The sequence below is a fragment of the Triticum urartu genome, chromosome 4A (assembly GCF_056163025.1).
Source record: "Triticum urartu cultivar PI428250 chromosome 4A, HENAU_Tu73, whole genome shotgun sequence".
NCBI classification, from domain to species: domain Eukaryota; kingdom Viridiplantae; phylum Streptophyta; class Magnoliopsida; order Poales; family Poaceae; genus Triticum; species Triticum urartu.
The window spans coordinates 610,694,357-610,766,445 of NC_141876.1; the positions used below are offsets into that span (position 1 = coordinate 610,694,357).

Consider the following 72,089-nt stretch of genomic DNA (forward strand, 5'->3'; position numbering starts at 1 on the left):
GATCTTGATGCTCAATATGTAAGCAGCTTCACCGAGGTATTTCTTTGAAAAACTCCTTTCAACCACTCCTTTATGCTTTCCAGAAAATTCTACATCATTTCCGATCGACAATATGTCATTCACATATACTTATCTGAAAGGCTGTAGTGCTCCCACTCACTTTCTTGTAAATATAGGCTTCACCGAAAGTCTGTATAAAACTAGATGCTTTGATCAACTTATCAAAGCGTGTATTCCAACTCCGAGATGCTTGCACCAGTCCATAGATGGATCACTAGAGCTTGCATATTTTGTTAGCACCTTTAGGATTGATAAAACCTTCTGGTTGCATCATATACAACTCTTCTTTAATAAATCCATTAAGGAATGCACTTTTTTCTTAACCATTTGCCAGATTTCATAAAATGCGTCAATTTCTAACATGATTCGGACAGACTTAAGCATAGATATGAGTGAGAAACTCTCGTCGTAGTCAACACCTTGAACTTGTCGAAAACCTTTTGCGACAATTCTAGCTTTGTAGATTGTAACACTACTATCAGAGTCCGTTTTCCTCTTGAAGATCCATTTAATCTCAATGGCTCGCCGATCATCGGGCAAGTCAATCAAAGTCCATACTTTGTTCTCATACATGGATCCCATCTCAGATTTCATGGCCTCAAGCCATTTTGCGGAATCTGGGCTCATCATCGCTTCCTTATAGTTCGTAGGTTCATCATGGTCAAGTAACATGACCTCCAGAAAAGGATTACCAAACCACTTTGGTGTAGACCTTACTCTGGCTGACCTACGAGGTTCGGTAGTAACTTGATCTGAAGTTTCATGATCATCATCATTAACTTCCTCACTAATTGGTGTAGGCATCACTAGAACTAATTTCTGTGATGAACTTCTTTCCGATTTGGGAGTAGGTACAATTACCTCATCAAGTTCTACTTTCCTCCCACTCACTTCTTTCGAGAGAAACTCCTTCTCTAGAAAGGATCCATTCTTAGCAATAAAGATCTTGCCTTCGGATCTGTGATAGAGGGTGTACCCAACATTTTGGGTATCCTATGAAGACACACTTCTCCGATTTGGGTTCAAGCTTATCATGTTGAAACTTTTTCACATAAGCATCGCAACCCCAAACTTTAAGAAACGACAGCTTAGGTTTCTTGCTAAACCACAGTTCATACGGTGTCGTCTCAACGGATTTAGATGGTGCCCTTTTTAACGTGAATGCAGCTGTCTCTAATGCATAACCCCACGATAGTGGTAAATCGGTAAGAAACATCATAGATTGCACTATATCTAATAAAGTACGGTTATGACGTTCAGACACACCATTATGATGTGGTGTTCCAGGTGGCACGAATTTGTGAAACTATTCCACATTGTTTTAATTGAAGGCCAAACTCGTGACTCAAATATTCGTCTCTGCGATCAGATCGTAGAAACTTTATTTTCTTGTCACGATGATTTTCCACTTCATTCTGAAATAATTTGAACTTTTCAAATGTTTCAGACTTATGTTGCATCAAGTATATATACCCATATCTGCTCAAATCATCTGTGAAGGTCAGAAAATAACGATACCCGCCGCGAGCCTCAACACTCATCGGACCGCATACATTGGTATGTATTATTTCCAAGAAGTCAGTGGCTTGCTCCATTGTTCCGGAGAATGGAGTCTTAGTAATCTTGCCCATGAGGCATGGTTCGCAAGCATCAAGTGATTCATAATCAAATGATTCCAAAAGCCCATCAGCATGGAGTTTCTTCATGCGCTTTACACCAATATGACCTAAACGGCAGTGCCACAATTAAGTTGCACTATCATTATTAACTTTGCATCTTTTGGCTTCAATATTATGAATATGTGTATCACTACGATCGAGATTCAATAAACCATTTATATTGAGTGTATGACCATAGAAGGTTTTATTCATATAAATAGAACAACAATTACTCGTTGACTTAAATGAATAACCATATTGCAATAAACATGATCCAATCATATTTATGCTCTACGCAAACACCAAATAACATTTATTTTAGGTTCAACACTAATCCCGAAGGTAAAGGGAGTGTGCGATGGTGATCTTATCAACCTTGGAATTACTTCCAACACACATCGTCACCTCGCCCTCAACTAGTCTCTATTCATTTCGCAACTCCTGTTTCAAGTTACTACTCTTAACAACAAAACTAGTATCAAATATTGAGGGGTTGCTATAAACACTAGTAAAGTACACATCAATAACATGTATATCAAATATACTTTTGTTCACTTTGCCATCCTTCTTATCCGCCAATTATTTGGGTAGTTCCGCTTCCAGTGATTAATCCCTTGCAGTAGAAGCAATCAGTTTCAGGCTTAAGTCTAGCTTTGGATTTCTTCACGTGAGTGACAACATGCTTGTCATTCTTCTTGAAGTTCCCTTTCTATCCCTTTGCCCTTTTCTTGAAACTAGTGGTCTTGTTAACCATCAACACTTGATGCTCTTTCTTGATTTCTACCTTCGCCGATTTCAGCATCGCGAAGAGCTCGGGAATTACTTTTGTCATCCCTTGCATATTATAGTTCATCACGAAGTTCTAGTAATTTGGTGATAGTGACTAGAGAACTTTGTCAATTACTATCTTATCTGGAAGATTAATTCCCACTTGATTCAAGCAATTGTCGTACCCAGACAATATGAGCACATGCTCACTGGTTGAGCTATTCTCCTCCATCTTGTAGGCAAAGTACTGTCAGAAGTCTCATACCTCTTGACACGGGAATGAGTATGAAATACCAATTTCAACTCTTGTAACATCTTATATGCTCTGTGGTGTTCAAAACATTTTTGAAGTCCCGGTTCTAAGCCTTAAATCATGGTGCACTAAACTATCAAGTAGTCATCATACTGAGATTTGTCAAACGTTCATAACGTCTGCATCTGCTCCTGCAATAGGTCTGTCACCTAGCGGTGCATCAAGGACATAATTCTTCTGTGCAGCAATGAGGATAATCCTAAGATCACAGACCAAGTCCGCATCATTGCTACTAGCATTTTTTAACTTAATTTTTTTCTAGGAAAATATCAAAAATAAACGGGAAACTACATCGCGAGCTATTGATCTACAACATAGATATGCAAATACTATCAGGACTAAGTTCATGATAAATTAAAGTTCAATTAATCATATTACTTAAGAACTCCCACTTAGATAGACATCCCTCTAGTCATCTAAATGATCACGTGATCCAAATCAACTAAACCATGTCCGATCATCACATGAGATGGGAGTAGTTCTCAATGGTGAACATCACTATGTTGATCATATCTACTATATGATTCACGCTCGACCTTTCGTTCTCCAGTGTTCTAAGGCCATATCTGCATATGCTAGGCTCATCAAGTTTAACCCGAGTATTCTGCGTGTGCAAAACTGGCTTGCACCCGTTGTATGTGAACGTAGACCTTATCACACCCGATCATCACGTGGTGTCTCAGCACGAAGAACTGTCGCAACGGTGCATACTCAGGGAGAACACTTCTACCATGAAATTTTAGTAAGGGATCATCTTATAAAGCTACCATCATACTAAGCAAAATAAGATGCATAAAAGATAAACATCACATGCAATCAAAATATGTGACATGATATGGCCATCATCATCTTGTGCCTTTGATCTCCATCTCCAAAGTACCGTCATGATCTCCATCGTTACCGGCATGACACCATGATCTCCATCATGTTGATCTTTATCAACGTGTCGTCACATGATCGTCTCGCCAACTACTGCTTTTGCAACTATTGCTATCGCATAGCGATAAAGTAAAGCAATTATATGACGCTTGTATCTTATACAATAAAGAGACAACCATAAGTCTCCTGCCAGTTGTCGATAACTTTAACAAAACATGATCATCTCATACAACAATTTATATATCATCACGTCTTGACCATATCACATCACAACATGCCGTGCAAAAACAAGTTAGACGTCCTCTACTTTGTTGTTGCAAGTTTAACGTGGCTGCTACGGGCTGAGCAAGAACCGTTCTTACCTACGCATCAAAACCACAACAATTTTTCATCAAGTGTGTTGTTTTAACCTTCAACAAGGACCGGACGTAGCCACACTCGATTCAACTAAAGTTGGAGAAACAGACACCCGCAAGCCACATGTGTGCGAAGCACGTCAGTAGAACCAGTCTCGCGTAAGCGTACGCGTAATGTCGGTATGAGCCGCTTCATCCAACAATACCGTTGAATCAAAGTATGACATACTGGTAAGCAGTATGACTATTATCATCCATAACTCTTTGTGTTCTACTCGTGCATATAACATCTACGCATAGACCTGGCTCGGATGCCACTATTGGGGAACGTAGTAATTTCAAAAAAAATCCTACGCACACACAGGATCATGGTGATGCATAGCAACGAGAGGGGAAGTGTGTCCACGTACCCTCGTAGACCGAAAGCGGAAGCATTAGCACAATGCGGTTGATATAGTCATACGTCTTCACGATTGACCGATCCAAGTACCGAACGTACGGCACCTCCGAGTTCAGCACACGTTCAGCTCGATGACGTCCCTCGAACTCCGATCCAGCCAAGCTTTGAGGGAGAGTTTCGTCAGCACGATGGCGTGGTAACGGTGATGATGATGCTACCAACGCAGGGCTTCGCGTAAGCACCGCTACAATATTATCGAGGTGGAATATGGTGGAGGGGGCACCGCACATGGCTAAGAGATCAAGAGATCAATTGTTTGTCTATGGGGTGCCCCCTGGCCACGTATATAAAGGATGGAGGGAGGAGGAGGCCGGCCCTCATAGGGCGCGCCCAAAGTGTGGAATCCTACTAGGACTCCCTAGTCCTAGTAGGATTCCGCCTCCCACATGGAATAGGAAAAAGGGAAGGGAGAAGGAGAAGGAAGGAAGGAAGGGGCGCCCCCTTTCCCTAGTCCAATTCGGACCAGTCCATGGGGAGGGGGCGCGGCCACCCTTGAGGCCTTTCTCTCCTTTCCCTTATGGCCCATTAAGGCCCAATACGAATTCCCGTAACTCTCCGGTACTCCGAAAAATACCCGAATCACTCGGAACCTTTCTGATGTCCGAATTGTTGGGTTTCGTAGTAATTTCAAAAAATTTCCTACGCACACGCAAGATCATGTGATGCATAGCAACGAGAGGAGAGAGTGTTGTCTACGTACCCAACGCAGACCGACCGAAAACCTTGAAGAATGGGCGTTCTTCGGCCTGTTGGATAATATCCGGACCGAAGAATGGGCGTTCCCCAGTTTCTGACCAGTTCAGAGGGGTTCGACACTTTCGTCCATAAAGCACTTCGAAGGGGGACATCTTCAGACTAGCTTGATAGCTATTATTATAAGAGAACTCGGCATATGGAAGAGATTCCTCCCATTTCTTGCCGAATGAGATTACACAAGCTCGAAGCATGTCTTCGAGAACTTGGTTGACACGTTCAACTTGCCCTTGCGACTGAGGATGGAACGCAGTACTGAACGACAGATGAGTCCCCACAGCTTCTTGGAAACTCGCCCAAAACCTTGAAGTGAATAAGCTGCCACGGTCTGAACTGATAACCAGTGGGATACCGTGAAGTGAAACAATTCTAGCCATGTAGAAAGTAGCAAGCTGACTAGCAGTGATTGTCTCTTTGACCGCCAGGAAATGGGCAACTTTGGAAAGCCGGTCAATGACAACAAGAATAGCATCATTACCTTTCTGCGATTTGGGAAATCCAGTGACGAAGTCCATCTCAACATGGTCCCATTTCCATTCAGGAATAGAGATAGGTTGCAGAGTTCCAGCAGGCCTTTGATGCTCTGCTTTGATTCGGCGACAAACGTCACACTCAGCAACATAACGAGCAATGTCCTGCTTCATATTAGACCACCAGAATCTTTGACGAATATCCTGGTACATCTTTGTACTACCAGGATGGATGGACAGAGGCGTATCATGGGCTTCTTGCATAACCCTTTTAGTCTTATCCAGGTTTTTCTTCGAACATGGTACCACTAAGCGGCCTTTGAAATACAAGGCGCCATCGTCGGCGATCGTGAAGAATGAGGGCTTTCCCCTTTTGAGGTCGCGCTTAATCTTGAGGACTTCATCGTCACATTTCTGTATCCATTTGATGGTGTCCACAAGATCTGGTTTCGCAACCAGGGTATTGAGAGAACCCTTGGAAACAACATGTAGGTTCCGTTTGGGGAAATCTTCGGGAGGGGGAGCGAGTGATCCCGGAGGAACAATATGGAGGTTCAGCCTTCTAAATTCTTCGGTAAGCGAGGGCTGAACTTTATGAACCTGGAGGTGGTTGCAGTAAGACTTGCGGCTCAAGGCATCAGCCATCACATTAGCCTTGCCGGGGGTATATGATATATCCACGTCAAAGTCTGCAACAGTCTCCATCCATCTCTGCTGGCGTAGGTTCAAATCTGGCTGAGTAAACAGATACTTCAGACTTTGATGGTCGGTGAAGATCTCGCAACGATTACCGAGAAGGTAATGTCGCCACTACTTCAGTGCATGAATGACAGCAGCAAGCTCGAGGTCGTGAACCGGGTAGTTTTCTTCGTGAGGGCGCAATTGATGAGAGGCATAAGCAATCACTCTGCGCTCCTGCATTAGGACACAGCCTAATCCTTGGCGGGAAGCGTCGCAGTAAATGACGAAGTCCTTCTTAGTATCAGGTGGTGCAAGCACGGGGGCAGAAGTCAACTTGTCTTTGAGTGCCTGGAAACTTTCCTGACACTTGTCTGTCCAGTCGAACTTGACACCCTTATGCAACAAATTAGTCAGAGGCCTGGCAATCTTGGAGAAGTTCTCGACGAATCGACGGCAATAGCTGGCGAGACCGAGAAAACTTCGGACTTGCTTCACATTCTTCGGAGGAGTCCAATCGAGTATAGCCTGAACTCGTTCAGGGTTGACGGCAATACCATCCTTGGAGATGACATGCCCAAGATAGGTTACTTCGGGGAGCCAGAATTCACACTTGGAATACTTAGCATACAGTTGATGTTCTCGAAGCTTCTCTAGCACAAGACGCAGATGTCCAGCATGTTCTTCCTCGTTCTTGGAAAATACAAGGATATCGTCCAGATAAACCACGACGAACTTGTCGAGGTAATCCATGAATATATAATTCATCAGACGAGAGAAGGTGGCTGGAGCATTCGTTAAACCGAATGACATGACGGTGTACTCGTATGATCCATACCGAGTCACGAAGGCAGTTTTTGGGATGTCCTCTTCACGAACACGGATCTGGTGGTAACCCAACCTCAAGTCGAGTTTGGAGAACACTGATGAACCAGCCAGTTGATCATAAAGATCATTGATCCGAGGAAGAGGGTATTTATTCTGAATGGTAGCTTGGTTTATAGGACGGTAGTCTTGGACCAATCGGTTTGTCCCATCCTTCTTCCTAACAAAGAGAGAAGGTGCTCCCCAAGGAGAGCAACTTGGGCGAATGAAACCTTTGACAAGAGATTTGTCGATTTCCTCCTTAAGCTCAAGGAGTTCATGCGGCGGCATCTTGTAGGGTCGTTTAGCTATAGGGGTAGTGCCGGGTTTCAAGTCGATGATGAATTCGACAGCTCTAGCAGGGGGAATCCCTGGAAGTTCTTCTGGGAATACATCTTGGAATTCACGAACGACGAGAACGTTTTCAATGCCCTCGAGTGGTGCAGCGTTCAACGCATTCAAGGCATAAAGTCGTGCCTCGGCGTTCTGAACTAGACGAGCTTGATAAGCTATTATTTCATCAGAAGGGTGTAGCAAATGGACGACCTTAGTGGCGCAAACTATAGAAGCAGTATGCGCTTTTAACCAATTCATTCCCAGAATGAGATCAATGCTACAGGACTTCAGTACGATGGGAGAGACAAGGAATTCCAGTCCTTCGATTTCTACAGGGACGTCGTTGCAAATCATGGAGGTTCGACATTGGCCCGCAGGGGTGTGTACTAATAGTGAAGCATCCATGTTCTCACATTTAATGTCGTGCAAGCATGCAAAACCTTCTGACATGAATGAATGCGATGCACCTGTATCAAATAAAACGGATGCTGGTACTGAATTTACGAGGAGGGTACCCATCACAGTAGCAGGCTGGTCTTGAGCTTCGCTCAGATCAACGTGGTTGGCATGAACACAACCATAAGACTTGGCATTGTTGCTGCGGAGCTGGTTGCTTCCACGGCCAGTTGCTGGAAGGGCCAGTTGATTCGGGTTCTGGTTGCATTCCCTAGCACGATGCCCTGGTTGCCCACACCTGAAGCACAATCCATTATTGGGAGTGGGAACAGGAGCTTGTGGTGGTGGAGCTGGGAGTCTTGGCCGCCTAGTCGGAGGAGTAGGCAGACGAGGTGCAGCGTAGGTCTGCCTTGGGGTAGGTGCATCCGGCTGGTACAAGCTATTGGGAATCCATATCTTGCGCTTCTGCGAGGACAGGCCCGAAGATGAGCCCGTGTCACGGTTGCGCCTGTGAGAGCTCTGGTATTCCTGCAGACCAGTTTCGACATTGATGGCTTTGTTCACCAGAGTGGCGAAATCAGCAAAATCATGCACGAGAAGTGCGAGTTTGATATCAGCTTGAAGGCCATCCCGGAACTTCTCCTGTCTGCGTGCATCAGTTGCAATGTCCTCTTCAGCATAGCGAGACAAGTCCAGAAACTCCCGCTGATAAGCTTCCACAGTCTTGTTGCCTTGGGTGAGGTTGCGGAACTCACGCTTCTTCCGGTCCATAACTCCCTGAGGAATGAAGCGAGCACGGAAGGCAGCTTGGAAGTCTGGCCAGGTGATGATTGTTCCAGCTGGCAGTGTACGCCTGTGGCTGTCCCACCATTGAGCTGCGGATCCCTTCAAGAAGAAGGAAGCAAAGGTGACATAGCTGGCAGGGGCTACATCAGCAGACTCCATCTCATAGGTGATGTCACGGAGCCAGTCATCAGCATCCAGAGGCTGAGTTGAGCTGCGGTACACAGTTGGGTTCAGGCGCATGAAATCCTGCAGAGTTACTGGGGTTGGCTGCTGGTTCATATTGGGGCGAGGAAACTGAGCCATCATATTCTCCATGAACTGGCGATTCATCTCAAGCTGTTGGATCATACCAGCCATGTACTCAGGCGGTGGTGGGGCGTTGCCACCACGACCACGACCACCTGGTCTAACCATCCTGCTAATATTTAACAGGGGTAGTTCAGCATTGAGGAATTGTAAAAACAAGAATCATTCATGATGAAACATGCACAACGAAAGCAGCACGATAGATACCACATAGTAGTTGGCATATCTTACAAAAGAGATCATGCATAGAGTTCGTTACACAGTGTTCAGTACATAGACTAAGACATCATAGGCGGCACGCAGGCTCGCGGCGAATGCATCTAACACTAATAAGCAAGTCTACGTCAGTCCCATGCGGTACTGCGGAGGTAGGTGTAGCCCGACAGCTGGCAGTGACACGAAGGGAAGACCTCCACGCGAGTAGCCTGGGGTCTGCGGATACTCTGGTGCGGAACCCGACGCGCAGGTGGCAGGAGAGGGCCCAATGCAGGAGAGTAGCCTCCCACATCTGGCCAGCCGACGCCCTGGGGCATCACGGTCCTGGCTGGGTAGATAGCAGAACGCGACAGCTCCCCAGATCCGACGAAGGGGTGCAACATCGTCAGAGCACGGTAGAGGTGCTGACGGGTGGTGTACAACTCGTGGCGAAGAGCTCGGTTAGCTCGATCCAGCCCATCAGCATGCAGAACCAGGTTCTGATGGTAGAATGGCTCTCGGGTGACAGTGGAGTAGGCAGCAGTGTAGTAACCCTCCGCACCAACATCGGATGCGATAGCAATGTGCCTGAAGGGGGAGGTGTCCAACTCCTGATACTCTCCACGAAGACGTGTCAGAGCAGCATAAGCAGCATCGTGGACCGCCATATCGATAGTCACTCCAACACCATGAGCAGTGTGCAGCATGGTAGTGGAGTCATACTCCCGAGAGTAGAGGTGGACGATGGCACGGTACTGCTCCTGGTTGAAGTCCTGATACTCCTCATAGACGGTGTACTCAGGGTGCCAGCGATAACCCAGATAGGTCATCATCTCAACCAACACAGCAGGTGACCCTGAGGCACCAATGGCCGTCGTGTGGCGCACGACCTGCCTCGTGGGTTCCATCTGAAAACACAGATGTTTTCACAGGAGTCAAATGACAATGTGGATAATGTTCAAATACAATTCTAAAGAATAACTAGGGCTTATCCAACTTTGGGGTGAATGTCGTAATGGGATCCTAGTGTCAGAGTTAGTAAATTCGTTTAACCCGAGTAGAAGGGAGTTCAGAGTCCCAGAGTAAAGGTCGAGGAGTAAAAGATACTAGTACCACCCGATGGCGACGTGGGCCCGTAAGGCACACAGCCAAGTTAGTAAAAGTTTATACAATGTCTAGACTCGACTTCGGCCAAGGAGTGTGGAAGGGGGATTCCTACAGGCAGTCGGCTCTGATACCAACTTGTGACGCCCCCGATTCAACCGTACACTAATCATGCACGCAAATGTGTACGATCAAGATCAAGGACTCACGGGAAGATATCACAACGCAACTCTACAAATAAAATAAGTCATACAAGCATCATATTACAAGCCAGGGGCCTCGAGGGCTCGAATACAAGAGCTCGATCATAGACGAGTCAGCGGAAGCAACAATATCTGAGTACAGACATAAGTTAAACAAGTTTGCCTTAAGAAGGCTAGCACAAACTGGGATACAGATCGAAAGAGGCGCAGGCCTCCTGCCTGGGATCCTCCTAACTACTCCTGGTCGTCGTCAGCGGGTATCACGTAGTAGTAGGCACCTCCGGTGTAGTAGGAGTCGTCGTCGACGGTGGCGTCTGGCTCCTGGGCTCCAACATCTGGTTGCGACAACCAGGAAGAAAGGAAAGGGGGAAAAGGGGGGAGAAAGCAACCGTGAGTACTCATCCAAAGTACTCGCAAGCAAGGAGCTACACTACATATGTATGCATTGGTATCAACTGGAATAAGGCTATTATATGTGGGCTGGACTACAGAAAGCCGGAATAAGAGGGGGATAGCTAGTCCTTTCGAAGACTACGCTTCTGGCAGCCTCCGTCTTGCAGCATGTAGAAGAGAGTAGACTGAAGTCCTCCAAGTATCATCACGTAGCATAATCCTAACCGATGATCCTCCCCTCGTCGCCCTGTGAGAGAGCGACCACCGGTTGTATCTGGCACTTGGAAGGGTGTGTTTTATTAAGTATCCGGTTCTAGTTGTCATAAGGTCAAGGTACAACTCCAAGTCGTCCTGTTACCGAAGATCACGGCTATTCGAATAGATTAACTTCCCTGCAGGGGTGCACCACATACCCCAACACGCTCGATCCCATTCGGCCGGACACACTTTCCTGGGTCATGCCCGGCCTCGGAAGATCAACACGTCGCAGCCCCACCTAGACCAACAGAGAGGTCAGCACGCCGGTCTAAACCTAAGCGCCCAGGGGTCTGGGCCCATCGCCCTTAGCACACCTGCACGTTGCGTGGGCGGCCGGAAGCAGACCTAGCCTAGTGGCGTTCCAGTCCAATCCAGCGCGCGCCGCTCCGTCGCTGACGTCAAGAAGGCTTCGGCTGATACCACGACGCCAGGATACCCATAACTACTCCCGCGTAGATGGTTAGTGCGTATAGACCAAATGGCCAGACTCAGATCAAATACCCAGATCTCGTTAAGCGTGTTAAGTATCCGCGAACGCCGACCAGGGCCAGGCCCACCTCTCTCCTAGGTGGTCGGAACCTGCCCTGTCGCTCCGCCTCAAAGATCCACACAGAGGGCCGTTGGGACAAAGGTCCTTTCAGCCCCCAATCCGTGAATCACTCGCGGGTGCTCCACAAGCCGACCCGTCTTTAGTCACCACATGTATCATGTATAAAGCATATAGTATATACCCGTGATCAACTCCCGAGTGATCACGGCCCGATAGTATAGCATGGCAGACGGACAAGGATGTAGGGCCACTGATGAAAATACTAGCATCCTATGCTAAGCATTAGGATTGCAGGTAAAGGTAACAACAGTAGTAGCAAGGACAGGCTATGCATCAGTATAGGTTTAACGGGAAGCAGTAACATGCTACACTACTCTAATGCAAGCAGTATAGAGAAGAGTAGGCGATATCTGGTGATCAAAGGGGGGGCTTGCCTGGTTGTTCTGGCAAGAGAGAGGGGTCGTCAACACCGTAGTCGATCGGGGCAGCAGCAGCGTCGGTCTCGGTGTCTATCGAGAGAACAGGGGGGGAGAAACAATAAATATTTAAGCAAGCAGATGCATAGTGATGCATGACATTACAAGTTACGGTGTTAGAGGTGCCCTAACGCGGTAGTAGGTGATACCGGTGAAGGGGGATAACATCCGGGAAAGTATCCCCGGTGTTTCGCGTTTTCGGGCAGAGGAGCCGGAGGGGGAAAGTTGCGAGTTCGATAGGTTAGAGGGGTGTGGCGGACGAACGGGTTGCGTATCCGGATTCGTCTCGTCGTTCTGAGCAACTTTCATGTTGAAAATATTTTAATCCGAGTTACAGATTAAAAGATATGATTTTCTAAAGATTTTAATAATTTCTGGAATTTAATTAATTATTTAAATCTAACATTATCCAAAACAGTGTTGATGACGTCAGCATGACGTCAGCAGTCAACAGGGGCGTTGACTGGTCAAACTGACGTGTGGGTCCAGCGGGGCCCACCTGTCATACCCTGTTTAGGCTAATCAGGTTTTAGCTAAACTAATCACAGTTTAATTAGACTAATTAGTTAATTTGATTAATCTAATTGTGATTAATTACTTAATTAATTCCTTAATTAATTAATTAATTAATTAATTTTATTATTATTATTAATTTTAATTCCTTTTTTTTAATCGTTCTGGGCGGGGCCCCCTTGTCATAGGGCCAAGGCCCTTAACGGGCATACGGGTAGTGGTTCTCAGCGTCGGGCGCCGGGTGCGGGCGCACCCGAGCGGGCGTTCGCCCGCAGGGCGGGACGAGGCCGCCGGGGCACCGACGGCGGGGCACGCCGGCGCGGCCAGCCGGGGCCACGGCGGGCGGAGGCGAGGGGTGGCGCTGGTGCGGCCAGTGGCGCGGTGGCGCGGCCGTGGGAGGAGGAGAGGGCGGAGACTAGGCGTGGCGAGGCACGGTGCCATGGGGCGCCAGCCGGAGCAGCAGGGGGGCAGGCGGTGAGGGGAGGCGGCGCAGAGGGGCGAGGCCACCGGCGACGGGGCGCTGCAGTGGTGGTGGCCGCACCGCCGCAGCACAGCAGCTGCTGCTGCACCTCGTGGCGGGGCATGGCCAAGAACGGCAAGGGGCGACGGTGTGGCCAACGCGGGGGTGCGCGTGCGCACGGTCGGCCTCGAGCAGAGGCAGGGAAGGAGGAGGACGAAGCCGTGGCCTCACCGGGATTCGTAGGGACGGGACAGCGGGGGTTGAGGAGGAGGACGGTGACGAGCGGCGTAGGGGATGCAGGCCGGCGGGGAGGAGGATGCAGTCCGGTGGGGGGGGGGGGTCCGGCGATGGTGATGAGGTGGCGGGGCTGCGCCGGAATGGCGTCAGGGGCACGGGGCCGGGCCCTTGAGCGAGGGCAGGCGGCGACGGCGGGGGTTGGCGTGGCGGCGACGGAAGGGGGGGCCCCTTCCGGTCCAGGAAAGGGGGAGGGGGTGAGGACGACGGCGAGCGACGGGCGGGGCGGCGCCGGTGATGCGTCGGGGAGGCGGCGATGGGTTCGGGCCCGATCCCGATTGGATCGGGGGGGGAGTGGGGGCGAGAGGAGAGGTGGGGAGTGGGGGGTGAGTGGGGCGACGGGGTGGGGTTAGGGTTTCGGGGGTGTGGGTTATGGGGGGGGTGGCCGGCTGGGCCTTTGCCCAGTTGGGCCGGTGGTGGCCTGGCCGGCTGGGCCGTCTGGCCCAGTGGGGGGGGGTCCTTTTATATTTTTTTTATCTTTTCTGTTTGATCCATTTTAAGTATTTAGGTCTTTTATAAAGGCATGGATCCCACACCATAAATTCCTAGGCATTTATTTGCACACCCCGAACATTTTTGTTTTAAATTTTGAAAAGTTTTATCCCCTGGTTGATTTTGAATTTGAATTTGAATCAGTTTCGAACTAACACGAGATTAGGAACAGTAACCGAGGTGACGTGGCATCATTAGCAGAGGTTCACTGTAGCTTAATTATCCGGGCGTTACAACGTCCTAGTTCATCTAGTCGACGAGATTATCATCCTGGGGCCCGTATTTCTACACAATATGTTCCCCTTTGAGAGGTCATGGGAGTCCTAAATAAATATGTCCGTAACCGCGCTAGGCCAGAAGGAAGCATCTCCATGGGCCATCAAACAGAGGATGTTATCGGGTTTTGTGTTGACTTCATTCCTGGCCTTAAGAAGATAGGTCAGCCTAAATCGCGGTATGAGGGGAGACTGGCTGGAAAAGGCACTCTTGGAAGTGACTCAATAATATGTAGGGACGGATATTCTTGGTCTCAAGCACACTACACAGTTCTACAGAACTCTACCTTGGTGACCCCGTATGTCGATGAACACAAGAACAGTCTGCGCTCCAAACACCCGGAGTAGTGTGACGACTGGATTACATGTGAACACATCAGGACTTTCAGCAGTTGGTTGGAAACACGTCTCAGAGGTGACAACACTGTTTGTGATGAGTTGTACTTGTTGTCCAGGGGACCATCTTTGACTGTATTGACTTACAAAGGATACGAGATAAATGGGAATACATTTTACACGATCGCCCAAGATCAAAAGAGCACCAACCAAAACAGCGGTGTCCGCTTTGATGCAGCAAGCAAGAGTGGAAAGGACACATATTATGGTTACATAGTGGACATATGGGAACTTGACTACGGACATGATTTTAAGGTCCCTTTGTTTAAGGTACACGTGCATTGCACGCATGAGATTCTGGTGGTTTGTGCATTATGCTTCTACATGTGGAGCTTTCTGGATTCTAACATGTGGCAAAATCTGGTGGAATGTAAGGTTAGGAAAGTTTGATTAACTTAGGCGAGTGTTTGATTCAAGCCACACCTTAGGCAAGCCACACTAAGGCCCCACATGACATACACACACAAAACGTGGCAAGATTCCCTTAGGCTTGCCAACTTGTTTCTCTCATTTTGAAGAACTAATAACTTTGCCTAAGCTTAGTTGTGGCAAAGTTAGAGTCTGTTTGATTCAAAGGATTTTCATAGGATCTTTGAAGGATTAGAATCCTTAGGAATTTTTCCTACGTTGGTCGTTTGATTCATAGGATTGAATCATGCAGAATATTTTCCTAAGGATTCATTTGTACTACATTTCACAAGAATTCTAACATGCACTCCAACCTCTTGAAAGAAATCCTTTGTTTATTATGTGACACAATCAAACAAACTCAAATCCTATAGGGATCCAATGAACATGCCATTCCAATCCTACTTTTTTCCTATTCCTATGTTTCTGCAATCCTATGAATCAAAGAGGCCCTTACTCATGAATTAAGTTCAACCATGGAGTCTTCTAGATTATACATGTGGCAGAATCTGGTGGATGATATCCAGCGGCCAGTAGTGCTCGGATTTGCCATCTTTGTACCATCGGATTGGCTTCATCCAACGACCAACTTTCAAAGTTTTCACACACTATATAGGGGGTATAGATATAGATGTGCTGGTCCGTTGCAATGGATCCAAAGTATATATATATCTATTTAGTGGAGTGCACTCTAAACACATTATCTATTTATTTTTCTGTAACGTTCCGTAGCCATGCAACCAAGCCACATAAGCTTCATGGGTGCCCTCCACATCATATTATTCATACTACGTTGATTGAAGAAAAGATAAATCACCCAAAACAAGATCTTCCCTTTTTTTCCTACGATGTTGTGCCATGCACGTACCTACTAGTTGTATAGTGGTAGTACTAGTAATATAGTATTAGGAGTACCAACTTGGTACTAGTAGGAGTAGTACTAGTACGGAATGCTCCTACTCTATCAACGAGCCCCGTCTGACACCAAATTTCTTGGCTTCCGTGCTACAGCTAGATCTTCCCCTCGTTTCTTTTTTCCAACCCGACGGTGGGCGGGGTGTTGGTTTGCTCAACGGCGGTCCCACATGAAAGTGAAAATGCTAGGAAACACGCCTTCCCTAAGCCATGTGTCGTGCCGGACGGGCTATGTTGTACTCCCGATTCCCAGGCGTGTGGGGGTGAGACGCAAACGCGGCAGGCCTTTTCCTTTTACCAGCAATGTGCTCGTGCGTTGCGACGAATCCAAAGTAGTAGAATAGTAGTATTTGTTCATAGACTTGAAAGAAATCACTATTGTTTTGATATACTCCTAATATATTACTCCCTCCGTACCTAAATATTTGTCTTTTTGAGATTTCAAATGGACTATCACATACAGATTATATAGACATATTCTAGTGTTTCTAGCAAGATGCCCGCTTGTTGCACGAAGTTGATGGAAAAGGTAAGCACAAATTATAAATTGACGGATGGAGTACTAGTTACAGTGATGCATATAATTAAGCAAAGGGGTCGCACATGTCGGTATTGACTGGAACGAGAATGCAACAGCACAATAAGAATTAAGGCCACGATGATGTGATCGCAGTGGTGGTTACAGAAGGCAAGAAGAAAGATGGATCCACGAACGTACGACCTCCTCCTCCTCAACTTAGTGCGCCGGGCCACCGACCGGCAGCTAAGGAGCGGCGGCTTTTGTGGTGAGGTCGAGGTGCTTCTCAGCAAAGGCATCCAAGGCTTCCAGCCGGTTGAGGAAAGTCAACATCGTAGCGTCCTCACTGGCCTTGTAGATACCTATGTACATGATTTTTCCTTGTACATGTGGATGTGTAGGTCGATGAATTCTTGCAGGGCGAGACGCCTCGCGGCGAGCGCGACCTCCAGGTGGACATTCTTTGTGGCATTGGCGGGCAGTCGCGGGGCCACCAGTGCTTGAAAGAGGTTCCGGCCATGGAGGCCGATTAGGGTGGCAGGCAATGAGGAGCCCGGGCGCGCGGGCTAGAGGAGCACGGCGATGTCGTCCGTGAGCTTCTTGAGGACGGTGAACTTGTTGCTGGTGGCAACGATCATCTGGTCCAACTAAGAGTCGTAGTTGGCGTCGAAGGCGGCCATCCACCAGCCGGTCTCCAACACCGTCTGGAGACGATCCTCGGCGCCATGCCGCAGGCCGGCATCGTGGACCATCTGGCGCAGCCGCTGGCCGCGCACGAGCATCGCCGCCATGGGTCTGGAGTGAGCTCTTTTGCTCTTAGTGTAGGTGCTTAGGCAAATGCTTAGGTGCGTATGATGTGGTAGATGCATTGGAATGGAGGGGCGCCTTTATATGAGGGCAATGAGGCAAACTGCGTTGCATTCACATCGTGCAGCCTCTTTTCCCGGACCTCCTCCCATTACTTCCCTCATGCATTAATTTTTTTCGAGGGTACCCCTCACGCATTAATTGAAGAAGGACGCATTGGCCGTTCAACATATCGGGAACCGCTACTCGCTCCCTCGTCTGCATTAAAGCCGTATTGGGAACTGCGCCGCCCGCTGTCAAATCGAATACCCCCTCTGTCTAGGTGAGTATTAAGTCATCTTACGAAAACCAAATAGTAAACACATAGGCGTGGTGCATTAACTCTCACGTTGTTTCTTATTTTTTGACATAAATAGAGGAATCAACCAAGAAGAGATGTGGGGCTTGTATGCTTTTAATGACTTGAGACTATCAAACATGACATGCAGTGGTCAGTTCGTTGCACAAGAACAAATACAACCCACGTCAGCACACACGCATCTTATATAGCATCACATCCGATGGCTATAAAAGATGAATGAGACCAAATTATATCTCATCTAGATGAGTTCTAGCAAAACTGTATTAATAATACTTAGTACTCATGCGCCATGTATCATATATTAGTATCATGTGGTACTTTATTTATTTATGAGGTATCCAGATGGCACTGCACCGCCAAGAAAAGAGGGTAACATCAAAATTATGGACTACTCCCTCCTTTCCGGTTTATAGGGCTTATCTCAAAATTTTAGTTTTTCCATTTTATAAGGCTCAATTTGGTTGTTCCCCATCACATGTTCAGACTTCAAGGTGCATTAAATCATTGCATGCAAGTATTAAGAGAAACCTGACCAATGCATGCATGCATTGCAATTAATTCATTCATAAACATAATTTTTTGAGGAAAACAAGAGCATTAATTGGGTGATTTTGCAAACTACAAAAAATATTCCACCACTCATCATCTACCTTGGTTAGTGAGATTTTTGAATTGAGCCTTATAAACCGGAAAGGAGGGAGTACTTTTTTGAGTATGTTGGTAAGGTCCGGTCATAGTCACTTGTTGAAATACTCCCTCCGTCCGGAAATACTTGTCATCAAAATGGATAAAAGGAAATGTATCTAGACGTATTTTAGTTTTAGATACATCTCTTTTTATCCATTTTGATGACAAGTATTTTCGGACGGAGGGAGTAGAAAATAGAATTGGTGATGATGGTGTGCGTGCCATCCTGCAATATAGGCCGTCGGATTTATATCTAACGGATAGGAAAGAAACTATGGCAATTTTGCAAAAATATACCCACACGTCTCTCCATGTTCGCAAATAAGGCCTTCCCTCGTTCAACCTTTTCTCTCACAAGATAAACTACTCATACAAATGCATCTTGATGTTCCGTGCAACGCACAGGAAGCTAGCTTATGTCTTTTAAAATAGTTGTTGCGATAATTGGCTTGAAGTGATATATTTTATGTCTCCCCGGAATGATTTCAGATTCACTAGTAGTAACAAAGAAAAGGTTGCCTTGTTAATTAACAGAAAACAGGGTGAAAACTATCACATGAGGCCGGTAAAAAAAAGCACACTGGGTTCAGCATCATCGTCACTACAGCTGTGCGTGCGCGAGAAGTCTACATATCGAGGGGGCTACCGAGCGAGGCACCGAAACACAATGTTTGAGAGAGAAACCAATTGACAGATTATGATCAGATCGAGTTGTCACCCTTCTGCTGTGGGAGGGGGAGAAAGACGTATCGAGAGTGTGCGCGGTAGGCACAGAGGCACAACTAGCGAGTGTGTGTGTGTGTGTGTTTGAAAGAGGAGTAGATAGATTATTATCAAGATCGATGTGCCACCCTACTCCTTCGGTGCCGGGTAGTATGTGTGTGTGTATGTTTGAGAGAGAAGCCATTCGATAGATTAGTATCAAGATCGAGGTGTCACCCTACTCCTTTGGTGTTGGGAAGTGTGGGTGTGTAGGGGGGGCAGTGACACTCACATATCTCTACTCTTATAAAAAACAGAGTTGGTGATGATGGTGTTCCTGCCATCCTGCAATATAGGCCATCCAATTTATATCCGACGGACACGAAGGAAACTATGGCAATTTTGTAAAAAGATACCCACACCCCTCTCCGCATTTGCAAATAAGGCATTCCCTCGTTCATCCTTTTCTCCCACAAGATAAACTTCTCATACAAATGCATCTTGATGTTTCGTGCAACGCATGGGCATCTTGCTAGTAGGGAGAAGAAGTTTGTGTGACACATATCTAGCTATATTAAGGGATAGGTAGATAGCATATGTGTGAGAGACATTAGTGGCTGTGGGTGGGCGGAATTAAAGGGGTGGGCGTGTTAGACATAGAGAGCGTGTGTGTTTCTGTGTGAGAGACTTGTAGGATGGGGTAGAAAGACGAATTTAACCCTGACGGAGGGAGAGAAATACATGAAGTGCGCGTGTGTGATTCCGAAGCCCACAGGGAAATGAGATATGCATGCGTGTGAGAGAGATTGCACAATTCATTCACGTATCACGATCGCTACATCGCTTTTAAATAAGTCAATATCTACTTCGTATCGTGGCCAAAGGTACAATATCGATTCAACGCTATAAAGATTGGACACTCACATGTCACATTTTTTTCTATTTAAATAAGCCTTTTTAGTTGTGCATGCCAAAGTTACAGTGATGTTTCTTCAAACAACCAATGTAGCTATCATGAACATGCACCATTGTTACTCTTGCATTCAAATTCATTAGTCTTGGATGATTTAAGTTTCTATTTTGAAGTAATATATGTAATATTCATATATGAATTCAACGGGTACGCAATTTATGAAATGGAGGCTATGTAATCATATGAGGTAACACTTTTAAGTAGCTGACTACAATATCCATTTCTTTTTGTGCGCCTCTACACTAACACATCAATGCATTATGTTTAAAGTAAATAACCAATGGCACTAAATTATCTATTTACACAAGAAATACATAGGCTGAGCGTTTGATCCCTTTTTTGTGAATGCGCCATTACACCCGTACGATTGGCCGCGCCCGTGTGAACGTCCAAGTTATCGGCGCATCATCCCGAGTCATTGTCTTTTTCTGGGGTGGACTTCACACCAGTTATTAACTGCTGACGCGTGCCCCGTGTACACAGTCTAGCATGACCTTCCCGCAAGCACGGTCCAAAATTAGTTGAAACTAGATACGAACGATCCCGCGGGCGGCAAAATCTCCCGCCTCCTTCTAAAATTTCCGCCACCTTAGTCTTTAGCATGCGAAATCCCCCTTTTGTCCTTGGTGCACGGAGACCAACAGTTACAATACCGCCCTCATCTACATGATAGGTCAGGGCTGCTTTGGTAACTTCCGGTTCCCCCACTACACGGCACCCCCATTTCCTCTCCCCCTCCCGCAAAAACGACTAACTCCACAGCACCAGAGCATCTTACATTATGTCGTCCGTACTTCATCGCCCTTTAAACCCTCCCCTCTCGAAACCCTAGACTGCTCATCCACCGGCATACCATAGCCCATTCACTGCCAGCGGCGTCCACCTCGCCGGATCTGCTTCTGCGGCCACATCTACCCCTCCCACCTCCCCTAGAAACAAGTAGACTGCTCATCCGCCACTGTACCACAGCCCATTCAGTGCCGGCCTTGTCCACGGCGCCGGATCTGCTTCGCTGGTACTCTTGTCAACCGTCGCGCATCTGCAGCGGCTCATTCGTACTCCCCACCGGAGACGCTTCGTCCACACCCCTAGAGCCACCCCACCGACGCCCCCGTCGATGGTCTATGATCCTATTCGCCGACACCTTCCTCAACCCTACTAGAGCCGCTTCGCCGACACCTTCCTCAACCCTACCGGAGTAGCTTCGCCTATACCATTCTCAACCCTACCGGGGCCGCTTTGCCAACTCACAAGTCCACGGCCTCAGATCCCCTTCCTCGCACCCTCATCCAACCTACCGGAGCAGCTTATGACGCCCCATCCACGGCCGCAGATCCGCATCGTCGACACCACCCTTAACCCAACCACCGGAGCAGCTTCTGACGCCCCGTCCATGGCCGTAGATTTGCATCGTCGACACCATCCTTAACCCAACCACCGGAGCAGCTTCACCTACGCCCTCGTCCACGGCTATAGATCCTCTTCGCCCACACCGTAGTCCACCCTACCGGAGCCGCTCCACAAACACCCTACTTGACAGTTCTAGATCTCCTTACCGGACCCCGACAGCCAGCGCAGCGTCATCACCCTCGACGTTTCTAACCTGATTCCCACAGTCTGGAGAGATGCCAAGCACCCGCCACGGCCTAGGTACTTGTCACCTTTAAACCCGTCCCGCATCACCTGCCCGATGTACTTCAAATATACTAACCAGTCGCTGTTACCTGTTATGCAGCTGGCAAAAACTACAAGGACGATGTTTCTTCTGGATCTAATAGCTTGGCCAACCAAGATCCTGGACTGAGGCATTGCTATGATCTTGTAAGCGCGTCTCTCTCTCTTGTATTGTTCTGTGCCTGCTAGCGTGCTTTGCTAGGATTTTCGACCAGTAATCCCTTTGTGCAGACAATGATTTCTACTACTGGCTGCTAAATTAGATATGTAGATGTCATACATGATACTACCTCGTACCTTCGTTCCTAAATATAAGTCTTTCTAGAGATTCCACTATAGGCTACATACGGAGCAAAATGAGTGAATCTACACTCGAAAATGCATCTATATACATCTATATGTGGTCCATACTAGAATTTCTACAAAGACATATATTTAGGAACAGGGGCGGTACATTACACAAAATCGTAGGTGGCATGTAGGAATTCCAGTGCACTACATTAGGCTCCCTTAGAGTGCCTCCTAGTCCAACATACAGAGTCATGGCTAGTTTATGGTACGCACACAATCGTTAATTGGTGGTTTAAATATGTGCAAGGGATACGCAATGTAGTATCATGTAGAGATGTCTGAAATTAGCTGTGTCAACTTGCAGATAGGGTTACACAATGAAAAAGAACAAGATGTATGTGGCAATTTCATGGAACATCGCAAAAAAGGAGAGGCAGCGGTGAGCCTATATAGTGTGCCATGGTATGTCACTCCTCCATTGCAATTATCGTGACATGTTATTTGTATGCCAGTTCTATTAGCCAAGTTTCTTAGGGATAGTTATTACGAGTTATCCTAAGAAAATAAGCACCTGTGAATATAAGCTCCATGTAATAAGCCAACCAGTTCTTTTCATTGCGTTTTCAGCTTATCTTTGGTATGATCAGTGGAAAGTCTAGATTGCATTATATTTTTTTCATTTTGCTGCCCATATGGAAATTAATTTGACTTGCGAACATCACAAATTGAACCCAGTGCGGTAATTAATATGATAGGAAAACAGACCATCACTATTTGCTCAAAATGCAAATACAAAGATACCATCTACTTGGCACAATCTACTTTGGTCAATGTTTTCCATAGAGATCCCATTGCCTAATTTAAAGGAAGAACGCATGACCCACATTTAAATGAAGAACAATTATTTATTGAAATTCGATGGTCCAAGTGGCTGGTTATTATCGTATAGCAGCACCACCTGAAAGCATCATATAGCAGCAGCAGCTCATAGCAACTCATCATACAGCAGCAGCAGTCTGCAATTCATCATATGCCAGCAGCAGCTCATAGCAATTCATCATATAGCAGCAGCAGGAGCAGCTCATAGCAATTCATCATATAGCAGCAGCAGGAGCAGCTCATAGCAATTCATCATATAGCAGCAGCAGGAGCAGCTTGTAGCAACTCATCATATAGCAGCAGCAGGAGCAGCTTGTAGCAACTCATCATATAGCAGCAGCAGCAGCAGCTCATAGGAATTCATCATATAGCAGCAGCAGCTCATAGCAACTCATCATACAGCAGTAGCAGCTCATAGCAATTGATCATATAGCAGCAGCAGGAGCAGCTCATAGCAATGCATCATATAGCAGCAGAAGAAGCAGCTCATAGCAATTCATCGTATAGTGGATCAGAATGAAAATTTGGCAAAAAATCAGAGGAGATCCTCACCTTGTTGGATGAGCTCATCCTTCAACGGCACCTCAAGGCCATGGCCTGGGAGGAGGGGTGGGGGAATAAGGTGCCTTCTGCCGCAGTGTGGCATCAGCCGTAGTTGTGCAGCGCCCGCCGGAGTAGTGCGTTGGACGAACCACAGTGGAGCAGCTGCTGGAGACCATGAGAATGAGGGGCAGCGCCAGAGGGAGGATAAGCCAGGGAGATTTGCCCCTACCCGCTGGCCATGTAGCCTAGCTGGACATAGCATCGTCGAGGACAAGGCCAGATGGGACCAGTGGCGATGGCTCGCTGGAGGAACCCTAGTGCTGCAGGCAGGGGATCAAGGTAGAGGGAAAGGGGAGAGGAGATGCAAGCGGGCAGGGCAATGAATGCTTGCGTGTTTGTTTTTACTTGAGGGTCAGGTGTGACACAGGCGTCAGCAGTTGCATTTTGAGTGTAATATAGGCAGACAACAGGGTCATTTCACTATTCCCCTTCCCTTCAATTTTTAGTGAGGTTCTACCCGAAACACCCCCCCCCTCCAAAGCGAAATTAGTTAAGCCCAAGCCCATAACTCAAAAATGAATTCTTTACATCTTTTATGGCTTATTTTGACAATATGCCCTAAAAAGGCGGAATCGAACTGGTCCTTAACCTGCAATTCAATTGTGCATGCAATGATGAATCACTCATGCCTGCTATATGTACATTTAGGCATCATCATACATGGCATAACCTAATACATGTGCATTCCATTATAGAATCTGGAATATGCAATGTTTATGTTAGTTCATACGTTGCACATGATGTTTAAATGCCCCTTAAATCTGGTCAGTCAAGTGATGGTCTTTAAGCCTCCTTCTTTGCTTCTTTTCTTGATATGTAAGATTTGCTCACATATCTGTTCAATTGCTTGTTTGCATCAGCCAGTCATACTAGGACTGTTTGCTTTGATTACTTGATCTTCTTGACATAACACTCTAACAGAGCTTGTCAACGATTTAAACACTAAGGGCTACTGTAGTTGGGCCTCGTCTAACTCATAGGTGACATAAAGGTTTGGTTGTACACTACAGTAGGCTCTCCAAGAGTACCTGGAGATCCAGTTCGAAGGTATGTCTAGTTTTTTACATAGTGCAGACATAGTAAATGCTCATTTCATTGTGTGCAAGTGCAAGAGATGCGTCATGTTTCATTATGTGGTGTTGTTTTGTTATAATCTCATTCTTTTGTGTTCACAGACTGGAAAGTATGCATATTTATCTTCCAAACGAGTAACTAGTTTGTGTCACCTTGCAAAGGGGGTGCAATGAAGATAAGATTGAGGATTTCCAAGTACAAGATGTTAGGAAGGAGCCTTGCAAGAGAAGTAGGAGCTGCACTGAGCCTCTTCAACCTACTAAGGTAAGTCACTGTATGCAACTCAACAGTTCAATTCCTTGTTTGTTTCAGGCATAGTTAATTTTCTCTTTTCAATTGCTTTATTTTTCCTCAGTTAATGAGATGCCCAAATAATCATGCCTGATGTTTGGTACTTGTATCACTATTAGTTGACATAATTAAAGGCCTTACCATTTAATTACTCCGTCGAAGTGTGCTTGAAGCTTTGAAGTCTATTAACCAACTATTATTGCATGAGGCTCACAATCTAGTTTATATCACACTAATGATTGCATAGTTTTGCCTGCTGTAGTATGTTTGTATGAAACCCTCTGTTCTTCATTATGCTCCCTAAGACTTTAATTGAGGCACAGAATGGCCAACTGCTTGCTTACTTATACGCAACGTGCTGTCTAAATTTGTAACTTGTCTATGTTTTCGATTGGGCCCCAACATCATGCTCCTCTGGTGAGCTAAGAGGGATTTCTGTATGCAGGCTGCACAGACTATCTTTTTTATAATTTTTAAAATATCACCTGCTAATGCTTCATGACGTGTAACATTTTTTTTGAAAGTGACATGTAACATTATTGTTAGTCCTATTTTGCCATGTAGTACAAAATAGTGTCTTGTTCGCTTCACTGTTGTAACTATATTTTTGCCCTAGTCATGTGTACTTACAGAAACATTTCAGGATGAAGTGACATCAACACAAAGATCTGCGAGCAGTGCGGCATGGCCGTTACCGAATGATTATGGATTGGAATTGGAATGTGCTGATGTTCTCGAGCATCAACTAGAGGTGGCAAGACAACGTGTACATGATTGTCAACGTATAATCAACAAGTTGAGACTGGACATGCAGGTATTAGATGCAGGAGTCAAAAAAATGAAACAAGACACTGAGGTAACCATGAAGGAATTGGAGATTTTGCAGACTGAAATTTGTGCTATCTGAATCCGGCCAATCCTATTTTCTGAAGAGATTATAGTTCAAATGGAGTTAAGTTGATGCGCGTCCATGATGTATGAGCTGTATTTGGCCGGTGGGTATAATCGGCTATAATTTCTTTATTGTATAGTGTAGGATTATTATACCTTTCTATGCCTTGATCTCTTTGTTGTAATAGTGTAGGCTTTTTAGAGGTGATAGGATTGAGTAGGATAATTCTTTGAATATGCTATATCGTTCAAACAAGGGCCAATTCACCCGACCATGGCCCTTCACGGGCCGTCAGATCCATGGGCCTTCTACATCTCGTAGGATCCATGGGCCTTCTACGTCTCGTAGGATCCATGGGCCTTCTACGTCTCGTAGGATCCATGGGCCTTCTACGTCTCGTAGGATCCATGGGCCGCCGACTCATTTCTGGGTCTTGTACGGGCCTTTAATGGGCCGTAGGCAGGCCTTTAATGGAAATCATGCATTTTATGGGCTGACCATAACGGGCCGTTAATAGGCCATATTTGGTGATGCTATGAAAATGGCCCGACAGACTAACAGTCCACAAACGGGCCGACTGTAACGACGGGCTGAATTTGGCCCACAAACAAAAAATGACAATAACGGGTCGTAAGTAACCGAATGCTGCAAATGAGCCCAAGAATAAATGGGCCCTCAGAAGGCCGAAAGTTAACTTGGGCTGGAAACGGCCCAATGGAATAACGGGCCGTTAATATAAAGTGATACACTGTTCATTACGGGCCAGTTTCACAACGGGCCGTTAATGGGTGTAAAGTAATACACTATTCATTATGGGCCAGTTTCAGCACGGGCCGCTAATGGGCCAGGAGTTACAGAGGGCCTCATATGGGCCGAAAGACGTCATGGCCTATACATGGGCCAGAAGTGAAAACGGGCTGGAATCATATTGGACGGCCCAGATGACGCTACTGGGCCTAATTCGGATAGGGCGTAACGGGCCTTGGGTTAGCGGGCTGTAAATGGGCTATATGCGAACAGGCCGTTAACAGGCTTTCCATGGGCCGGCCCGCCAGCTTTTGACCAAGTCAAATGGGCCGGCCTTTTCACAGGAATGGGCCACTGTTGGGTCATGCCACGTGTCGACGTATCATAGGTGTCTTCTGTCCAGTGAGTGGATGACATCTGTCCCAACGATGAGCCGACATGTATTTCCTCTAGCCAATGATGATTTTACACGTGGAAAATCCCCATTGGTTGGGGCTATTAATGGGTTATCGGATCCAAAACCCGACCCGATAGCTTAACGGTGTTCCGTTACGGTGGATGCCATGTGTCGGTCACCCTTGACGAAAGCACTTCTGTGACGCGCGATTTATTGTCATGGAAGTGGACACTTCCGTGATGATAATTTTGGTAATGTCATGGAACACTTCTACGACAGCACAGGTATGACTATCTTGATTCTGTCATAAATTTGTCATGGATGTACATGCATGACAAAAAAGTGACCTACTGTGACAAACACGTATCATCACGGAAGTGTATTTTTTTGTAGTGGTGTATGTCTTCTATCTCTGCAAGTGATATGTCTTTCATAATTTCTTGATATAAAGTGTAAGGAATAGCACTCACACTAGCACCCATGTCACATAAACCTTGATAACAGTGATCTCCTATTTTAACTGAGATGACGGGCATGCCAACAACAGGTCTATGTTTATTCTTTTCATCAGGTTTGGCCATTCTAGCAGCTTCTTCATAGAAGTAAATAACATGCCCATCCATATCTTCTTCCAAGAGATCTTTAACCATAGCAATACTAGGTTCTACTTTAATTTGTTCATCAGGTTTAGGTGTTCTAATATAGCTTTTGTTAACCACATTTGAAACTTTAGCATGTTCCTTTATCCTAACACGGAAAGGTGGTTTCTCAATAAAAGCAGAAGGAACAACTGGATCAACATTGTAAAGTATAGTTTCTTCTTTAATTGGTACCAGTTCTTTAATTTCTTCTTTAATAGGTGGGTGATATTTAAACCACTTCTCTTTAGGGAGTTCAACATGAGTAGCAAATGATTCACAAAAGGAGGCTACTATTTCAGAGTCAAGTCCATATTTAGTGCTAAACTTTTGAAAAGCATCGGTATCCATAAAAGATTTAACACAATCATACTTAAGTTTAATACCTGACTCTTTACCTTCATCGAGTTCCCAATCTTCAGAGTTGTGTTTAATTCTTTCCAAAAGATCCCACCCGAATTCAATAGTCTTCTTCATAAAAGAACCAGCACAAGAAGTATCAAGCATGGTTTGATCATTACGAGAAAGCCGAGCATAAAATTTCGGATAATAATTTCTCTTGAGATCTCATGATTGGGACATGAATATAACATTGACTTAAGCCTCCCCCAATCTAGAGCAGTATTTTCTCCTTCACGAGGCCAAAAATTATATATAATTCCGATCACGATGAACTAGATGCATAGGATAAAAATTTTGGTGGAACTCCAATTTCAACCGATTCAAATCCAAGATCCAATATCATCGCATAGCCTATACCATGCCAATGCTTCTCCCTTCAAATATAAAGGGAAAACCTTCTTCATAACTTCATCTCTGGGTAAACTTGCAAGCCTGAACAATCCACAAGTTTGTTCTACATAAATCAAGTGCATATCGGGATGTTCGGTTCCATCTCCTGCATAAGGATTAGCTAGCAGTTGTTCTATCATACCTGAAGGAATTTCATATTCAATATTTTTAGTAGGTGCAGTAGGTTGAGGGGTAGCTAATTGTAGTTCTGGACGAGGTGAAGATACCCCAAAGGCGCTTCACTCCCCGGCAATGGCGCCAGAAAATGGCCTTGATGACCCACAAGTATAGGGGATCAATTGTAGCTCTTTTCGATAAGTAAGAGTGTCGAACCCAACGAGGAGCAGAAGGAAATGACAAGTGGTTTTCAGCAAGGTAATGTCTGCAAGTGCTGAAATTGTAAGTAGCGGAGTAGTTTGATAGCTAGATAATTCGTAACGAGCAAGTAAAGATAGTAGTAAAAAAAGTGCAGCAAGGTAGCCCAATCCTTTTGAGGCAAAGGACAGGCCAAAACGGTCTCTTATGATAAGCAAAGCGTTCTTGAGGGTACACAGGAATTTCATCTAATCACTTTCATCATGTTGGTTCGATTTGTGTTCGCTACTTTGATAATTTGATATGTAGGTGGACCGGTGCTTAGGTGTTGTTCTTACTTGAACAAACCTCCTAGTTATGATTAACCCTCCCGCAAGCATCCGCAACTACGAGGAAAGTATTAAAAATAAATTCTAACCATAGCATTAAACTTTTGGATCCAATCGGTCCCTTACGGAATAGTGCATAAACTGGGGTTTAAGCTTTTGTCACTCTCGCAACCCATCATCTATTTGCTGCTCCACAATGCATCCCCTTAGGCCAAAATATGGTAAAGTGTCATGTAGTCGACGTTCACACACCACTAAGGGAATCACAACATACATACTATCAAAATATCGAACACATATCAAGTTCACATGATTACTTGCAACATGATTTCTCCCGTGACCTCGGGAACAAAAGTAACTACTCACAAATGATAAACATGCTCATGATCAGAGGAGTATTAAATAGCATATTGGATCTGAACATATAATCTTCCACTAAATAAACCATATAGTAGTCAACTACAAGATGTAATCAACACTACCAGTCACCCACAAGCACCAATCTATATTTCCGGTAAAAAGATTGAACACAAGAGATGAACTAGGGTTTGAGATGAGATGGTTCTGTTGAAGATGTTGATGGAGATTTCCCTCCCCAAGATGGGAGAGTTGTTGGTGATGATGATGACGATGATTTCCCCCTCCGGGAGGGAAGTTTCCCCGGCAGAACGCTTCGCCGGAGGGCAAAAGTGCTCCTGCTCAAGTTCCGCCTCGAGGCGGCGGCGCTCCGTCCCAAAAGTCCTCACCTTATGTTTTCTAGTGCAAAATGGCCTATATACCATAAGATGGGCACCGGAGGTGGGCCTGGGTGAGCACAACCCACCAGGGCGCGCCTAGGCTCCCTGGCATGCCCAGGTGGGTTGTGCCCACCTGGTGGGCCCCCTCTAGTAGTTATTTGCTCCAATATTCCTCAAATATTCCATCAAAAATCTCCGTGCAGTTTCAGCTTATTTGGAGTTGCGCAGAATAGGTAGCCTGACGTAGCTTTTTCAAGTCCAGATTTCCAGCTGCGGAAATTCTCCCTCTTTGTGTATACCTTGCATATTATGAGAGAAAAGGCATTAGAATTACTCCAAAACGCATTATTATGGATAAAAACATTATAAATAACAGTAAGAAAACATTATGCAAAATGGACGTATCAACGTACTTATCTCCAACATAGCCTAAATCCTTAAGGCCACAATCAGCAAGAGCCATTCAGCAAGAGCCATTCGGAATCCCTCCATTTCAGCATCGTGAAGAGCTCAGGAATCGTTTTCGTCATCCCTTGCGTAATATAGTTCATCATGAAGTTCTAGTAGCTTGGTGATAGTGACTAGAGGACTCTGTCAATCATTATCTTATCTAAAAGATTAACTCCCACTTGATTCAAGTGATTGTAGTACTCAGACATTCTGAGCACATGCTCACTGGCTGAGGTATTATCCTCCATTTTGTAGGAAAAGTACTTGTCAGAGGTCTCATACCTCTCGACACGGTCATGAATCTAAAACACCAATTTTCAGCTCTTGGAATGTCTCATATGCTCCATGGTGTTCAAAACATTTTTGAAGTCCCGGTTCTAAGCCGTAAAGCATGGCGCACTAAACTATCAAGTAGTCATCATATCAAGCTTGCCAAATGTTCATAACGTCTCCATCTGCTCCTGCAACAGGTCTATCACCTAGCGGTGCATCAAGGACATAATTCTTCTGTGCAGCAATGAGGATAATCCTCTGATCATGGACTCAGTCTGCATCATTGCTACTATCATCTTTCAACTTAGTTTTCTCTAGGAACATATCAAAAATAGGGAGCTATATCACGAGATATTGATCTACAACATAGATATGAAAAAACTATTAAGACTAAGTTCATAATAAATTTAAGTTCAATTAATCAAATTACTAATGAACTCCCACTTAAATAAACATCTCTCAACTTATTTAAGTGATACATGATCCAAAACAACTAACCCATGTCCGATCATCACATGAGATGGGGTAGTCATCAATGGTGAACATATCTATGTTGATCATATCTACTATATGACTCATGTTCAACCTTTCGGTCTCTAGTGTTCTGAGACCATGTCTGTACAAGCTAGGCTCGTTAAGTTTAACCCAAGTATTCTGCATGTGCAAAACTGTCTTACACCCATTGTATGTGAACGTAGAGTCTATCACACCCGATCATCACGTGGTGCTTTGAAACGACGAACTTTGCCAATGGTGCATACTTGGGGAGAACACTTTTATCTTGAATTTAGTGAAGGGGTCATCTTATAATGCTACCGTCGTACTAAGCAAAATAAGATGCATAAAGGATAAACATCACATGCAATCAAAAAGTATGTGACATGATATGGCCATCATAATCTTGAGCTTTTGATATCCATCTCCAAAGCATCATCATGATCTCCATCGTCACCGGCTTGACACCTTGATCTCAATCATAGCGTCGTTGCTTCGAGGTCGTCACGCCAACTATTGCTTCTACTACTATCGCTAACGCATGGTGATAAAGTAAAGCAATTACATGGTGTTTGCACTTCATACAATAAAGAGACAACCCTAAGGCTCCTGCCGGTTGTCGATATTACAAAACATGATCATCTCATACATCAACATATATCACATCATATCTTGACCATATCACATCACAACATGCCCAGCAAAAACAAGTTAGACGTCTTCTACTTTGTTGTTCCAAGTTTTATGTGGCTGCTACGGGCTTCTAGCAAAAATTGTTCTTACCTACGGCAAAAACCACAATGGTGATTCATCAAGTTTTTTGTTTTAACCTTCTTCAAGGACCTACTAATAAAGCAAGGTGTGTTTCTCCGATTTTTTTCATCCGTTCACCGTCAAAAGAATTTTTTTTTTTCTATCCGAGGTGGTACTAAACTTTCGTATGTCCGTTAGCAAAGGAAAAAACGATTAGTGCAGAATTTCATATGCGGACCACGCGCCCTATGGCCCAGTAAAGTCAGCCCAGTTTTTCCTGCCCACACAAAAATTAGAAAAATCCTATTTCCCGCATGATGCGGCAAATAGTTTCAGCTACGCATAGGGCGCCCAACACTCGGTGGCCCATTGTTGTTTTATTTAATATTTTCTTTTCTTTTTCTTTCTCTTTTTATTTCCTGTTTATTTTTTATTTTTCCCATTGCAAGTCTATTTTTTAATTTTTTCTTAAATTCACAATTTTCATAAAATGTTTGCAATTTCAATTTTTATTCAAAATTTCGTAAAAAAATTTGAATTACACAAATGTGCTCCTAGTCTAAAAAATGTTTGGACTTTTTTGTCGTGCCAAACTTTGTTTAAAAATTAAGAAATATTCCCATTTAAAAAAGTATTTGAATTTTTCAAAATTGTTCAAGGTTTAAACAAATGCATTTTAAAAATATTCCAAATTCGACAAATATTCTTGTTTTAGTGATTTGTTTAAAAATTGAAAAGAAAGTGTGCATTAAAGAAACACATTTTCTAAAATTCTTCTCCATGTTTAAAACATGTTCCCATTTAAAAAAATGTTCACAACTTAAAAAATGTCCTTATTTTTAAAAGAAGGTTCATGTTTTAAGAAATGGTTGTGAATTTCAGGAAATGTTCCGTTCAAAAATTTTACTCTTGCTTTGTCCAAAAATGTATGGAATTTTCAGAAAATTGTTCATAATTTGGAAAATTGTTCATGTTGCCAAGTATATTCGGTAGTTCATGTTATGAATTCCAAAATTGTGTTCCTATTTATTAAATGTTTGAAATTTTAAGTTTTTGTCAATCTGATTTTTTCCAGAATTTTGAAAAATATTCCCATTTTCTGAAAAATGTTAGGGTATTTCCAAATTGTTCAAGATTTAAAAAATGTTACAAATTTGATAAGTATTCTTGTTTTAGTGATATGCTAAAAAATTGAAAATATTTTTTGCATTAAAAGACACATTTTCTAAATTCTTCTATATGTTCAAAACATGTTCCCGTTTCCAAAAACAATCACAACTTAAAAATCATATTTTTATGAAACATTCATGCTTTTAAGAAATGTTTGTTAATTCAAAAAATGTTCTGTTCAAATTTTTGCTTGTCTTTTTTTACAATGTGTCGAATATAAAAAAGGGTAGAAAATTCTTCACGTTGCCAAGTATATTTGGCATTTCATAGTTATCAGTTTTTGAAAAGTTCAAAAAAAAGTTTTGAATCTGACGTTGCATTATATTCTTTAATATTCATGATGACCATTGGTTAGCAGAATGCGTTTGTTTGAGTGGCTAGCAATATGTGGTCAGGTCTTTGAGGTCGTGAGTTCGATCACTCCCATACTGGGCCTGCTCCGCATCCGGCGCATCGAGCTAAGTCAGCTTCTTCAGAATAAGGGACGCCATAAATTATTGATAGTGGTAGCTTCGATGTGCCAATAAAACATAATATGCTGGTTAATTATAATTGAAACAAATTATGGAAACGTGCCAATAAAAAAGAATATACTAGTTTGGCTCTAATTAATTAAAGGGTGCCATGTTCAACAAGAGAATATAGAGATGTGGGGGTCTTTATCCATTCTTATATTGGGCTAGAGGCATGTAATTATATTAACCCGTTGCAACGCACGGGCATGTGTGCTAGTTCAACTAAAGTAGGAGAAATAGACACCCGCCAGCCACCTTTATGCAAAACTAGTTGCATGTCTGTCAGTGGAACCGGTCTCATGTGCATGGATATGTAAGGTTGGTCTGGGACGCTTCATCCCACAATACGGTAGAATCAAAATAATACGTTGGTGCTAAGCAGTATGACTATCACCTCCCACAACTCTTTGTGTTCTACTCATGCATATCATCTACACATAGACCTGGCTCGGATGCCACTGTTGGGGAACGTTGCATGGAAAACAAAAAAATTCTACAAACATGCAATGATCTATCCATGGAGATGCATAGCAACGAGGGGGAGATTGTGTCAATGTACCCTCATAGACCGTAAGCGGAAGCATTTGACAACGCGGTTGATGTAGTCGAACTTTCTTCGCGATCCGACCGATCGAGTACCGAACATACGGCACCTCCGTGTTCAGCACACGTTCAGCTCAGTGATGTCCACGCCTTCTTGATCCAGCAAGACGGCGAGGTAGTGGATGAGTTCCAGCAGCACGACGGCGTGGTGAAGTTATCTCCGCAGGGCTTCGCCTAAGCACTACCAAAATATGATCGGGGGTGTAAACGGTGGAGGGGGCGCTGCACACGGCTAAGAAATTGTCTGTTCTGTGCACAAACCACAACGGTGATTCATCAAGTTTGTTGTTTTAACCTTCTTCAAGGACCGGCCATAGTCAAATTCGATTCAACTAAAGTAGGAGAAACAGACACCCGCCAGCCACCTTTAAGCAAAACTAGTTGCATGTCTGTCAGTGGAACCGGCCTCATGTGTGTGGACATGTAAGGTTGATCCGGGCCGCTTCATCCCACAATACCGTCGACTCAAAATAAGATGTTGGTGGTAAGCATTATGACTATCACTGCTCACAACTCTTTGTGTTCTACTCGTGCATATCATCTACGCATAGACCTGGCTCGGATGCCACTGTTGGGGAACATTGCATGGAAAACAAAAAATTTCTATGCACATGCAATGATCTATCCATGGAGATGCATAGCAACGAGGGGGGAGTGTGTCTACGTACCCTCATAGACCGTAAGCAGAAGCATTTGACAACGCGGTTGATGTAGTAGAAATTTCCTCATGATCCATCCGATTGAGTACAGAACGTACGGCACCTCCGCGTTCAGCACACGTTCAGCTCAGTGATGTCCGTGCCTTGTTGACCCAGCAAGACGGTGAGGTAGTGGATGAGTTCTGGTAGCATGATGGCGTGGTCACGGTGATGGTGAATTTATCTCCGCAGGGCTTCGCCTAAGCAGTACGAAAATATGACCGCGGGTGTAAACCGTGGAGGGGGGCGCCGCACATGGCTAAGCAATTGTCTGTTTTGTGCTAGGCGCCCCCACCCCCCCTCCCACATATATATAGGTGGGTGATACGTCTCCAACATATCTATAATTTTTGATTGTTCCATGCTGTTTTATAATCAATCTTGGATGTTTTATAATAATTTTATAGTCATTTTATATTATTTTTTGGTACTAACCTATTGACATAGTGCTAAGTGTCAGTTGGTGTTTTTTCCATGTTTTTTTACATCGCAGGAAATCAATATCAGACGATGTCCAAATGCCACGAAACTCCATAATGATTTTTTATGGGCCAGAAGGAAGGCAATGGGCCTTGTTTGCACCTGGGGGCGTCACAAGGAGGGGACAACCCACCAAGGCACGCCAGGAGGCCCAGGCGGGCCCTAGTGGGTTGTGCCCACATCGGGTGCCCCCCGGACCGCCTCTTTGCTCTATAAATACACCAAAAATACCAGAACCCTAGGGGAGTCGACGAAATATTCATCCAGCCGCCGCAGAGTCCAGAACCACCAGATCCAATCTAAACACCATCTCGGATGGGGTTCACCGCCTCCATTGGTGCCTCTGTGATGATGCATGGGTAGTTCTTTGTAGACCTTCGGGTCCGTAGTTAGTAGCTAGATGGCTTTTTATCTCTTGCTGAATTCTCAATACAATGGTCTCTCGGAGATCCATATGATGTAACTCTTTTTGCGGTGTGTTTGTTGGGATCTGATGAACTTTGAGCTTATGATCAGTCATATCTTTTTATATCCATGGAAGTTATTTGAGTTTCTTTGATCTCTTATATGCATGATCTCTTATAACCTCATATTTCTTCTTCAATATTTGGGTTTTGTTTGCCTAGCTTGATCTATTTATCTTGCAATGGGAAGAGGTGCCCGGTAGTGAGTTCGATCATATGGTGCTTGATCCCAGTGACAGAAAGGGAAACAACACGTATGTATTGTTGCTACTAAGGATAAAAAGATGGGATCTATATCTATGCAATAGATAAACGGATCTTGTCTATTGCATTACTCCATTTTTCTATGAACTTAATACACTAGATGCATGCTGGATAGCGAACGATGCGTGGAGTAATAGTAGTAGATGTAGGCAGGAGTCGGTCTACTAATCTTGGACGTGATGCCTATGTAATGATCATTGCCTGGATATCATCATAATTATTTGAGGTTCTATCAATTGCCCAACAGTAATTTGTTTACCCACCATTTGCTATCTTTCTCTAGAGAAGCCACTAGTGAAATCTACGGGCCCCGGGTATTCTTCCTTATATATTTGCTTGCAATCTACTTTTCCTTTGCATTTTTATTTAGATCTATTAAACAAAAAATATAAAAATACTTTGATGCACTTTATTTTATTTGCGATCTATTATTTCAATCTATTACAGATTTCTGGCATCGTTACCCGAAAGGGATTGACACCCCTTTAACACGTCGGGTTGCGAGGTGTTGTTATTTGTGTGTGGGTGTTGTTTATGTTGTTTTGCTTGGTTCTCCTACTGGTTCGATAACCTTGGTTTCTTCACTGAGGGAAATACCTATCGTCGTTGTGCTGCATCATCCCTTCCTCTTTGGGGAAATACCAACGTAGTCCTAGTAGACAGGAGCTTTTCTGGCGCTATAGTCAGAGAGCGATCAAAAGGAATTTCTGGCGCCGTTGCCGGGGAGGATCTTCAACATAACTAGGTTCTTAATCACAAATCTCATCTCCTCGCAATTTACATTATTTTCCATTTGCCTCTCGTTTTCCTCTCCCCCACTTCACAAAAATTTGCCGTTTTCTTCGCCTCTCTTTTTTCCATTAGTCGTTTTCTTGTCGGATCTTCTTTTTAGTGCAATATTGTTGTGTAGTCATCATGACTCAAGAGAACACCAAGTTATGTGATTTCTCAAACACCAACAACAATGATTTTATTGGCACTCCGCTTGCTCCTCCCGCCACTAGTGCGGAGACTTGTGATATAAATACAGCTTTGCTGAATCTTGTGATGAAAGACAAAATTTCCGGTACTCCTAATGAGGATGCCGCGTCCCATCTTAATACCTTCATGGAATTATGCGATATGCAAAAGAAAAAGATGTGGACAATGATGTGTTCAAGATGAAATTATTTCCGTTTTCTTTGCGTGATTCTGCAAAAATTTGGTTCTCTTCTTTGCCTCATAATAGTATCGATTCTTGGAATAAGTGTAAAGATGCTTTTATCACTAAGTATTTTCCTCCCGCAAAAATTATTTCCCTTAGAACACAGATCATGAATTTCAAGAACATGAGCATGTTTCACAATCTTGGAAAATGATGCTAAGGAATTGCCCAACTCATGGGTTAAATCTTTGGATGATCATACAAAACTTTTATGCGGGGTTGAATTTTGTTTCTCGTAATCTTTTAGATTCTGCCGCGGGTGGAACTTTTATGGAAATTACTTTGGGTGAAGCCACCAAATTGCTTGATAATATCATGGCAAATTATTCACAATGGCATACCAAAAGGGCTCCTACTAGTAAAAAAGTTAATTTGGTTGAAGAAATTTCTTCTTTGAGTGCTAAAGTTGATGCTCTTATGAAATTGGTTGCTAGTAAAAGTGCTGCTGTTGATTTTAATGATATGCCTTTGTCTACTTTGATTGAGCAAAATAGTGATGCCATTGATGTGAATTATATTTCTCGCAATAATTTCAACAACAATGCTTATAGAGGAAATTTTAATCATAGGCCTTTTCCTAGTAATTCCTCTAATAATTATGGTAATTCCTATGGAAATCAATCTTATAATAATAATAATAGGAATGCCTCTGATCTTGAGAATAATATTAAAGTATTTATCAACACGCAAAAAGTTTTCAACACTTCCATAGAAGAAAAGTTGAATAAGATTGTGATTTGTCTAGAAGTGTTGATAGAATTGCTCATGATGTGGAAAATCTCAAGTTGAAAATTTTTGTGCCTAAAGTTGATGAATCAATTAAAGCTCTTTATGTTTCTATGGATGAAAGTAAGAAAGGAACTTCTATGCTTGGAGCTAAAAGTGAATTTATAGAGAAAGCTTTTTCTAGTGATTATTCTTGCAAAAGTGATGAAGATCTTAAAATGATTGGTGTTTGTTCTATTGATTCCTTGTTTAGTATAGATAAGATTGATGAAAAAGGGACTGGAGAAGGGTCAACTTTAGGTAGAAGGCGTCCCAATAATTCGGAGGGTGAAAATCTTGTTGAGAAAAGTGATAAAAGTGGGTTTGGAGAGGTCAAAACTTTCGTTAGAGATGCACCCACTCTTTTGGATTACAAAGACTTTAATTATGATATTTGCTCTTTGATTTATTGTATTTCTTTTTTGCAATCCATGCTAAATTCACCCAATGCTTATGAACAAAATAAAGCTTTTACTAAACATATTGTTGATGCTATGATGAAAGCTTTGGAAGAAAATTTGGAATTAGAAGTTTCAATTCCTAGAAAAATGCATGATGAGTGGGAACCTACTATCAAAGTCAAGATTAAAATTTATGAGTGTTTTGTTTTGTGTGACTTGAGTGCTAGTGTTTCTACAATTCCGAAATCTTTATGTGATGTGCTTGGTCTTACTAATCTTGAAGAATGCTCTTTGAATTTGCACTTGGCGGATTCTACTATTAAAAAGCCTATGGGAAGAATTAATGATGTTCTTATTCTTGCAAATAGGAATTATGTGCCCATAGATTTTATTGTTCTTGATATTGATTGCAATTCGTCTTGTCCAATTATTCTTGGTAGACCGTTTTTATGCACTATCGATGATGTGATTGATATGAAAGAAGGCAATATTAAGTTCCAATTTCCTTTGAGGAAAGGTATGGAACACTTTCCTAGAACAAAAATCAGGCCACCTTATGAATCAATCATGAGGGCATCTTATGGATCTCGAACCAAAGATGACAAAACATAGATCCTTGCCTTATGCCTAGCTAAGGGCGTAAAACTATAGCACTTGTTGGGAGGCAACCCAATGAATAAAATTTTATTTTTGTATTTTGCTTTATGTTCTTGTGTGTTTAATTACACAATTATGCTACTGATATGATTTTTTGTGTTTTAATTAGTGTTTGTGCAAAGTAGAACCAATAGGGTGATAGTTGTTTGATCTTGCTGAAAAAGACAGAAACTTTGTGCTCACGAAAACAATTGTTAAAACTTACTAGAACGAGATAAAATGTCGATTCTTTTTGCAAAAGATTAATATACAAATTACCCAGGATTTCATAGTTTTTCCGAATTTTTGGACTTCCAGAAGTACTCGAACAAATCAGATTGCTACAGACTGTTCTGTTTTGACACATTTCTGTTTTCTTTGTGTTGTGTGCTTATTTTGATGGCTCTATGGTTTTCCTTAATGATTTTTTGCCATAAAAAGTTGGAATACGGTAGATATAATACAAAAAAAATAAGAATTGGTTTGATACAGCACTTATAGTAGTGATTTATTTTTCTTACACTAACGGATCTCACGAAGGTTTTATTGAGTTTTGTGTGATTGAAGTTTTCAAGTTTTGGGTTATCTTACGATGGATGAAAGAAGGATAGAAGAGCCTAAGCTTGGGGATGCCCCGGCATCCCAAGCTATTATTCAAGAATGAGCAACCAACTAAGCTTGGTGATGCCCCCGAGTGCCATCCCCTCTTTCTTCTAACAACTATCGGTATTTTACTCGAGGCTATATTTTTATTCGTCACATGATATGTGTTTTGCTTGGAGCGTATTATATGATATGTTTCTTTTCTTGTTTCATTTTGTGTTTTAAGTCATCAATCCTTTCTGGACACACCTATTTGAGAGAGCCAAAATTATATCATGACTTGTTAGATTTGCTCTCTATGCTTCACTTAAATCTTTTATGAGCCAGGACTTGCTCTAGTGCTTCACTTATATCTTTTTGACCATGGTGTGCTTAGTATTTTTGAAGAAATGCTCTCTTGCTTCACTTAGATTTATTTGAGAGTTAGTAAAATTTTGAAGAAATTCTCTCTTGATTCACTTAAATTATTTTGAGAGAAAGAAAATTTGTTATGCTCATGATCTTCACTTATATTTGTTTGAGCTTATGAAAAGCAACACATGAAAATTAGTCCTAAAGTGATAGATATCCAAGAAGGATAAAGAAAAAAATGTCATGAATATCATTGGACAAAATAAACTTGATGATGTGATGATGTGATATGTGAGTTATGTTGATGAGTAATTGTGTTCTAGTAAGAATATTGGTGTTAAGGTTTGTGATTCCCTATGCATGCACAAAAGTCAATAATCATGCAATGATATTATATCCTACTTGTGGTGCATTATTTGGTGTTAATTATGCGTAATGCTTGCTTATGAGATTATTCATTTCTTGGTTGGTCGCTTCTCAATCTTTTTGCTAGCCTTCATTTTGCACTAAGTATGACCTCTACTTGTGCATCCAAAATCCCTTAAACTAGTTTTGCCACACGAGTCCGCTATATCTACCTATATGAGGTATTCTTTTGCCATTCTAAGCAAATTTGCATGTGCCATCTCTAATTTTCAAAATGAACTTCTCTTTTTTGTGTTTGTTTCGCTCGTGGAACGGTAACGGGTGGCTAATATTTTCCATGCTGGATGTGCTATTCTCACGATGACTGTTTATTCACTTGTCATTGCACGAGAGTAAGGCAAAGGTTTTAGGGACGCCCGGTCCCGAAATGCAAAATTGAATTTACTTTATGTTGTCAAATAATAAATTCCTTGGAAAGTGTTGGTATGGAGGGCACCTGTGGATACGGTTAGCCATGGAAACTGAAAGAATGGTGGATAAAGGAATAAACTTTATTTTCTGTTTGGGAACCGCCTATGGCATATCTAACATGGAAAGTGTTGGGAACTCTAAGTCGTTTTCGTTGGTGGGATGGATACACCTCCCAAAATGTTTTTTATCTCTATTTTTTTTGCTTTGAGCTCTGGCACCTCTACAAATCCCTACTTCCCTCTGCGAAGGGCCTTTCATTTACTTTATGCAATTTTTATTTTGAATTTGAGTCTCCATCTTCTCTTACAAAAGCACGAACTAAGAGGCAATATGATCGTACCTAAGTATTGGGTGTAGCTAATATTCGAGTGTGTTTCATGAATGGATCAATGTTTGAGCATGATGGACTAGGGATAACTTATTTTATCATTGATATTTTGAAAGACATGGTTGCTTGTTGATATGCTTGAGTATCTAAATTATTATGTCAAAACTAGACTATTGCTTTGAATCACATAAAAGTCCAAATGTCCATGCTATAAAGAAAAGAATATGATATGACATGATAAACAGCACTCCACATCAAAAATTCTGTTTTTATCACTTACCTACTCGAGGACGAGTAGGAGTTAAGCTTGGGGATGTTGATACGTCTCCAATGTATCTATAATTTTTTATTGTTCCATGCTGTTTTATTATCAATCTTGGATGTTTTATAATCATTTTATAGTCATTTTATATCATTTTTGGTACTAACCTATTGACATAGTGCCAAGTGTCAGTTGCTGTTTTTCCCATGTTTTTTACATCACAGGAAATCAATATCAGACGGAGTCCAAATGCCACGAAACTCCACGATGATTTTTTATGGGCCAGAAGGAAGGCAATGGGCCCTGGTTGCACCAGCTGGGAGTCCTGAGGAGGGGACAGCCCACCAGGGTGCCCCAGGAGGCCCAGGCACGCCCTGGTGGGTTGTGCCAACCTTGGGTGCCCCCGGGCCGCCTCTTTGCTCTATAAATTCCCCAAAAATACCAGAACCCTAGGGGAGTCGATGAAATATTCATCCAGCCGCTGCAGAGTCCAGAACCACCAGATCCAATCTAGACACCATCTCGGATGGGGTTCACCACCTCCATTGGTGCCTCTCGATGATGCGTGAGTAGTTCTTTGTAGACCTTCGGGTCCGTATTTAGTAGCTAGATGGCTTTCTCTCTCTCGCCAAATTCTCAATACAATGGTCTCTTGGAGATCCATATGATGTAACTCTTTTTGCGGTGTGTTTGTTGGGATCTGATGAACTTTGAGTTTATGATCAGTCATATCTTTTTATATCCATGAAAGTTATTTGAGTTTTTTTGATCTCTTATATGCATGATCTCTTATAGCCTCGTATTTCTTCTCCGATATTTCGGTTTTGTTTGGCCACTTGATCTATTTATCTTGCAATGGGAAGAGGTGCCCGGTAGTGGGTTCGATCTTACGATGCTTGATCCCAATGACAGAACGGGAAACAACACGTATGTATCAGTGCTATTAAGGATAAATAGATGAGATCTATATCTACGCAATAGATAAACGGATCTTCTCTACATCATGCCATCGTTCTTATTGCATTACTCCATTTTTCCATGAACTTAATACACTAGATGCATGCTGGATAGTGGTTGATGTGTGGAGTAATAGTAGTAGATGTAGGCAGGAGTCAGTCTACTAATCTTGGACGTGATGCCTATGTAATGATCATTGCCTGGATATCATCACAATTATTTGAGATTCTATCAATTGCCAACAGTAATTTGTTTACCCACCGTTTGCTATCTTTCTCAAGAGAAGCCAATGGCGAAATCTATGGCCCCCGGGTCTTCTTCCTCATATATTTTCTTGCGATCTACTTTTCCTTTGCATCTTTATTCTGATCTATTAAACCAAAAATAGAAAAATACTTTGCTGCACTTTATTTTATTTGCGATCTATTATTTCAATCTATTACAAATTTCTGGCATCGTTACCCGAAAGGGATTGACAGCCCCTTTAACACGTCAGGTTGCAAGGTGTTGTTATTTGTGTGCAGGTGTTGTTTATGTTGTGTTGCTTGGTTATCCTACTGGTTCGATAACCTTGGTTTCTTCACTGAGGGAAATACCTACTGCCGTTGTGCTGCATCATCCCTTCCTCTTTGGGGAAATACCAACGTAGTCCTAGCAGACAAGAGCTTTTCTGGTGCTATAGTCAGAGAGCGATCAGTGGGAGGGAGGGAGGACCAGCCAAGGGGGGCGCCCAAGTAGGGGGAATCCTACTTGGGGTCTCTCCCAAGCCCCCCCCTCCCTATGTGGAGCGTGGGGAAAGGTAGGGAGGGGTGGCGCCCCCCCCCCCACCTTTCCTTTCTCCCATGAGAGGGAAAGGCAGGAGGAGCTAGCCCTCCCCCTTTTCCTTTCCTAGGGCTGGCCAACGAAGGGAAGGGGCACACCAGCCCCCTTGTGGGCTAGTCTGTCCTCTCCTTTGGTCCATAAGGCCCATAACTTGCTGGGGCGTGCCTGGAACCCCTTCCGGTGACCCGACTACTTTCCGTGCATCCCGAAACACATCTGGTGCCCAAATACCATCGTCCTATATATGAATATTTATCTATCGACCATTTCGAGACTCCTCGTCCTGTCCGTGATCTCATACGGGACTCCGACCAACAATCGGTCACCAAAACATATAACTCATATATCACTATATCGTCAACGAACGTTAAGCGTGCGGACCCTATGGGTTCGAGAACTATGTGGACATGATCGAGACACCTCTCTGGTCAATAACCAATAGCGTAACCTCGATGCCCATATTGGCTCCTACATATTCTATGAAGATATTTATCGGTTGAACCATTATGTCAACATACGTAATTCCCTTTGTCCATCTGTATGTTACTTTTCCGAGATTCGATCGTCGGTATCTCTATACCTAGTTCAATCTCGTTACCAGAAAGTCTCTTTACTCGTTCCGTAATACATCACCTCGTGACTAACTCCTTAGTCATTTTCTTGCAAGCTTATGATGTGTATTACCGAGACAGCCAAGAGATACCTCTTCGATACTCGGAGTGACAAATCCTAATCTCGATCTATGCCAACTCAAGAAATACCTTCAAAGATACCTATAGAGCATCTTTATGATCACCCAGTTACGTTGTGACGTTTGATAGCACACAAGGTATTCCTCCGGTATCCGGGAGTTGCATAATCTCATAGTCGAAGGAATATGTATTTGACATGAAGAAAGCAATAGCAATAAACTGAACGATCATTATGCTAAGCTAATGGATGGGTCTTGTCCATCACATCATTCTCCTAATTATGTGATCCCATTATCAAATGACAACACATGTCTATGGTTAGGAAACCTTAACCATCTTTGATCAATGAGTTAGTCTGGTAGAGGTTTACTAGGGACATGGTATTTGTTTATGTATTCACGCATTTATGTAGGTTTCTGATCAATACAATTCTAGCATGAATAATAAAGTTTTATCATGAATAAAGAAATATAAAATAACAACTCTATTATTGCATCTAGGACATATTTCCTTCGAATTCCTCTAATTAATCCTTTGCTTTCAGCATTGTGTAGCATGGCTGACAACCCTTCCGCACAAAGTAGAAACAGATATGGGGAAAATGAATCCCCTTGACGAAGCCCCCATTGGGATGTGATTGTTTCGGTTAAATCCCATTTCACTTTAATCTTGTATTTGACAGTGGAAATGCACTTCATTATCAAATTCATCCACCCTTCATCGAAACCCAGTCTATGCATGATCTCCCTTAAGAAGGTCCACTCAACATGATCGTATGCCTTGCTCATGTCTAGTTTTATTATTGCATAACCCACTGAGCGATTTCTTTACCTCTGCAAGAATTGTGGTAGTTTATATGCCGGCAGAGTATTATCAGAAATGAGGCGACCAGGCATGAAGGTACACTTGTTAGGCGAGATTATATCAGGAAGAACTATTTTGAGCCTATTCGTTATTACCTTAGAGACCTGCTTGTATACCACACTACATAGGCTTATTGGTCTCATATCATTAATCTTCATTGGATTGTTATTTTCGGGATTAGCACAATAAGTGTATCATTCCAGCCCTCTGGCATGTTTCCTCCCCTTAGAATATGAAGCACTTCCTTGACCACTTGTTCTCCGACAATTTGCCAAAACTTTTTGAAAAAAATAGCAGGCATTCCATCAAGACCCGGAGCCTTAAGCTCACCCATACAATTTAGTGCTGCTTTAACCTCTTCTGCACTGTACTCGGCACACAAAATGTTGTTCATGCTCTTAGTCACCCTCACTTGTACAACATGCATAGTTTGCTCGATGTTGCTCCCTGTCACCGTGGTGGAGAAAATGTTCGAAAAGTAGTTTGCAATATGTTACTTCAGTGCATCTTCCCCTTCTGGCAGCTTCCATCATCCCTTTGTAATTTTTTAATTGTGTTTCTCATTTTCCTTTCAGAGGCAAAGGCATGGAAAAACGACGTATTTCTGTCCCCAGACTGTACCCACTTTACGTGGGCTCGTTGTCACTAGTGAGTATCCTACTGGTGTTCAAGGTGGTCCAGTTTCTCTCAAAAGGTGGTTTCTCAATAAAAGCATAAGGAACAACCGGATCAACATTGTAAAGTATAGTTTCTTCTTTAATTGGTACCGGTTCTTTAATTTCTTCTTTAATAGGTGGGTGATATTTAAAACACTTCTCTTTAGGGAGTTCAACATGAGTAGAAAACGATTCACAAAAGGATGCTACTATTTCAGAGTCAAGTCCATATTTAGTGCTAAACTTTTGAAAAGCATCGGTATCCATAAAAGATTTAACACAATCATACTTAAGTTTAATACCTAACTCTTTACCTTCATCGGGTTCCCAATCTTCAGAGTTGCGTTTAATTCTTTCCAAAAGATCCCACCGGAATTCAATAGTCTTCTTCATAAAAGAACCAGCACAAGAAGTATCAAGCATGGTTTGATCATTACGAGAAAGCCAAGCATAAAAATTTCGGATAATAATTTCTCTTGAGAGCTCATGATTGGGGCATGAATATAACATTGACTTAAGCCTCCCCCAAGCTAGAGCGATACTTTCTCCTTCACGAGGCCAAAAATTATATATATAATTCCGATCATGATGAACTAGATGCATAGGATAAAAAATTTGGTGGAACTCCAATTTCAACCGATTCCAATTCCAAGATCCAATATCATCGCATAGCCTATACCATGCCAATGCTTTTCCCTTCAAAGATAAAGGGAAAACCATCTTCGTAACTTCATCTTCGGGTAAACTTGCAAGCCTGAACAATCCACAAATTTGTTCTACATATATCAAGTGCATATCGGGATGTTCGGTTCCATCTCCTGCATAAGGATTAGCTAGCAGTTGTTCTATCATACCCGAAGGAATTTCATATTCAATATTTTCAGTAGGTGCAGTAGGTTGAGGGGTAGTTAATTGTAGTTCTGGACGAGGTGAAGATACCCTGAACAAACCCCTCAAAGGATTGTTTTCCATAGTAACAAGTGACAATAAATTTCAGCACACTATATAAATGTTTCCTTACCAAATTCCACTTACCAAAGGCGCTTCACTCCCCGGCAATGGCGCCAGAAAATGGCCTTGATGACCACAAGTATAGGGGATCAATTGTAGCTCTTTTTGATAAGTAAGAGTGTCGAACCCAACAAGGAGCAGAAGGAAATGACAAGTGGTTTTCAGCAAGGTAATGTCTGCAAGTGCTGAAATTGTAAGTAGCGGAGCAGTTTGATAGCAAGATAATTCGTAACGAGCAAGTAACGATAGTAGTTAAAAAAGTGCAGCAAGGTAGCCCAATCCTTTTGAGGCAAAGTATAGGCCAAAACGGTCTCTTATGATAAGCAAAGCGTTCTTGAGGGTACACGGGAATTTCATCTAGTCACTTCCATCATGTTGTTTCGATTTGTGTTCGCTACTTTGATAATTTGATATGTCGGTGGACCGGTGCTTAGGTGTTGTTCTTACTTGAACAAACCTCCTAGTTATGATTAACCCTCCCGCAAGCATCCGCAAGTATGAGGTAAGTATTAAAAATAAATTCTAACCATAGCATTAAACTTTTGGATCCAATCGGTCCCTTACGGAATAGCGCATAAACTGGGGTTTAAGCTTCTGTCACTCTCGCAACCCATCATCTAATTGCTGCTCCACAATGCATTCCCTTAGGCCCAAATATGGTGAAGTGTCATGTAGTCGACGTTCACACACCACTAAAGGAATCACAACATACATACTATCAAAATATCAAACACATATCAAGTTCACATGATTACTTGCGACATGATTTCTCCCGTGACCTCAAGAACAAAAGTAACTACTCACAAATGATAAACATGCTCATGATTAGAGGAGTATTAAATAGCATATTGAATCTGAACATATAATCTGCCACCAAATAAACCATATAGTAGTCAACTACAATATGTAATCAACACTACTAGTCACCCACAAGCACCAATCTATAGTTCCAGTAACAAGATTGAACACAAGAGATAAACTAGGGTTTGAGATGAGATGGTGGTGTTGAAGATGTTGATGGAGATTGCCCTCCCCAAGATGGGAGAGTTGTTGGTGATGATGATGACGATGATTTTCCCCTCTGGGAAGGAAGTTCCCCCGGCAGAATCGCTCCGCCGGAGGGCAAAAGTGCTCCTGCACAAGTTCCGCCTCGAGGCGGCGGCGCTTCGTCCCAAAAGTCCTCTCCTTATTTTTTTCTAGGTCAAAATGACGTATATACCAGAAGATGGGCACCGGAGGTGGGCCTGGGTGAGCACAACCCACCAGGGCGCGCCCAGGTGGGTTGTGCCCACTTGGTGGGCCCCCTCTGGTAGTTATTTGCTCCAATATTCCTCAAATATTCCATAAAAAATCTCCATGAAGTTTCAGCTTATTTGGAGTTGTGCAGAATAGGTAGCCTGATGTAGCTTTTTCAGGTCCAGATTTCCAGCTGCGGAAATTCTCCCTCATTGTGTATACCTTGCATATTATGAGAGAAAAGGCATTAGAATTACTCCAAAAAGCATTATTATGGATAAAAAACATTATAAATAACAGTAAGAAAACATTATGCAAAATGGACGTATCAACATACTTATCTCCAACATAGCCTAAATCCTTAAGGCCACAATCAGCAAGAGCCATTCAGAATCCCTCCATTTCAGCATCGTGAAGAGCTCGGGAATCGTTTTCATCATCCCTTGAATATTATAGTTCATCATGAAGTTCTAGTAGCTTGGTGATAGTGACTAGAGGAATCTATCAATCATTATCTTATCTGAAAGATTAACTCCCACATGATTCAAGTGATTGTAGTACTCAGACATTCTGAGCACATGCTCACTGGCTAAGCTATTCTCCTCCATTTTGTAGGCAAAGTACTTGTCAGAGGTCTCATACCTCTCGACACGGGCATGAATCTAAAATACCAATTTTCAGCTCTTGGAACATCTCATATGCTCCATGGCATTCAAAACGTTTTTGAAGTCCCGGTTCTAAGCCGTAAAGCATGGCGCACTAAACTATCAAGTAGTCATCATATCGAGCTTGCCAAACGTTCATAACGTGTGCATCTGCTCCTGCAACAGGTCTGTCACCTAGCGTTGCATCAAGGACATAATTCTTCTGTGCAGCAATGAGGATAATCCTCTGATCAAGGACCCAATCCGCATCATTGCTACTATCATCTTTCAACTTATTTTTCTCTAGGAACATATCAAAAATAGGGGAGCTATATCACGAGCTATTGATCTACAACATAGATATGCAAAATCTATGAAGACTAAGTTCATGATAAATTTAAGTTCAATTAATCAAATTACTAATGAACTCCCACTTAAATAAACATCCCTCAAGTTATTTAAGTGATACATGATCCAAATCAACTAACCCATGTCCGATCATCACGTGAGATGGGGTAGTCATCAATGGTGAACATCTCTATGTTGATCATATCTACTATATGACTCATGTTCGACCTTTCGGTCTCTAGTGTTCTGAGACCGTGTCTGTAGATGCTAGGCTCGCCAAGTTTAACCCAAGTGTTCTGCATGTGCAAAAATGTTTTACACCCGTTGTATGTGAACGTAGAGTCTATCACACCCGATCATCACGTGGTGCTTTGAAACGACGAACTTTGCCAATGGTGCATACTTGGGGAGAACATTTTTAGCTTGAAATTTAGTGAAGGGATCATCTTATAATGCTACCGTCGTACTAAGAAAAATAAGATGCATAAAGGATAAACATCACACGCAATCATAAAATATGTGACATGATATGGCCATCATCATCTTGTGCTTTTGATCTCCATCTCCAAAGCATTGTCATGATCTCCTTTGTCACTGGCTTGACACCTTGATCTCTATCATAGCGTCGTCGCGTCGAGGTCGTCACACCAACTATTGCTTCTACAACTATCGCTAACGCATAGTGATAAAGTAAAGCAATTGCATGGTGTTTGCACTTCATACAATAAAGAGACAACCCTAAGGCTCCTACCGATTGTCGATATTACAAAACATGATCATCTCATACATCAACATATATCACATCATATCTTGAACATATCACATCACAACATGCCCTGCAAAAACAAGTTAGACGTCCTCTACTTTGTTGTTGCAAGTTTTACGTGGCTGCTACGGGCTTCTAGCAAAAACCGTTCTTACCTACGGCAAAAATCACAACGGTGATTTATCAAGTTTGCTATTTTAACCTTATTCAAGGACCACCATAGTCAAATTTGATTCAACTAAAGTAGGAGAAACAGAGACCTGCCAGCCATCTTTATGCAAAACTAGTTGCATGTCTGTCAGTGGAACCGGTCTCATGTGCGTGGACATGTATGGTTGGTCCGGTCCGCTTCATCCCACAATACCACGGAATCAAAATAAGACATTGGTGGTAAGAAGTATGACTATCACCGCCCACAACTCTTTTTTTTCTACTCGTGCATATCATCTAAGCATGGACGTGGCTCGGATGCCATTGTTGGGGAACGTTGCATGGAAAACAAAAAAATTCTACGCACATGCAATGATCTATCCATGGAGATGCATAGCAACGAGGGGGAGAGTGTGTCTACTTACCCTCGTAGACCGTAAGCAGAAGCGTTTGACAACGTGGTTGATGTAGTCGAACTTTCTTCACGATCCAACCGATCGAGTACCGAACATATGGCACCTCCACGTTTAGCACACGTTCAGCTCAATGATGTCCGCGCCTTCTTGATCCAGCAAGACGGCGAGGTAGTGGATGAGTTCCAGCGGCACGACGGCGTGGTGACGGTGATGGTGAAGTTATCTCCGCAGGGCTTTGCCTAAGCACTACCAAAATATGACCTGGGGTGTAAACGGTGGAGGGGGCGCCACACACGGCTAAGCAATTGTCTGTCCTGTGCAAAAACCACAACGGTGATTCATCAAGTTTGTTGTTTTAACCTTCTTCAAGGACTGGCCGTAGTCAAATTCGATTCAACCAAAGTAGGAGAAATAGACACCCGCCAGCCACCTTTATGCAAAACTAGTTGCATGTCTGTCAGTGGAACCGGTCTCATGTGCGTGGACATGTAAGGTTGGTCCGGGCCACTTCATCCCACAATACCGCCAAATCAAAATAAGATGTTGGTGGTAAGCAATATGACTATCACTGCTCACAACTCTTTGTGTTCTACTCGTGGATATCATCTACGCATAGACCTGGCTCGGATGCCACTGTTGGGGAATGTTGCATGGAAAACAAAAAATTTCTAGACACACGCAATGATCTATCCATGGAGATGCAAAGAAAAGAGGGGGAGAGTGTGTCTACGTACCCTCGTAGACCGTAAGCGGAAGCGTTTGACAACGCGGTTGATGTAGTCGAACTTTCTTCATGATACAACCGTTCGAGTACCGAACATACGGCACCTCCGCGTTCAGCACATGTTCAGCTCAGTGATATCTGCGCCTTCTTGATCCAGCAAGACAGCGAGGTAGTGGATGATTTCCGGCAGCACGATGGCGTGGTGACAGTGATGGTAAAATTATATCCGCAGGGCTTCGCCTAAGCACTACAAAAATATGACCGAGGGTGTAAACGGTGGAGGGGGGCGCTGCACACGGCTAAGCAATTTTCTGTTCTGTGCTAGCCCCCCCCCACTCCCACATATATATAGGTGGGAGGGAGGGAGGAGCAGGAAAGGGGGGCGCCCAAGTAGGGGGGAATCCTACTTGGGGTCTCTCCCAAGCCCCACCCCCCCTTTCCTTATTTGGAGCGTGGAGAAAGGCAGGGAAGGGTGCCCCCCCCTTCCTTTCTCCCATGAGAGGGAAAGGCAGGAGGGGCTGGCCCTCCCCCTTTTCCTTCCCTAGGGCTGGCCAACCAAGGGAAGGGGCACACCAGCCCCCTTGTGGGCTGTTCTGTCCCCTCCTTTTGCCCATAAGGCCCATAACTTGCTCGGGGGTGCCCGAAACCCCTTCCGGTGACCCGACTACTTCCCAGTGCGTCCCGAAACACTTCCGGTGCCCAAATACCATCGTCCTATATATCAATATTTATCTACCGGCCATTTCGGGACTCCTCATCATGTCCGTGATCTCATCCGGGACTCTGAACAACATTTGGTCACCAAAACATATAACTCATATAACACTATATCGTCAGCGAACGTTAAGAGTGCGGACCCTACGGGTTCGAGAACTATGTAGACATGACCGAGACACCTCTCCAGTCAATAACCAATAGCAGAACCTGGATGCCCATATTGGATCCTACATATTCTATGAAGATATTTAAAGGTCGAACCGTTATGACAATATACGTAATTCCCTTTGTCCATCTGTATGTTACTTCTCCGAGATTCGATCGTCGGTATCTCTATACCTAGTTTAATCTCGTTACCGGCAAGTCTCTTTACTCGTTCTGTAATACATCACCTCGTGACTAACTCCTTAGTCATTTGCTTGCAAGCTTATGATGTGTATTACCGAGACGGCCCAAAGATACCTCTTCGATACTCGGAGTGATAAATCCTAATCTCGATCTATGCCAACTCAACAAATACCTTCGAAGATACCGGTAGAGCATATTTATGATAACCTAGTTGTGTTGTGATGTTTGATAGCACACAAGGTATTCCTCCGGTATCCGGGAGTTGCATAATCTCATAGTTGAAGGAATATGTATTTGACATGAAGAAAGCAATAGCAATAAACTGAACGGTCATTATGCTAAGCTAACAGATGGGTCTTGTCCATCACATCATTCTCCTAATGATGTGATCCCATTATCAAATGACAACACATGTCTATGGTTAGGAAACCTTAACCATCTTTGATCAACGAGCTAGTCTAGTAGAGGTTTAGTAGGGACATGGTATTTGTTTATGTATTCACACATGTATTTAGGTTTCCGATCAATACAGTTCCAGCATGAATAATAAACTTTTATCATGAATAGGGAAATATAAAATAACAACTTTATTATTGCATCTAGGGTATATTTCCTTCAAATTCCTCTAATTAATCCTCTCCTTTCAGTATTGTGCATCATGGCTGACAACCCTTCCGCACAAAGTAGAAATAGATATGGGGAAAATGAATCCCCTTGACGAAGCCCCCTTTGGGGTGTGATTGTTTCGGTTACCCCATTCACTTTAATCTTGTATTTGACGGTGGAAATGCACTTCATTATCAAATTCATCCACCCTTCATCGAAACCCAGTCTATGCATCATCTCCCTTAAGAAGGTCCACTCGACACGATCGTATGCCTTGCTCATGTCTAGTTTTATTGCTGCATAACCCACTGAGCCATTTCTTTCCCTCTGCAAGAAGTGTGTTAGTTCATATGCCAGAAGAGTATTATCATAAATGAGGTGACCAGGCACGAAGGCCCTCTGGTTAGGCAAGATTATATCAGGAAGAACTATTTTGAGCCTATTCGTTATTACCTTAGAGAGGAGCTTGTATACCACATTACATAGGCTTATTGGTCTCATATCATTAATCTTCATTGGATTGTTATTTTTCAGGATTAGCACAATAAGTGTATCATTCCATCCCTTTGGCATGTTTCCTCCCCTCGGAATATGAAGCACTTCCTTGACCACTTGTTCTCCGACAATTTTCCAAAACTTTTTGAAAAAATAGCAGGCATTCCATCGGGACCCGGGGCCTTAAGATCACCCATACAATTTAGTGCTGCTTTAACCTCTTCTTCAGTGTACTCGGCACACAAAACATTGTTCATGCTCTCAGTCACCCTCAGTTGTACAACATGCATAACTTCCTCGTTGTTGCTCCCTGTCACCGTGGTGGAGAAAATGTTCGAAAAGTAGTTTGCAATATGTTCCTTTAGTGCATCTTCCCCTTCTGGCAGCTTCCATCATCCCTCTATAATTTTTTAATTGTGTTTCTCATTTTCCTTTCAGAGGCAAAGGCATGGAAAAACAACGTACTTTTGTCCCCAGATTGTAGCCACTTTACGTGGGCTCGTTGTCACTAGTGAGTATCCTACTGGTGTTCAAGGTGGTCCAGTTTCTCTCGAAGAAATTGTTTTGTTGAAACTTGGTCTTGGCTGATGTCGCCCCTTCTCACTTCTTCCAAGTCTTCCTTTAAAAAAAATTATTCTTTTCTGAAGATCTCCCAACACATTGACATCCCAGTTTTTCAAGTCACCCGCAACCTTGCTCAGCATACCTTGAGTAGTAGTGTCCCCTCTCAGCCTTGTTGTGGCCCAGGCATTCTTTACAATGGCCTCACAATATTCCTCTTGTAGCCATCTTGCCTCGAATCTGAAATTATGTGCTCTTTTCTTGAACCTTTGTGCCCCAATGGATCCGTCTATGTGGATAATCACGGGGCTATGATCTGAATGGCGCGGGTCGCCATTCACCACTTTAAAGTGTGGGAACCTTGTACACCAACTTCTCGAACCTACCACTCTGTCTAGCCTCTCCTTTATGTAGGCTAGCCTCCCAACTCTGATTGCGCTAGGTGTACTTATCTCCTACATAGCCTAAATCCTTAAGGCCACAATCAGCAAGAGCCATTCGGAATCCCTCCATTTGACTTTGTGCTCTAGCTGGCCCTTCCTTCTTCTCATGGTTAAACAATATTTCATTGAAATCTCCTGCACATAACCATGGAAGGTTCAATTGTTGCTTAACAATGCGCATGAGCCTCCAAGTTACTTTCCTTCTATCAGTAGATGGTTCCCCATAAATACATGTGAAGCGCCATTTGAAACCATCTTTTTCTATCACTTCTACATCAATATGATATCTCTAGTAGTTATGCAACTCCAACCTTATTTCTTTCTTCCAAAACAAAGCTAGTCCTCCACTTTTCCCTTCAAGGTCTCTTACCACCATATTGCTCATTCCCAGCATCCACTTGAATTTCCCATTATCCTCTCATCCATTTTGGTTTCAGACAAGAAAAGGATGTCGGGGTCCTCCTGCTTTTGGAGGACCAGAAGCCCCCAGACGGTCGGGCCATTCCCTAGTCCCTGGCAGTTCCAAGCTATTATTTTCATTTTGATTCATCGGGTTGTCCTTGCAGCCCAGGGTTCTCTCCATCTGTTTGTATGTTTCCTTCATTTCCCTCTTGCGTTGCTACCTCGCCATCAACTTCCATTCTAGCTCTCTTCAGTATCTCTACTTCCAAGTCTACATTCATCACATCAGCATTTCTCTTCTTCAGAATAGTCTCAAAGGGCTCTTTTTGTAGCTTCTCCTTCGTTCTTTCACGTCGCTTGAAGGTGTCAAGCTTCAGGATTTTACCTGACCTGATTCCCCTATTTCTTTCCTCATTATGTTCTATTGTGGAACGTAGTAATTTCAAAAAAAATCCTACGCACACACAGGATCATGGTGATGCATAGCAACGAGAGGGGAGAGTGTGTCCACGTACCCTCGTAGACCGAAAGCAGAAGCGTTAGCACAACGCGGTTGATGTAGTCGTATGTCTTCACGATCGACCGATCCAAGTACCGAACGTACGGCACCTTCGAGTTCAGCACACGTTCAGCTCGATGACGTCCCTCGAACTCCGATCTAGCCGAGCTTTGAGGGAGACTTCCGTTAGCACGACAGCGTGGTGACGGAGATGATGATGCTACCGACGCAGGGCTTCGCCTAAGCACCGCTATGATATTATCGAGGTGGAATATGGTGGAGGGGGGCACCGCACACGGCTAAGAGATCAAGAGATCAATTGTTTGTCTATTGGGTTCCCCCTCGCCACGTATATAAAAGATGGAGGGAGGAGGAGGCCGTCCCTCATAGGGCGCACCCAAAGTGTGGAATCCTACTAGGACTCCCTAGTCCTAGTAGGATTCCACCTCCCACATGGAATAGGAAAAAGGGAAGGGGGAAGGAGAAGGAAGGAAGGGGTGCCCCTTTCCCTAGTCCAATTCGTACCAGTCCATGGGGAGGGGGCGCGGCCACCCTTGAGGCCTTTATCTCCTTTCCCGTATGGCCCATTAAGGCCCAATATGAATTCCCGTAACTCTCTGGTACTCCAAAAAATACCCGAATCACTCGGAACCTTTCTGATGTCCGAATATAGCCTTCCATTATATCGATCTTTACGCCTCGACCATTTAGAGACTCCTCGTCATGTCCCTGATCTCATCTGGGACTCCGAACAAACTTCGATCATCAAATCACATAACTCATAATACAAATCATCACAGAACGTTAAGCGTGCAGACCCTACGGGTTCAAGAACTATGTAGACATGACCGAGACTCATCTCCAGTCAATAACCAATAGCGGAACCTGGATGCTCATATTGGTTCCTACATATTCTATGAAGATCTTTATCGGTCAAACCGCATAACAACATATGTTGTTCCCTTTGTCATCAGTATGTTACTTTCCCGAGATTCGATCGTCGGTATCTCAATACCTAGTTCAATCTCGTTATCGACAAATCTCTTTACTCGTTCTGTAATGCATCATCCCGCAACTAACTCATTAGTCACAATGCTTGCAAGGCTTATAGTGATGTGCATTACCGAGAGGGCCTAGAGATACCTCTCCGATACACGGAGTGACAAATCCTAATCTTGATCTATGCCAACTCAACAAACACCATCGGAGACACTTGTAGAGCATCTTTATAATCACTCAGTTACGTTGTGACATTTGATAGCACACAAGGTGTTCCTCCGGTATTCAGGAGTTGCATAATCTCATAGTCTGAGGAACATGTATAAGTCATGAAGAAAGCAGTAGCAATGAGACTGTAACGATCATAATGCTAAGCTAACGTATGGGTCTTGTCCATAACATCATTCTCCTAATGATGTGATCCCATTCATCAAATGACAACACATGTCTATGGTTAGGAAACATAACCATCTTTGATAAACGAACCAGTCAAGTAGAGGCATACTAGGGACACTTTGTTTTGTCTATGTATTCACACATGTACTAAGTTTCCGGTTAATACAATTCTAGCATGAATAATAAACATTTATCATGAAATAAGGAAATAAATAATAACTTTATTATTGCCTCTAGGGCATATTTCCTTCAGTCTCCCTCTTGCACTAGAGTCAATAATCTAGTTCACATCACCATGTGATTTAACACCAATAGTTCACATTGCCATGTGACCAACACTCAAAGGGTTTACTAGAGTCAGTAATCTTAGTTCACATCGCCATGTGATTAACACCCAAAGAGTACTAAGGTGTGATCATGTTTTGCTTGTGAGAAAAGTTTAGTCAACGGGTCTGCCAAATTGAGATCCGTATGTATTTTGAAAATTTCTATGTCTACAATGCTCTGCATGAAGCTACTTCAGCTAATTGCTCCCACTTTCAATATGTATCCGGATTGTGACTTAGAGTCATCCAGACCGGTGTCAAATCTTGCATCGACGTAACTCTTTATGACGAACTCTTTATCACCTCCATAACCGAGAAATATTTCCTTAGTCCTCTAAGAATAATTTTGATCGATGTCCAGTAATCTACTCCTAGATCAAAAATTGTACTCCCTTGCCAAACTCAGGGCAGGGTATACAATAGGTTTGGTACACAACATGGCATACTTTATAGAACATATGGCTGAGGCATAGGGAATGACTTTCATTCTCTCTCTATCTTCTGCTGTGGTCGGGCTTTGAGTCTTCCTCAACTTCACACCTTGCAACATAGACAAGAACTCTTTCTTTGTCTGTTCCATTTTGAACCACTTCAAAAACTTGTCAAGGTATGTACTCATTGAAAAAAAACTTATCAAGTGTCTTGATCTATCTCTATAGATCTTGATGCTCAATATGTAAGAAGCTTCACCGAGGTATTTCTTTGAAAAACTCCTTTCAACCACTCCTTTATGCTTTCCAGAAAATTCTACATCATTTCCGATCAAGAATATGTCATTCACATATACTTATCTGAAAGGCTGTAGTGCTCCCACTCACTTTCTTGTAAATATAGGCTTCACCGAAAGTCTGTATAAAACTAGATGCTTTGATCAACTTATCAAAGCGTGTATTCCAACTCTGAGATGCTTGCACCAGTCCATAGATGGATCACTGGAGCTTGCATATTTTGTTAGCACCTTTAGGATTGATAAAACCTTCTGGTTGCATCATATACAACTCTTCTTTAATAAATCCATTAAGGAATGCACTTTTTCTTAACCATTTGCCAGATTTCATAAAATGCGTCAATTTCTAACATGATTCGGACAAACTTAAGCATAGATATGAGTGAGAAACTCTCGTCGTAGTCAACACCTTGAACTTGTCGAAAACCTTTTGCGACAATTCTAGCTTTGTAGATTGTAACACTACTATCAGCGTCCGTCTTCCTCTTGAAGATCCATTTAATCTCAATGGCTCGCCGATCATCGGGCAAGTCAATCAAAGTCCATACTTTGTTCTCATGCATGGATCTCATCTCAGATTTCATGGCCTCAAGCCATTTTGCGGAATCTGGGCTCATCATCGCTTCCTTATAGTTCGTAGGTTCATCATGGTCAAGTAACATGACCTCCAGAAAAGGATTACCAAACCACTTTGGTGCGGACCTTACTCTGGCTGACCTACGAGGTTCGGTAGTAACTATATCTGAAGTTTCATGATCATCATCATTAACTTCCTCACTAATTGGTGTAGGCATCACTAGAACTAATTTCTGTGATGAACTTCTTTCCGATTTGGGAGTAGGTACAATTACCTCATCAAGTTCTACTTTCCTCCCACTCACTTCTTTCGAGAGAAACTCCTTCTCTAGAAAGGATCCATTCTTAGCAATAAAGATCTTGCCTTCGGATCTGTGATAGAGGGTGTACCCAACATTTTGGGTATCCTATGAAGACACACTTCTCCGATTTGGGTTCAAGCTTATCATGTTGAAACTTTTTCACATAAGCATCGCAACCCCAAACTTTAAGAAACGACAGCTTAGGTTTCTTACTAAACCACAGTTCATACGGTGTCGTCTCAACGGATTTAGATGGTGCCCTTTTTAACGTGAATGCAGCTGTCTCTAATGCATAACCCCATGATAGTGGTAAATCGGTAAGAAACATCATAGATTGCACTATATCCAATAAAGTACGGTTATGATGTTCAGACACACCATTATGATGTGGTGTTCCAGGTGGCACGAATTTGTGAAACTATTCCACATTGTTTTAATTGAAGGCCAAACTCGTGACTCAAATATTCGTCTCTGCGATCATATCGTAGAAACTTTATTTTCTTGTCACGATGATTTTCCACTTCATTCTGAAATAATTTGAACTTTTCAAATGTTTTAGACTTATGTTGCATCAAGTAGATATACCCATATCTGCTCAAATCATCTGTGAAGGTCAGAAAATAACGATACCCGCCGCGAGCCTCAACACTCATCAGATCGCATACATTGGTATGTATTATTTCCAAGAAGTCAGTGGCTTGCTCCATTGTTCCGGAGAACGGAGTCTTAGTAATCTTGCCCATGAGGCATGGTTCGCAAGCATCAAGTGATTCATAATCAAATGATTCCAAAAGCCCATCAGCATGGAGTTTCTTCATGCGCTTTACACCAATATGACCTAAACGGCAGTGCCACAATTAAGTTGCACTATCATTATTAACTTTGCATCTTTTGGCTTAAATATTATAAATATGTGTATCACTACGATCGAGATTCAATAAACCATTTATATTGAGTGTATGACCATAGAAGGTTTTATTCATATAAATAGAACAAAAATTACTCGTTGACTTAAATGAATAACCGTATTGCCATAAAAAAGTTGGAATACGGTAGATATAATACAGAAACAAAATAAGAATTGGTTTGATACAGCACTTATAGTAGTGATTTATTTTTCTTACACTAATGGATCTCACGAAGGTTTTGTTGAGTTTTGTGTGATTGAAGTTTTCAAGTTTTGGGTTATCTTACGATGGATGAAAGAAGGATAGAAGAGCCTAAGCTTGGGGATGCCCCGGCATCCCAAGCTATTATTCAAGAATGAGCAACCAACTAAGCTTGGGGATGCCCCCGAATGCCATCCCCTCTTTCTTCTAACAACTATCGGTATTTTACTCGAGGCTATATTTTTATTCGTCACATGATATGTGTTTTGCTTGGAGCGTATTATATGATATGTTTCTTTTCTTGTTTTATTTTGTGTTTTAAGTCATCAATACTTTCTGGACACACCTATTTGAGAGAGCCAAAATTATATCATGACTTGTTAGATTTGCTCTCTATGCTTCACTTAAATCTTTTATGAGCCAGGACTTGCTCTAGTGCTTCACTTATATCTTTTTGACCATGGTGTGCTTAGTATTTTTGAAGAAATGCTCTCTTGCTTCACTTAGATTTATTTGAGAGTTAGTAAAATTTTGAAGAAATTCTCTCTTGATTCACTTAAATTATTTTGAGAGAAAGAAAATTTGTTATGCTCATGATCTTCACTTATATTTGTTTGAGCTTATGAAAAGAAACACATGAAAATTAGTCCTAATGTGATAGATATCCAAGAAGGATAAAGAAAAAAATGTCATGAATATCATTGGACAAAATAAACTTGATGATGTGATGATGTGATATGTGAGTTATGTTGATGAGTAATTGTGTTCTAGTAAGAATATTGGTGTTAAGGTTTGTGATTCCCTATGCATGCACGAAAGTCAATAATCATGCAATGATATTATATCCTACTTGTGGTGCATTATTTGGTGTTAATTATGCGTAATGCTTGCTTATGAGATTATTCGTTTCTTGGTTGGTCGCTTCTCAATCTTTTTGCTAGCCTTCATTTTGCACTAAGTATGACCTCTACTTGTGCATCCAAAATCCTTTAAACCAGTTTTGCCACACGAGTCCGCTATATCTACCTATATGCGGTATTCTTTTGCCGTTCTAAGCAAATTTGCATGTGCCATCTCTAATTTTCAAAATAAACTTCTCTTTTCTGTGTTTGTTTCGCTCGTGGAACGGTAACGGGTGGCTAATATTTTCCATGCTGGATGTGCTATTCTCACGATGACTGTTTATTCACTTGTCATTGCATGAGAGTAAGGCAAAGGTTTTAGGGACGCCCAGTCCCGAAATGCAAAATTGAACTTACTTTATGTTGTCAAATAATAAATTCCTTGGAAAGTGTTGGTATGGAGGGCACCTGTGGATACGGTTAGCCATGGAAACTGAAAGAATGGTGGATAAAGGAATAAACTTTATTTTCTGTTTGGGAACCGCCTATGGCATATCTAACATGGAAAGTGTTGGGAACTCTAAGTCGTTTTCGTTGGTGGGATGGATACACCTCCCAAAATTTTTTTTATCTCTAATTTTTTTGCTTTGAGCTCTGGCACCTCTACAAATCCCTACTTCCCTCTGCGAGGGCCTTTGTTTTACTTTATGCAATTTTTATTTTGAATTTGAGTCTCCATCTTCTCTTACAAAAGAACGAACTAAGAGGCAATATGATCGTACCTAAGTATTGGGTGTAGCTAATATTCGAGTGTGTTTCATGAATGGATCAATGTTTGAGCATGATGGACTAGGGATAACTTATTTTATCATTGATATTTTGAAAGACATGGTTGCTTGTTGATATGCTTGAGTATCTAAATTATTATGTCAAAACTAGACTATTGCTTTGAATCACATAAAAGTCCAAATGTCCATGCTATAAAGAAAAGAATATGATATGACATGATAAACAGCACTCCACATCAAAAATTCTGTTTTTATCACTTACCTACTCGAGGACGAGTAGGAGTTAAGCTTGGGGATGTTGATACGTCTCCAATGTATCTATAATTTTTTATTGTTCCATGCTGTTTTATTATCAATCTTGGATGTTTTATAATCATTTTATAGTCATTTTATATCATTTTTGGTACTAACCTATTGACATAGTGCCAAGTGTCAGTTGTTGTTTTTCCCATGTTTTTTACATCACAGGAAATCAATATCAGACGGAGTCCAAATGCCACGAAACTCCATGATGATTTTTTATGGGCCAGAAGGAAGGCAATGGGCCCTGGTTGCACCAGCTGGGAGTCCTGAGGAGGGGACAGCCCACCAGGGTGCCCCAGGAGGCCCAGGCATGCCCTGGTGGGTTGTGCCAACCTTGGGTGCCCCCGGGCCGCCTCTTTGCTCTATAAATTCCCCAAAAATACCAGAACACTAGGGGAGTCGATGAAATATTCATCCAGCCGCTGCAGAGTCCAGAACCACCAGATCCAATCTAGACACCATCTCGGATGGGGTTCACCACCTCCATTGGTGCCTCTCGATGATGCGTGAGTAGTTCTTTGTAGACCTTCGGGTCCGTATTTAGTAGCTAGATGGCTTTCTCTCTCTCGCCAAATTCTCAATACAATGGTCTCTTGGAGATCCATATGATGTAACTCTTTTTGCGGTGTGTTTGTTGGGATCTGATGAACTTTGAGTTTATGATCAGTCATATCTTTTTATATCCATGAAAGTTATTTGAGTTTTTTTGATCTCTTATATGCATGATCTCTTATAGCCTCGTATTTCTTCTCCGATATTTGTGTTTTGTTTGGCCACTTGATCTATTTATCTTGCAATGGGAAGAGGTGCCCGGTAGTGGGTTCGATCTTACGATGCTTGATCCCAGTGACAGAAAGGGAAACAACACGTATGTATCATTGCTATTAAGGATAAAAAGATGAGATCTATATCTACGCAATAGATAAATGGATCTTCTCTACATCATGCCATCGTTCTTATTGCATTACTCCATTTTTCCATGAACTTAATACACTAGATGCATGCTGGATAGTGGTTGATGTGTGGAGTAATAGTAGTAGATGTAGGCAGGAGTCAGTCTACTAATCTTGGATGTGATGCCTATGTAATGATCATTTCCTGGATATCATCACAATTATTTGAGATTCTATCAATTGCCAACAGTAATTTGTTTACCCACCGTTTGCTATCTTTCTCAAGAGAAGCCAATGGCGAAATCTATGGCCACCGGGTCTTCTTCCTCATATATTTGCTTGCGATCTACTTTTCCTTTGCATTTTTATTCAGATCTATTAAACCAAAAATAGAAAAATACTTTGCTGCACTTTATTTTATTTTCGATCTATTATTTCAATCTATTACAAATTTCTGCCATCGTTACCCGAAAGGGATTGACAACCCCTTTAACACGTCAGGTTGCAAGGTGTTGTTATTTGTGTGCAAGTGTTGTTTATGTTGTGTTGCTTGGTTATCCTACTGGTTCGATAACCTTGGTTTCTTCACTGCGGGAAATACCTACCGCCGTTGTGCTGCATCATCCCTTCCTCTTTGGGGAAATACCGACGTAGTCCTAGCAGACAAGAGCTTTTCTGGTGCTATAGTCAGAGAACGGTCAGTGGGAGGGAGGGAGGACCAGCCAAGGGGGGCGCCCAAGTAGGGGGAATCCTACTTGGGGTCTCTCCCAAGCCCCCCCCCTTCCGTATGTGGAGCGTGGGGAAAGGCAGGGAGGGGTGGCGCCCCCCCCCCACCTTTCCTTTCTCCCATGAGAGGGAAAGGCAGGAGGAGCTAGCCCTCCCCCTTTTCCTTCCCTAGGGCTGGCCAACGAAGGGAAGGGGCACACCAGCCCCCTTGTGGGCTAGTCTGTCCTCTCCTTTGGTCCATAAGGCCCATAACTTGCTGGGGCGTGCCTGGAACCCCTTCCGGTGACCCGACTACTTTCCATGCATCCCGAAACACTTCTGGTGCCCAAATACCATCGTCCTATATATGAATATTTATCTATCGACCATTTCGAGACTCCTCGTCCTGTCCGTGATCTCATACGGGACTCCGACCAACAATCGGCCACCAAAACATATAACTCATATATCACTATATCGTCAACGAACGTTAAGCGTGCGGACCCTATGGGTTCGAGAACTATGTAGACATGATCGAGACACCTCTCTGGTCAATAACCAATAGCATAACCTCGATGCCCATATTGGCTCCTACATATTCTATGAAGATATTTATCGGTTGAACCGTTATGTCAACATACGTAATTCCCTTTGTCCATCTGTATGTTACTTGTCCGAGATTCGATCGTCGGTATCTCTATACCTAGTTCAATCTCGTTACCAGAAAGTCTCTTTACTCGTTCCGTAATACCGAGACAGCCCAGAGATACCTCTTCGATACTCGGAGTGACAAATCCTAATCTCGATCTATGCCAACTCAAGAAATACCTTTGAAGATACCTGTAGAGCATCTTTATGATCACCCAGTTACGTTGTGACGTTTGATAGCACACAAGGTATTCCTCCAGTATCCGGGAGTTGCATAATCTCATAGTCGAAGGAATATGTATTTGACATGAAGAAAGCAATAGCAATAAACTGAACGATCATTATGCTAAGCTAACGGATGGGTCTTGTCCATCACATCATTCTCCTAATTATGTGATCCCATTATCAAATGACAACACATGTCTATGGTTAGGAAACCTTAACCATCTTTGATCAATGAGTTAGTCTGGTAGAGGTTTACTAGGGACATGGTATTTGTTTATGTATTCACGCATTTATGTAGGTTTCTGATCAATACAATTCTAGCATGAATAATAAAGTTTTATCATGAATAAAGAAATATAAAATAACAACTCTATTATTGCATCTAGGACATATTTCCTTCGAATTCCTCTAATTAATCATCTGCTTTCAGCATTGTGTAGCATGGCTGACAACCCTTCCGCACAAAGTAGAAACAGATATGGGGAAAATGAATCCCCCTGACGAAGCCCCCATTGGTGTGTGATTGTTTCGGTTACATCCCCATTCACTTTAATCTTGTATTTGATAGTGGAAATGCACTTCATTATCAAATTCATCCACCCTTCATCGAAACCCAGTCTATGCATGATCTCCCTTAAGAAGGTCCACTCAACATGATCGTATGCCTTGCTCATGTCTAGTTTTATTATTGCATAACCCACTGAGCGGTTTCTTTACCTCTGCAACAAGTGTGGTAGTTTATATGCCGGCAGAGTATTACCAGAAATGAGGCGACCAGGCACGAAGGTACACTTGTTAGGCGAGATTATATCAGGAAGAACTATTTTGAGCCTATTCGTTATTACCTTAGAGACCTGCTTGTATACCACATTACATAGGCTTATTGGTCTCATATCATTAATCTTCATTGGATTGTTATTTTCGGGATTAGCACAATAAGTGTATCATTCCAGCCCTCTGGCATGTTTCCTCCCCTTAGAATATGAAGCACTTCCTTGACCACTTGTTCTCCGACAATTTTCCAAAACTTTTTGAAAAAATAGCAGGCATTCCATCAGGACCCGGGGCCTTAAGCTCACCCATACAATTTAGTGCTGCTTTAACCTCTTCTGCACTGGACTCGGCACACAAAATGTTGTTCATGCTCTTAGTCACCCTCACTTGTACAACATGCATAGTTTGCTCGATGTTGCTCCCTGTCACCGTGGTGGAGAAAATGTTCGAAAAGTAGTTTGCAATATGTTACTTCAGTGCATCTTCCCCTTCTGGCAGCTTCCATCATCCCTTTGTAGTTTTTTAATTGTGTTTCTCCTTTTCCTTTCAGAGGCAAAGGCATGGAAAAACGACATATTTCTGTCCCCAGACTGTACCCACTTTACGTGGGCTCGTTGTCACTAGTGAGTATCCTACTGGTGTTCAAGGTGGTCCAGTTTCTCTCAAAAGGTGGTTTCTCAATAAAAGCATAAGGAACAACCGGATCAACATTGTAAAGTATAGTTTCTTCTTTAATTGGTACCGGTTCTTTAATTTCTTCTTTAATAGGTGGGTGATATTTAAAACACTTCTCTTTAGGGAGTTCAACATGAGTAGCAAATGATTCACAAAAGGATGCTACTATTTCAGAGTCAAGTCCATATTTAGTGCTAAACTTTTGAAAAGCATCGGTATCCATAAAAGATTTAACACAATCATACTTAAGTTTAATACCTAACTCTTTACCTTCATCGGGTTCCCAATCTTCAGAGTTGCGTTTAATTCTTTCCAAAAGATCCCACCGGAATTCAATAGTCTTCTTCATAAAAGAACCAGCACAAGAAGTATCAAGCATGGTTTGATCATTACGAGAAAGCCAAGCATAAAAATTTCGGATAATAATTTCTCTTGAGAGCTCATGATTGGGGCATGAATATAACATTGACTTAAGCCTCCCCCAAGCTAGGGCGATACTTTCTCCTTCACGAGGCCAAAAATTATATATATAATTCCGATCATGATGAACTAGATGCATAGGATAAAAAATTTGGTGGAACTCCAATTTCAACCGATTCCAATTCCAAGATCCAATATCATCGCATAGCCTATACCATGCCAATGCTTTTCCCTTCAAAGATAAAGGGAAAACCATCTTCGTAACTTCATCTTCGGGTAAACTTGCAAGCCTGAACAATCCACAAATTTGTTCTACATATATCAAGTGCATATCGGGATGTTCGGTTCCATCTCCTGCATAAGGATTAGCTAGCAGTTGTTCTATCATACCCGAAGGAATTTCATATTCAATATTTTCAGTAGGTGCAGTAGGTTGAGGGGTAGTTAATTGTAGTTCTGGACGAGGTGAAGATACCCTGAACAAACCCCTCAAAGGATTGTTTTCCATAGTAACAAGTGACAATAAATTTCAGCACACTATATAAATGTTTCCTTACCAAATTCCACTTACCAAAGGCGCTTCACTCCCCGGCAATGGCGCCAGAAAATGGCCTTGATGACCACAAGTATAGGGGATCAATTGTAGCTCTTTTTGATAAGTAAGAGTGTCGAACCCAACAAGGAGCAGAAGGAAATGACAAGTGGTTTTCAGCAAGGTAATGTCTGCAAGTGCTGAAATTGTAAGTAGCGGAGCAGTTTGATAGCAAGATAATTCGTAACGAGCAAGTAACGATAGTAGTTAAAAAAGTGCAGCAAGGTAGCCCAATCCTTTTGAGGCAAAGTATAGGCCAAAACGGTCTCTTATGATAAGCAAAGCGTTCTTGAGGGTACACGGGAATTTCATCTAGTCACTTCCATCATGTTGTTTCGATTTGTGTTCGCTACTTTGATAATTTGATATGTCGGTGGACCGGTGCTTAGGTGTTGTTCTTACTTGAACAAACCTCCTAGTTATGATTAACCCTCCCGCAAGCATCCGCAAGTATGAGGTAAGTATTAAAAATAAATTCTAACCATAGCATTAAACTTTTGGATCCAATCGGTCCCTTACGGAATAGCGCATAAACTGGGGTTTAAGCTTCTGTCACTCTCGCAACCCATCATCTAATTGCTGCTCCACAATGCATTCCCTTAGGCCCAAATATGGTGAAGTGTCATGTAGTCGACGTTCACACACCACTAAAGGAATCACAACATACATACTATCAAAATATCAAACACATATCAAGTTCACATGATTACTTGCGACATGATTTCTCCCGTGACCTCAAGAACAAAAGTAACTACTCACAAATGATAAACATGCTCATGATTAGAGGAGTATTAAATAGCGTATTGAATCTGAACATATAATCTTCCACCAAATAAACCATATAGTAGTCAACTACAATATGTAATCAACACTACTAGTCACCCACAAGCACCAATCTATAGTTCCGGTAACAAGATTGAATACAAGAGATAAACTAGGGTTTGAGATGAGATGGTGGTGTTGAAGATGTTGATGGAGATTGCCCTCCCCAAGATGGGAGAGTTGTTGGTGATGATGATGACGATGATTTTCCCCTCCGGGAAGGAAGTTCCCCCGGCAGAATCGCTCCGCCGGAGGGCAAAAGTGCTCCTGCACAAGTTCCGCCTCGAGGCGGCGGCGCTTCGTCCCGAAAGTCCTCTCCTTATTTTTTTTCTAGGTCAAAATGACCTATATACCAGAAGATGGGCACCAGAGGTGGGCCTGGGTGAGCACAACCCACCAGGGCGCGCTCAGGTGGGTTGTGCCCACCTGGTGGGCCCCCTCTGGTAGTTATTTGCTCCAATATTCCTCAAATATTCCATAAAAAATCTCCATGAAGTTTCAGCTTATTTGGAGTTGTGCACACCAGCCCCCTTGTGGGCTAGTCTGTCCTTTCCTTTGGTCCATAAGGCCCATAACTTGCTGGGGCGTGCCTGGAACCCCTTCCGGTGACCCGACTACTTTCCGTGCATCCCGAAACACATCTGGTGCCCAAATACCATCATCCTATATATGAATATTTATCTATCGACCATTTCGAGACTCCTCGTCCTGTCCGTGATCTCATACGGGACTCCGACCAACAATCAGTCACCAAAACATATAACTCATATATCACTATATCGTCAACGAACGTTAAGCGTGCGGACCCTATGGGTTCGAGAACTATGTAGACATGATCGAGACACCTCTCTGGTCAATACCCAATAGCGTAACCTCGATGCCCATATTGGATCCTACATATTCTATGAAGATATTTATCGGTTGAACCGTTATATCAACATACGTAATTCCCTTTGTCCATCTGTATGTTACTTGTCCGAGATTCGATCGTCGGTATCTCTATACCTAGTTCAATCTCGTTACCAGAAAGTCTCTTTACTCGTTCCGTAATACATCACCTCGTGACTAACTCCTTAGTCATTTTCTTGCAAGCTTATGATCTGTATTACCGAGACAGCCCAGAGATACCTCTTCGATACTCGGAGTGACAAATCCTAATCTCGATCTATGCCAACTCAAGAAATACCTTCGAAGATACCTGTAGAGCATCTTTATGATCACCCAGTTACGTTGTGACGTTTGATAGCACACAAGGTATTCCTCCGGTATCCGGGAGTTGCATAATCTCATAGTCAAAGGAATATGTATTTGACATGAAGAAAGCAATAGCAATAAACTGAATGATCATTATGCTAAGCTAACGGATGGGTCTTGTCCATCACATCATTCTCCTAATTATGTGATCCCATTATCAAATGACAACACATGTCTATGGTTAGGAAACCTTAACCATCTTTGATCAATGAGTTAGTCTGGTAGAGGTTTACTAGGGACATGGTATTTGTTTATGTATTCACGCATTTATGTAGGTTTCTGATCAATACAATTCTAGCATGAATAATAAAGTTTTATCATGAATAAAGAAATATAAAATAACAACTCTATTATTGCATCTAGGACATATTTCCTTCGAATTCCTCTAATTAATCCTCTGCTTTCAGCATTGTGTAGCATGGCTGACAACCCTTCCGCACAAAGTAGAAACAGATATGGGGAAAATGAATCCCCTTGACGAAGCCCCCATTGGAGTGTGATTGTTTCGGTTAAATCCCATTTCACTTTAATCTTGTATTTGACAGTGGAAATGCACTTCATTATCAAATTCATCCACCCTTCATCGAAACCCAGTCTATGCATGATCTCCCTTAAGAAGGTCCACTCAACATGATCGTATGCCTTGCTCATGTCTAGTTTTATTATTGCATAACCCACTGAGCGATTTCTTTACCTCTGCAAGAATTGTGGTAGTTTATATGCCGGCAGAGTATTATCAGAAATGACGCGACCAGGCATGAAGGTACACTTGTTAGGCGAGATTATATCAGGAAGAACTATTTTGAGCCTATTCGTTATTACCTTAGAGACCTGCTTGTATACCACATTACATAGGCTTATTGGTCTCATATCATTAATCTTCATTGGATTGTTATTTTCGGGATTAGCACAATAAGTGTATCATTCCAGCCCTCTGGCATGTTTCCTCCCCTTAGAATATGAAGCACTTCCTTGACCACTTGTTCTCCGACAATTTGCCAAAACTTTTTGAAAAAAATAGCAGGCATTCCATCAGGACCCGGGGCCTTAAGCTCACCCATACAATTTAGTGTTGCTTTAACCTCTTCTGCACTGTACTCGGCACACAAAATGTTGTTCATGCTCTTAGTCACCCTCACTTGTACAACATGCATAGCTTGCTCGATGTTGCTCCCTGTCACCGTGGTGTAGAAAATGTTCAAAAAGTAGTTTGCAATATGTTACTTCAGTGCATCTTCCCCTTCTGGCAGCTTCCATCATCCCTTTGTAATTTTTTAATTGCGTTTCTCCTTTTCCTTTCAGAGGCAAAGGCATGGAAAAACGACGTATTTCTGTCCCCAGACTGTAGCCACTTTACGTGGGCTCGTTGTCACTAGTGAGTATCCTACTGGTGTTCAAGGTGGTCCAGTTTCTCTCAAAAGGTGGTTTCTCAATAAAAGCATAAGGAACAACCGGATCAACATTGTAAAGTATAGTTTCTTCTTTAATTGGTACCGGTTCTTTAATTTCTTCTTTAATAGGTGGGTGATATTTAAAACACTTCTCTTTAGGGAGTTCAACATGAGTAGCAAATGATTCACAAAAGGATGCTACTATTTCAGAGTCATGTCCATATTTAGTGCTAAACTTTTGAAAAGCATCGGTATCCATAAAAGATTTAACACAATCATACTTAAGTTTAATACCTAACTCTTTACCTTCATCGGGTTCCCAATCTTCAGAGTTGCGTTTAATTCTTTCCAAAAGATCCCACCGGAATTCAATAGTCTTCTTCATAAAAGAACCAGCACAAGAAGTATCAAGCATGGTTTGATCATTACGAGAAAGCCAAGCATAAAAATTTCGGATAATAATTTCTCTTGAGAGCTCATGATTGGGGCATGAATATAACATTGACTTAAGCCTCCCCCAAGCTAGAGCGATACTTTCTCCTTCACGAGGCCAAAAATTATATATATAATTCCGATCATGATGAACTAGATGCATAGGATAAAAAATTTGGTGGAACTCCAATTTCAACCGATTCCAATTCCAAGATCCAATATCATCGCATAGCCTATACCATGCCAATGCTTTTCCCTTCAAAGATAAAGGGAAAACCATCTTCGTAACTTCATCTTCGGGTAAACTTGCAAGCCTGAACAATCCACAAATTTGTTCTACATATATCAAGTGCATATTGGGATGTTCGGTTCCATCTCCTGCATAAGGATTAGCTAGCAGTTGTTCTATCATACCTGAAGGAATTTCATATTCAATATTTTCAGTAGGTGCAGTAGGTTGAGGGGTAGCTAATTGTAGTTCTGGACGAGGTGAAGATACCCTGAACAAACCCCTCAAAGGATTGTTTTCCATAGTAACAAGTGACAATAAATTTCAGCACACTATATAAATGTTTCCTTACCAAATTCCACTTACCAAAGGCGCTTCACTCCCCGGCAATGGCGCCAGAAAATGGCCTTGATGACCCACAAGTATAGGGGATCAATTGTAGCTCTTTTCGATAAGTAAGAGTGTCGAACCCAACAAGGAGCAGAAGGAAATGACAAGTGGTTTTCAGCAAGGTAATGTCTGCAAGTGCTGAAATTGTAAGTAGCGGAGTAGTTTGATAGCAAGATAATTCGTAACGAGAAAGTAACGATAGTAGTTAAAAAAGTGCAGCAAGGTAGCCCAATCCTTTTGAGGCAAAGTATAGGCCAAAACGGTCTCTTATGATAAGCAAAGCGTTCTTGACGGTACACGGGAATTTCATCTAGTCACTTCCATCATGTTGTTTCGATTTGTGTTCGCTACTTTGATAATTTGATATGTCGGTGTACCGGTGCTTAGGTGTTGTTCTTACTTGAACAAACCTCCTAGTTATGATTAACCCTCCCGCAAGCATCCGCAAGTATGAGGTAAGTATTAAAAATAAATTCTAACCATAGCATTAAACTTTTGGATCCAATCGGTCCCTTACGGAATAGCGCATAAACTGGGGTTTAAGCTTCTGTCACTCTCGCAACCCATCATCTAATTGCTGCTCCACAATGCATTCCCTTAGGCCCAAATATGGTGAAGTGTCATGTAGTCGACGTTCACACACCACTAAAGGAATCACAACATACATACTATCAAAATATCAAACACATATCAAGTTCACATGATTACTTGCGACATGATTTCTCCCGTGACCTCAAGAACAAAAGTAACTACTCACAAATGATAAACATGCTCATGATTAGAGGAGTATTAAATAGCATATTGAATCTGAACATATAAGCTTCCACCAAATAAACCATATAGTAGTCAACTACAATATGTAATCAACACTACTAGTCACCCACAAGCACCAATCTATAGTTCCGGTAACAAGATTGAACACAAGAGATAAACTAGGGTTTGAGATGAGATGGTGGTGTTGAAGATGTTGATGGAGATTACCCTCCCCAAGATGGGAGAGTTGTTGGTGATGATGATGACGATGATTTTCCCCTCCGGGAAGGAAGTTCCCCCGGCAGAATCGCTCCGCCGGAGGGCAAAAGTGCTCCTGCACAAGTTCCGCCTCGAGGCGGCGGCGCTTCGTCCCGAAAGTCCTCTCCTTATTTTTTTTCTAGGTCAAAATGACCTATATACCAGAAGATGGGCACCGGAGGTGGGCCTGGGTGAGCACAACCCACCAGGGCGCGCCCAGGTGGGTTGTGCCCACCTGGTGGGCCCCCTCTGGTAGTTATTTGCTCCAATATTCCTCAAATATTCCATAAAAAATCTCCATGAAGTTTCAGCTTATTTGGAGTTGTGCACACCAGCCCCCTTGTGGGCTAGTCTGTCCTTTCCTTTGGTCCATAAGGCCCATAACTTGCTGGGGCGTGCCTGGAACCCCTTCCGGTGACCCGACTACTTTCCGTGCATCCCGAAACACATCTGGTGCCCAAATACCATCGTCCTATATATGAATATTTATCTATCGACCATTTCGAGACTCCTCGTCCTGTCCGTGATCTCATACGGGACTCCGACCAACAATCGGTCACCAAAACATATAACTCATATATCACTATATCGTCAACGAACGTTAAGCGTGCGGACCCTATGGGTTCGAGA

The 72,089-nt window shown here is 42.8% G+C and overlaps 1 pseudogene; it reads right to left on the bottom strand.

The window, feature by feature from the left end:
* Nucleotides 1-12,795: 12,795 nt before the first annotated feature.
* On the bottom strand, nt 12,796-54,269 carry LOC147977312 (uncharacterized; annotated as a pseudogene).
* Nucleotides 54,270-72,089: the final 17,820 nt, after the last annotated feature.